Consider the following 72,089-nt stretch of genomic DNA (forward strand, 5'->3'; position numbering starts at 1 on the left):
TATCCAGCCATTTGGACGGTGTGGATGAGACCATACATCAACGTTGGGCCCCGCAGAGTTCTTTGCGAACATCAACAGGTGGGACCCACAGAATTGTTGTTAGGACAGCAGTAATGTTGCTAGGATCCATCGTCCCTCCAACGAGCAGCATGGATACAGAATGCGTACATCAATGTGGGCCCCACCTCCACACATGCAGCACGTGTGGAGTGGGTCCCATGGCTGTCAAAAATGGATGGATAGTATAGATATAACATACGCATCATGGTGGGGGCCACACGCGTGGCCCACATACTAATGGACGGTGTGGACTTACACCGTCAGGAGGGACGGTTAGCGTGGATGAATACCACACATCTGATGGGTCCCATGGAATTTGCTGACGTCACTGCGTCAGTTATAGTTAGTGTGAGGTATACCCGCCACTCCTCTTCTCATCAAGGTAGGCTCCACATATGGGTGGTGTTCCCACTGTCCAAGCAATAGTCTGCTCTCTTCTTCAAACGGCTGCACTAATGAAACAGGACTTGGGAGAATAACTCTGTGATAGATAGAGATAGGGATAGGGATAGGGATAGAGGGAGAGAGAGAGAGAGAGAGAGAGAGAGAGAGAGAGAGAGAGAGGGAGAGATCGGTGAGGTAGAGGGAGGACGCCGCCACTCTGGGCCCTCCCTATACAATGCATACATCAAGATGGGTCTCACCACAAGTGGGCCCTTAAACCATTATAATCACATAACTCAAACCTTAGAAAAACACCCACCTTTGATCTTCTTGGACCTCTTCTTCCATCAATGCATCCTAGAGCTCCGAGGGATGCTTTCCAACGGTGGAGATGGGAGGTAGGAAGGTGGGCCATACAAGCTCTATTCATGGAGCTTGCTTGGAGGTTGGAGTCTCATGGAGTTTGCTTGAAAATGAAGAAATGAGAGAGAGAGAGAGGAGTGGTGAGGTGGAGTGATGGGAGAGAGGGAAGGTGGAGTAACATGAGAGGTAAGGTACTTGTTAACTTTAGGGTACTTGTGTAAGAGAGAGGTAAGGGTAGGGTAGGGTTGCTTGTATTTGACTTTGATTGATGGATCGATGTGACATTCTCTTAGGAGTTGCAACGCGCGGCGTTTTCCTCGAACTGAACGTGAGCTCACATCTCCTGGCCTGGGTATCGCCTCGGCGCGTAATACGCGGCGTCGGAACCGCTGCGACGGCACGGTCACAAGAATACAAGTCTCGGGTCGAGCCAATCCTAGAATATGGGATACGACTCAGGGTTGCCCACAAATGTCGATAATAGATCATGAGTCGCTGAAATTTGACCGGGAGGAGCGCAGAAGCCTACTGAACGGTACGGGATAGGATACGGGTCTCACAGTCAGGCTACAAATATGGGTCTGGTAGCATTAAGGGGTTTTGGGTGAGAGATTTTGCATACCTTCCACCATTAGACATACTTTAATTTATAGTTGAGGAGAGGTGGCGACGTAGATGAGATCTCCCTGTTAAGTAGGAGGATCCCCCGAGATCCTCGGAGAGGATCTCAAAATCACAATCGTGTCGTAGATAGATTCTGTGATCTTTGGAGAAGATTTTGGGCATCTTCGGACCATCCGGAATTGACATAGAGATGTATTTGGAGACCGAGCTTAATTGGACTGACCTCCCCTTGAGGTCGGACCATGAAAATGGCCGCATACTGAAGACGTGTTGAGTATCATTCAGGAACAAAAGGAAGCTCATCCACATATGCCGTACAAAGCGATGGCCTTCCACTTATAAAGAAGGTCTTTGTGATGTCCAATTTCTGTAGCCTTTAAGTTCTTCATGGGTCATGATTGTCTCTTCCCATTGCTTATATATGGGTTTGCGCCGGTCTTCGAATCCAGAGAGAAGTAGGAGATCTGGGCCATGTCGATCTTGAGTGCCGACCTACCTGCTTAGTCGGGCGACTGAGCTTCCTCGGGGTTTATAGTACTTGTGCCATCGAACTCGATCTCACTCCTGGGCTTCAGACTCGTTTATTGAGTTAGGTATGTGGGTTTTTCTGACCTAATCTTTCTTTTGTGGGTCAGTCCATTTTTCCCATAATATATTTCATCGCTGATGTAATGGTAACGGTCATCCATCTTTATGAAGAAATAATTGTACTGCAGAGGTTTCACAAAGAAAATGTCTACTTGGCACGTGACTTAAAGATATTACGTGTGCTACTGGCCATTATTTACAAAGTTAACCTGACTTGTAATATTTTAGTACAAAACTACGCTAACAAGATTTCTTTTGGGCACCAACGGTGCATGTTTCATCAAATGCGTTAATAAGGTGTAACTCATTAAAAGGTGAAAGTGGAGAAACAAATATCGACCAAATATAAAACTCATGCACGCCGCACGAGTGAACTTTGGCGTGTTAGGAGCAATTTTATATGGTTACCATTGGTATGGCCCATCAGAGATTTTTATCAGACCAATCCTTTTTTATCCACGGTTAAAACGGGGTTATTACTTGATGGACGGAGCGGATTTATCAAGTCCCACCCAATCATATGAACAAAGTAATAAAAAAGCACCCCACGTCAACGGCACGAATTAACGAGCGTCTGTTCATGTTTTCTTGGTAAAAGCGTCTGTCCACGTTTTCTTGGTAAAACGAATGTGAAAGGGAAGCGGATTAGTTGTTACCCTGGAAACACCCCAGTGGGTGTACCCTTACCATGTGGGGCTCACATCGATGAAGTTTTTGTATATCCACTCCGTCCATCCGTGTTTTCAAAACATTTTAGGAAGTATTTTCAAACATTGAGCACATAAAAATCTCCTGTGGACCACACCACTGGAAAAAAGTGATGACTGACCATTAAATATATTTTTAGACCACGAAAGTGTTGGATCAAGAAGATCTTTGTATTTTCCCTTCATCCAAGTCTGATTTACCTTATCAACGGGTTGGATGGAAAATAAGAATTACGTATCTTCTTAAAGTAGGCCTTGGAAAGTTTTTAATGGTGACCATTCAATCAACACTGTCTCCTGTGGTGTGATCCACCTGAGAATTGGATCTGTTTAATTTCCGGGAAGATATCCTAAAATGGGCTCAAAAAACGAATGGACCGTATGGATATATAGAATATCGTCAAGGTGGGCCCTACGTAAGGGTAACATCCACTAAGGTATTGCCCGGGTAACACCTGATACGCTCCCGTTTAGAAGTCTAGAAAAACGAATCCAAGGACAGACACGAGAATTTCCGGACAATTTCTCGATGACGTAATCGCGCAGTGTTTTCACGCCCTTGTTTTTTAATATCTCGTGACAGTTGCATAGGAAGTTTCCTTTTCATTTCCTAAACTATTTTAAAATCATTTAAACCATAGCCCGCGGGACATGTAGATTACGCGAAGACCACTTTGGGTACAGTCCATCTGATGGGTCATGGAAGAACGACATGCTAACCAATTTTCCCATTTGGATGTACTTTACTGGCCTTTGTCTCATTTCTACCGTCATTTTGCAAGGCAGATGCTGGAAATGGGACTGTACGTTCTTGCTACATCGTAGGCCGTACATAACAGGGCCCACCAATTAAACGATCTTGATCTACCGCTTACTGGGTGACGGGATTGTAAGGACTCGAAGGTTGGATGACCGCAATCCGATATCTACACACGTAATCAGGCAAACGGATTGAATATGAAGGATCACACTTTAAGGTCCTCATGCGGGCTACTAGATCTAGCTTCCGCTGCGTAAAAGTAGGTCAGCAAGCTAGTCGCGCGCGGCGACGTCCGCGGGCGGACGTGGAAAAGGCGACTCGCGTTACACGTGCTGATGTGACACATGTGCATGCTTGGAATAGTATTAGAATCGTGGTTGGGAGACCCGTCCGAGTCGTATACGATTCGCCCGAGTCGACCCGGCTTCGGTATCACGACTCGCATTGATTTACCCGCGACCCTGCGAATCAGGCCAAACTAACTCCGACTCGAGCGAGCTCTGCGGGGTCCATCAGGATGTGTATGTAAAATCCACTCCGTTCAAGAGGGCCACTATCTCATGCTCACGTTACACATAAAAAATCAGCATCTTTGGAAGTTTCTGTACGCCACACCTTGGGAGCGGTATAAAATCAGCTCCGTTCTTTATCAGGCTGATCTGCGTCACTGGAAGTTTTCTATGGCGTACCTCATTCTCCGTTGTGTTGTGGCCTACCTAAGACTTGTGCCTGTTGGGGACGCGGATTGCCAAGGACACCAAACCATTGGAAGCTACTGTGGTCGGAAGGTAGATGGGGCCATGTTTGTGAGAAATCTACTCAGTCCATCCATTTTTCCACCTCTCTTTAGAACATGGCACCAAAAAATGAGGGAGATCCAAGACTTAAGTGGGCCATACGACAGGAAACATTGGGAAGAAAAATGTCCACCGTAGAAACCTTTTTGGGGTCCACTATAATGTTTATATGTCATCCAAACCATTTATAAGGTCATTCCTACTTGGATAAACTGAATGCCCAAAGTTATTTGCCTGATCCAAAACTTCTGAAGCCCATGAGGTGGCAAAAAATATTTCAACAATCAGCATTCAATCCCTACTGTTTTCTGTCGTGTGGTCCACTTAAATTTCGGATCTAACACATTTTTGGTCTCATGCTCTAAATTGTGGTGACAAAGCGCATGGACGGATGGATTCTTCACAAACATTACGGTGGCCTCACCTAGCTTAGGACGTACTTGCGCAAGTTCTGACGAAGTCCCGCCACTGATGGAAACGGAGTGGCTACTGCCCCTGAGACCAGCCAATGGCTGATGGTCGGTGCTCATTGGGCCCCATCATGATGTATATGTTTCATCCATGCCGTCCATATATTTTTATAGATCATTTTACAGTATAAAACCAAAAATGAGGTATACCCCAATCTCAAATGGACCACATTACAGGAAACAATGTTAAATGAGCGTGGACCATTAAAAACCTTTTGGGGACCATAAAAGTTTTGGATCAAGAAGATTTTTGTTTTTTCCCTTCATCTGGGCCTGTATGACCTAATCAACAGATTGGATGTCAAATAAACAGTACAGTGGGCCTTAGGAGGACTTTAATGGTGGATATCCAATAACTATTGTTTTCATGTGGTGTGGTCCACCTGAGATTTATATCCCTCTCATGTTTTTAATAAACTCTAAAATGATCTGTAAAAATGGATGAACGGAATGGATGAAACACATACATCATGGTGGGGCCCACAGAGCACCGAACAGCAGCCACGGGGCTGGTGACTGGGGGAGCAGCCAATCCGTTTCCGCCACTGATTGGACAGAGTGGATACCGCGCAAACATTACAGTGGCCCCCACGAGTCTCATGTTGCACGCCGTTCTTACAATTAAAACTGTAGATATTCCGTACTAGTGACCACTATCTCACCAAATCCCAAGAAATCAAGGTCCACTCATCAGATGGGCCATACATCTACGCTAACTCGATGAAAGCGTCTGCCTGATTTTATTTTTTTTGAAGGTGTGTTAAACAGGTCCCTGCCCCGATGAATGCATGGGATCTACGCATGTGACACATCAAATCTCCGCGCGCGAACCGCCCTAACAGTTCTGACCAGAGATTGAAGAGTTTTACCTGGGCACGTGCCAAGGTGGTACACGTGCGATAGATCCAACCGTGGCTTCGTGAACACGTCATAGGCAATTTCCTGACCGTCCATTTTCTTACAAGTGTGACTAGGATGATTGGATCAATGCACTTCACGATCCAGACCATGTTGAAGGCTGGCCAACGTGAAGACTGGGCCAGATTGATCTCTCCCACGCGTGCCTGTACACCGGCGCCACATCTTCAATCCATCCTCGCGCGAGTTGCCGCAGCATTCCTGGAGAAAAAGAAAAGCGAGTGGGTTTTACTTTTGTGTCGGCCTCCGCTCCGCGACTGCGCTTCCCAAAGCAAGAGCAAGAGGTTTGCTTGAATGCAAAAAAAATGTATGGAAAAATATACATCGCGACGCTTTCGTTGGATTCGGATTCTTTTCAATGATCGAAACTGTTTATTTGACAGGGTTTATCTTGGATGGAGGATATTATTTAAAAATATATATCGTATTTAACATTTCAGCCTTTCGATTATGTAAATTTTATGGTGGCCGTTCACTTCCAAAGCTATAGAGGCAAATAACCAAATGATTGAAATAAATCCAATTGGGATTTTTTATTTGTTGATTTCACACCGTACAAAACTGACACACGTTATATAAACGGTCTGGATCATTGGAAAAAAAAACCCTGTGATCCAAAGGCCAGAGTCTCAAGATATCGCATTCCAAAAAGTCGAGAAGTACGAAAGGAAAACCTGCCCTTCGAAGCATCTACAAGTGGCCTTTCCCATTCTTGTAAACAGGGAGAAGAAATATAGCGGCAGAAGCTGAAAGGAGAAACCCCAGTCTCAACGAGACTACCCTAAATTCCCCTAAATCCAACTGCTCACCTGTTCTGTCCCAGATCATGAAACCCCAATCCTAGAACGCGAAAATCTCATCAATTTCAACTGAAATTTTCCAATTCCCTTCGCAGATCCTTTTATCGATGGGTAAAGGAGGAATCAGAGATGGTGAAGAAGAGATCTTCCCGGCGTGGGCCCGGGACGTCGATCAGTGCCTGTCCCACTACGATGTCTCCATCAGCTACGGCCTCAGATCCGCCGATGCCGAGGCCCGCCGTAAGGACTACGGCTGGAACGAACTCGAGAAGCACGAGGGCCCTTCGATCTTCCGCCTGGTCGTTGATCAGTTCAACGACACCCTCGTCCGCATCCTCCTCGTCGCTGCCGTCGTCTCGTTCGTCCTGGCATGGATTGACGGCGACGAGGGCGGCGAGACCAGCATCACGGCCTTCGTCGAGCCAATCGTCATCTTCTTGATCCTGATTGTCAACGCCATCGTGGGCGTTTGGCAGGAAAGCAACGCCGAGAAGGCTCTTGAAGCCCTTAAAGAGATACAGTCCGAGCACGCGGCCGTCAAGCGGGATGGGAAGATGATCCCCAGTTTGCCTGCCAAGGAGCTAGTCCCGGGGGACATCGTCGAGCTCCGGGTCGGCGATCGGGTCCCCGCTGACATGCGGGTCCTGTCCCTGATCAGCTCAACGGTTAGGGTTGAACAGGGGTCGTTGACTGGCGAGAGTGTTGCAGTTAACAAGACCAACCACCGGGTTGAAACTGAGGATTCGGATATTCAAGGAAAAGAGTGTATGGTTTTCGCAGGGACCACGGTTGTAAATGGCAGCTGTATCTGTCTGGTCACACAGACTGGCATGAATTCGGAGATTGGGAAGGTGCATTCACAGATCCATGAGGCATCACAGAATGACGAAGATACCCCTCTGAAGAAGAAGCTGAATGAGTTTGGGGAAATGCTCACTGCGATAATTGGTGTTATTTGTGCACTTGTTTGGTTGATCAATGTGAAGTACTTCTTTACTTGGGATTATGTAGATGGTTGGCCACAGAATTTCAAATTTTCATTTGAGAAGTGCACGTACTACTTTGAGATTGCAGTTGCTTTGGCGGTGGCGGCAATCCCAGAGGGCCTTCCAGCGGTGATCACAACATGTTTGGCGCTCGGCACAAGGAAGATGGCCCAGAAGAATGCTCTTGTGAGGAAGCTTCCGAGTGTGGAGACTTTGGGGTGTACAACGGTGATTTGTTCTGATAAGACGGGGACACTGACAACCAATCAGATGTCAGTGGCAAAGATGGTGGCAATGGGAGCAGAGTCTGGTGTACTTCGGAGCTTTAAGGTAGAGGGGACCACATATGATCCGAAAGATGGGAAGATACATGATTGGCAGAGTAGTCGGATGGATGAGAATCTTCAGATGATTGCAAAGATTGCGGCTGTTTGCAATGATGCAAGCATCATGCACACGGGTCATCAGTACCTTGCTTCTGGAATGCCGACCGAGGCTTCTTTGAAGGTGAGATTCTGTATAATACTCAAGAAAAGGGATATGATACAATACAGCCTGCTATACCATAAGTCATATGTGCTCAATCATGGAGGAGCAACTCTGGCTTTTAAAGATTTTTGGCTGCTTTTAAAAAAAAATAAAAATTATTGCTTAGAAGTGCTTTTAAGATGCCACAAGGCTTTCCATGATTGGATACACACCACGCTACAGTAAAGCAGGCTAGGCTGTATTGTATCATTTCCCACAAGCACAAATTTTTCTTGTTTGACTAAATAAATTCATTCAGATAGCTAGCCACTATTAGATATTAAGCAGGGATGAACACTAACTGCCTGAAAACTTCAAATGAAGGATACCGACAGAGTACCCTTCAACTCCCTGATTCCTCCATCCATCTTCACAATATCCATGGATAACCTTCTCTAGAAGCGACCCAATCACTGGTGTTGATGGAATCAGTCTCTGTTTTGGAGGGAGGAGAATGCAGCCGGATAAGTTTTTCAATCCCAAACATAGAAGTGGCAGGTCTTCCTCATTTGAATCCATAACCTCAATTGGCTCTGCATAGATGAATACCCCTTGATCGCCACTTATGGTCCCTCCAATTCATGCTGGTGCAGGATTTCCCCTGGAACTATCATCAAAGTTAAACTTCCACATACAACTGGGAGGAGGATTCTGTGCCAAGCAAGTAGTGTAGGGTGTCTAATGCCCTCGATAATCTCCAATGAACATGACACTCCCTCAAATTCCTTGCACACCAATGCCCAACTGCCAAAGAGATTATCCTATATCGAACCCTTTCTGCCACCTGGGCAATGCTTTTTGATTTGTATATGGGTGATTGAATGGTCAATTATTCCTCTCTTTCCACTACATCCCTGGAAGAGAGAAATGCCAGAGAATTGTCACTTTGCATTTTAAATCCGAATTCCATGCTTCAAGGGTCTTTTTTCATTGAAGAGGGCATTTGACTAAACCACCTCAAACACATTAATGATATTCCGCTAAACCCGGCTAAGGAGCAATGAATAAAGAGATGGGTAAACAACCATTCACAATTATTCTTGACCTATTTCAAAGTTGATCTAAGGTTAGAGTTTTGCCAACTCCTGCCACTCGATAGAAGCCATCAACTCTAAGCAGGTTTCTGTTCTTTTAAACCAAAGTAACATGAGGTTTAGCATTACCCAAACTGAGAATCTTCACGTAGAAAGGCTACACTTAAAACTATTTCAGCAGTTTCCCACTGCCAGATTCTTTTATCAAAACATGATGTTGAAACGAGATTCCTTCCAATAGCGAACAATGGTGGGAATAAGACTTATCTCCCCATCTCTCAAATACTTTTGAAATGGAGGTTCCAAATCACTTGGTCTTTGCCCTGCAATTGTAATTGCCTCCTCGGTAGATACCCAATAAAGATTATGAAATTGGTTTTGGAAGCACCAGGCATCCTCTTACCCAATGTTGTCGAATCGCATGTGCGATCACATATGCCATATGTGATCGCATATGCGACTGCATTTTTTTTAAAAAAAATTTGAAATTTTTTTTAAAAAAATTGAAAATTGTGGAATTTTTTTTTTTTAAAAAAAAATTTGTAAAAAAAGAAAAAGAAAAAGAAATTAAAGGCAACTTTCCTAAGTTAATTGATAACTAATTTTACATATTTGAAATATATTTGAGAGAAATAAAATCAATTAAAATGAATTAAACATCAAGTGCTTGAATCTTGATCTTCCAACTTCCACAAGAGAGAGAGAGAGAGAGAGAGAGAGAGAGAGCACTTGGAAGTAGAAAATGTAAGAGAGAGAGAGAGAGAGGTTAAGACCACTTGGAATTCAGAAATGTAAGAGAAGAAGAGAGTAAGAGAGTTTTGGAGTGAGAATATTGCAAATGGGAGAGGTTTGGAAGCCTTTTTATTGACAAAAAGTTATTTTTTTACAAAATAATAATGATCATAATAATGTGCCAACTGTTGGCCAATATGCGATCGCATATGCTGTATGCGATCGCATGTTTTCACATATGCCACATATGCAATCACATATGTGCCAAAACTCTCTTAGGTATGGGTTCAGGTTTCCTGAATCGGCCCTCAATCTGCTTGCCTCTTGGCACAGGTTTAGGTTAGGTAAAATCAGATCTCCCATTTGGAGAATGCCCATTCTGGCTATTTGGTGGTCAGCTTGGCTAGAAAGGAACAAGCGATGCTTCAACAACGTTTCGTCTTCGGTTAATGAAGTTGGGGCTAGGGCTAAGAGGTTGTTAGTTGAATGGGCGGTTAATGTAAAGGGATTGAAAGGAGAAGATCTTTGTTTTTTAGGCTGCTAGAGTCTGTCTGCTATCTCAACAGATAGTTTTTTTCTTTCTTTTCTCTGTTTGTTCTTTTTGCTTTTAATGAATCTCCCGTTGCTTCTAACAAAAAAAAAAAAAATTTAAAATCGCATATGCGATTTGCATATGATATGTGCATATGCTGTTGCACATGACAACAATGCTCTTACCCCAATCTTTCAAAAAAAGCACCAGAAATATTTACAGAAAAGGATTCTAGAGCCATTTCAAACACTAAATTTGATACTTCCTTTGAACAATGCCTCCACCTTTTGATAGCTCTCCAAGCTCCAGACATTCTGCGCGTGTGGCATGGGCAGGGATCTCATTCATAGTACTTCTTTACCTTTCCCACGATACAAGATATATCCCACCAAGTGGTATTACCCTTTTCCTCTTTACCTTTCCATAGGAAGTCCCTTTGAAGCTTTTCCAAGCTATCCACCACATTCGCCAAGTACTGGAACTAGTGTTTTAAATGTCGACGATATCGGCCGATATATCCCACGATATATCTTGTATCCCACCTATACGATACGAAATGCACAAGTAAGAGGATATATCCCACATGTTTGATCCAGCGAGCATCTTTGATTTTTTATCCTTTTTTCTGTAAATAATGTTAAATTAGTGTCAAATTATTACAAATACGTGATTTTTCATGTTTTGCATGAAAACTCATGGACTGGGGGCTTCAATTTCGAGATTTGCACGAGATGGGCCGAGTTGTGAAAAATTGAAAAAAAAAAAATCAAAATTTCCCAATTTCTCGCAAATCGGTTGCAATCTATGTCCAAACATAAAATTAAACATGTTTGTAACCTTATCTAGTGATTCTTCTTTTGCTTTTGAACGTATTGCTTGTTTTTTCACGTCTTCTTAGATTTATAAATTATATGAATAGGCTTTGAATATACTTGCATCAATTCAGTTAGATAGCACATAAATTAAGACCCCATACAAAGAAAACCTATTATGTGCACTTGTTTTTTGTAATATTTCGATTTATAAGTCTGTATTGATGTCTTTTTTAACAATCACTTAAGCTTCATTGAAAAATTCGACCAATTTCCAAATGTTTCCCCATGTTTCCAACAACAGCGATACATTACGTGATACGACCTATATGTCCCATGTGATAACTGATATGTATCCGTATCCCAAGGGTGCGATACATGACGCGATACCAATATTTCGAACATTGACTGGAACAAGCACTTGAAACAGATTGGCATGTTGGAGAGGGCTGATTTTATAAGAATGATTCTACCACCAAAAGATAGGAGCTTGCATTTCCATTCACTCTTTCAGCAATTGGGTCCTAGAGTCTTTTATAGGGTTTGTGGATACAGAACAAGTAGGTTAATAGGCAGGAGCTGGCCTTGAGGGAAGACTTGCAACTGCCCCTTTCCCCAACCTAATCCCAAGCTCTTTTGAACCAATTCACCTTTTGACTTGAGACAACTTCATAAGTTCTCAGAATGTTTTTTCGATGCGTAACCTGCACTCTTTGAGTCTTGTAGAACAACAGAGCAGTGCCCACAAATTGGAGGTGAGAAACTTGTGTGGTCTCATAATTCCAATCACACGGCAGTGGTTTGATGTTTCAGTTCTGAGTTTTCATTTTGAAGGAGACACAGGAAGTGAGATGACCATTCATCTGAACTAAGGAGAGTCTATCAATTCTAGTCATCAACAGGTCATTATTATTGGACCGAATAAATCGAGACCCTTCAATTGGCAAATTGACCATTTCATTCCTTCTGACCCTCTTAGCAACGTTTCTCATGCTCATATCAAATTGCCAAACCTCATTTTTTATTGGAATTTGATGACATTGGAGTCTCCACCAACAAACTACGGGAGCCTCCACTTTTGGAAGACCCTCTGCATCTAAATCCCAAAAAGTTTGCCTTCTTGTTGGGATTGCTAGAACTAAATATTCGAATTGCATAATTCAACCATGCTGTTAGCTAATGCTAATTCTGTGTTTAGTTGCACTGTTGAATTGAAATGTAATAATTAGTTCAATGATTATGCGTTTGGGAGTGCTCTCAAACCAAGTTTTGAATGGATGCATCCCGAGGCCATCCTCCGATTGAGAAGGTGCAGCATTTGGGGTAGCATAGAATGCGGAATCCCACATTGGGCAGATTATTACTTCCCCATCCTAAATCGATATTCTGCTTGTTTCACGTCCTTCATGAACAAAGTAGGCTGTTAATTTTGGGTGGAAATCAATTCCACACTACTGCATGCTCAAGACATCCAAATGCACTCAAAAGTGGAATATTGACCAAATTGCAGTTACCTTTCTCAATATGCATATCGAGCAACTGGGCTCCAAATTGCAATTGTGATACTTTCACGTTGGATGTGAAAGGAATTGAGCTACTTCCTAACACTGAAAATGATAAGGTAACTACTATTTGATCATTTCCTCTCTACTGAACTGATATTGCAGTTCAATTCAATATACATCTAAGCAGAATAAACCTTTGGAAATCATTTCTCCGAAAACCAAAAAACTTTGGAAATAAGATTCACTTCTTTGTGGTTGAGAGAAGTGCCTAGAAACAAAGATCAGGTTATGACATAAAAGAGCCCTGTGAAAATCTATGCTACCTGCTGGGAGGAGCCAGAATAAACCCTCAGAAATCAGATACACTTGTGGATGAGAGAAGTTCCCAAAAGAGAAGAAGAGATTATGATATAATAGAGCCTTCTGAAAATCTTAGCTACCTGCTTGGAGGAGCAGAATCTTTGTTCTAACCACAGTGAGAGCATTACCCTCTGTTGGGGGGTTATTTGGGTCAGAGGGCAAACAGTGCAGACCCCACTTGAGAGCTTTCGTCTATGAAAAACAAGATAGTAGAGAACAGACTTTGCTTATTACTACTTGTGTTGATGACACAAAAATGATTGTTGAACAGGGTAGCTTACTAGATTTCCATTGTTTGCTTGGTTGCAGTAGCATATATTGCAAGTGGCTTCATTATCGAGCCTTTTTTATTTCTTTGCTGTAAGACTTCTAGAGCAGGCTTACTTGGTCATTACTTTTGTGGGTACCCCTTGATATGGTTTGTTCTGTTCCTTCCCTTTTCAGGTTCTAGTTGAGAAAATTGGAACTCCTAAAGGGTTTGATCGTTCATCTTTGAATTCCTCTGGCGCTGTATTACGTATGTTGAAACTTGGAATCATCTTATATCTTTCTTTCAACACTTTGTTACATAAATATTGACATGCTGTCTTGAATATTGTTCCTTCATTTAAGCTTGCTGTCAATATTGGAATGAAATGGAGCAAAGGATTGCGACACTTGAATTTGACCGTACTCGGAAGTCTATGGGAGTTATTGTGAAGTCGAATACTGGAAGAAATTTGTTACTTGTGAAGGTATGTCTTGCACTTCTGATCTTTAACGAATGTATACTTTGTGGGTGAATTCATGACTCACATCTTGATCAGAGGCCCATATTATATGCTACATGAAGTGTTTATGTGAAAAGCTTTTTGTGATAGTTTTCTTTTAGTTTCTTAATTTGATCAGGTTTTGAGGTTTGAGACGTAATAGAATACTTCTTCACTTACTGATGAATCTTGCGTAAAATCATATGTTAGTAATGTGGTAGTAGTTCAAGGAAATGACTATCAATATAGATAGAAGTTCAAGGGATTACAAATTAGAACAGAGAGAGAGAGGGCTGTAACTTATCAAACAAAGTATATGGTCATGGGGATGTGTCTTCGTTGCTGAAATTAGGGCATGAACCTTCTGCCAACATTATCAGACAATTAATCAGGTAGAATTGTGCCAGTATTTTCTTAGTTCTGCCCACTTTTGGGGATTTCATTCTAATTGTGTTTAGCTTTATTTTATAATTGTCCTTTATCAAGCTAAATATTCATTCTAAATCCAGAAACCATTACAAGGTGATGATACGAAGTCACAGAAAGACATCGTGACTGGAGGAATCTAATTGTCGTGAAATGGACGTTAAGCAGACTGAAGAGAAAAAAAAATGGACTAGATCCAAATTCAATGAGTGCAATTTCGCATTGATTGAATCTCCTTTTTTAAGTAGTATAGTTGGGTTGTATTCTTTTCGCTTTTTAGTGCTTTTCTAATAAATTTCAGTTTAAAAAAAATCCACTGATTGAATGGGTAGGATTATCCAATCGTGTGTGGTTTTTGGCCCATTATTCATCCCCTTTGGAGCTTGGAAGTGCATAAGGGATGGTAGTGGTACAAAGAACTTTATTTCTAAATCAAGTCTCAAATTTGAAAATAAACCTGCAGATACCGTTGGAGATGATGCTAATTGTGGTTTCAGAATTCCACTGGTTGGAGGGCTGGATCATTTGCTTGTTGTGGTTTCAGATGATGCTAATTCTTGCATGATGGACTATTAGAAAAACCCATATAAACTGTTCAAATTGAATGTGCAAAAGTCCATTGGTTGAACAGTTAGAATCATCTAATTCGTGTGGTCTTGGATGATTTTTAAGTGTACAATAAATGCCTGTTTATGGACAATTGGAAAATCAAATGGCCAATAAACCCTGTTTAATGTTCAAAATATCATGTATCAGATGGTTAGCTGGTCCATCAACATTGTTACTAGTGGCCTGCAAATAGATGGCTATAAACAATTGGTATAATATGACAACTGTTGTTTCTGATGATCCTAACTATCTGGTTTCTTCATGCAGATGGATGGTTAGTCAGGTGTCTCCAAAAATTGGACAACTGAGTGGTGCAAACTGAAAGGCACACAAAACTTGTGCAAGGCATGTGTGCGTGCTTGTATAAAGAGAGTACCGCAATCACACCACTTGGATGTTTCTAGACATCATTTCCTTTCGTTGCTGACTATAGACCATTAATAATCTTAGGTTTCACCATCAAATTATGTTTGAAGACTGAATGGATTAGATTTCTCAGTCATTGTTTTGTTAATGGTGAATAATTGATGGTAGGGGATACTAAATATACAGTCTCAATTCATCCCACCATGTGAAAGTAGCACTACTCTAAAAGTGCATGCTGTCTAGTGTCCTTGTATTTCTCAGTAAGGATAGTTATTTAATATGTTGGCACAGTATGACCATCCGTTAGCATAGAAGAATCATTCTACACTTGGCATACATTTGCTTCCAACCATCCAAACCATGGGGGCATCCTCGAAAAACTAGATTATGATGATCCCAACTGTCCACTTTGTCCCATCCAAACTAGGGCCTCTCTTTTGGATAGACTGGACTAAAGCTACATGTATGCCACGGGTACCCTGGTTGTAGGATTCAAATGGATAATCACATTCTGCCTGATCACTGATGTTTTATGCTTTCTCAGTAGGCCCTCCAGTGTAAGCATCTCCAGAGGAGAGAATGTTTATATGGATGGTCATTGGCGTTAGGATGATAAAAATGATTGTGAAATGACAAAAAATGACGATAGCATGAGATATGTGGCATGATGATGGGTGCTACTGATATTTTGCTAAGCCGGAAAATCAGCGTATTAAATGCAGCTTAAGGAGCGACAATACTGCCCCTTCACTTATGATTATGTAAATAGCGATAAAAAGTAGAGTCACTAGCTCATTCCCTGCATTTGTCAACTTAGATAGGAAAGTGAATTCAATTCTGCTAACTACAATGCAAAATTTGACATGTAATGCTATGTAAATACTGGTTTGCATTCACATGATATTTTGCTAATTTATGAGCAAAATACATGTAGTTCCTAATGGATGTTGGACGTTCCTGCAAATGAATTGGAGGAAGTTTCCAAATGGAAACCTTGATGTTTGTTAGAGTCACTAAACTAACTTTTCACTCAACTGAAGTGTGTTATTCTATATATCTATAATACTAATAATAATCAATATTAATATTGTTATAAAGATCTTTTATAAATAATAGATCAATACATATTATTAAAATGGATTTACTTTTTAAATATAATGCTTTTTTTTTTTTTTTGAGTTCAATAGAAGTTTTGGAAACTAATAACGAAGCCTTGATACTTGTCTGACTAAACTAATTTTTCACTCAACTCGAGTATGCTATTTCATCTATCTGTAATAATAAGAGTAATAATATTCAATATTAACATTTTAATAATGATCTTTTATTATCTAACACATTGATAGATATTACTAAAGCAGATTTATTCTATCAATATAATGCTTCTTGTTTGATTTAAATAAAAAATTTGGTAACTATAATAATACATTAATAGTAGTAGTACTAGCCTAATAGGTAATACAATACCTTCTACTCAGGTTCCATTCCCACTCTGAAGTATACTTTGGACTCATGCTCCCACCCCTCCTTCCTGGCTGTTTATACTTGCTAACATTTTGAAATAGGCATTTCCTCACTCCTGCATCAAAATCTGTTGTCGCCTCCCCTTATGCTTCAACCATTACACAATAGCTTAACCACTGATCATATTTTCTGAGATTTCCTTGAAAGCTAGAGAATGTTAATATGCCACTTGGCTTGCTTTTGAAAGCTGCAATTTGTTAAAAGATGCAAAACTATGATTTTTTTATTTTTATTTTTTAGTACATTCACCAGTTCAGCCTACTAATTGTTGGGTCTTTGAATATTGAATGGGTTATGCCTTGTCAGATTGGGGCTTTCTTCTCCATGTGGTACTTTGCCCATTCAGTAAAAAGAAAAGAACTTTATGGGTTGGGGTGCAATAGTGGATCTTTCAATGATAAGGCCTCTAACTATCATCAGGTCTTCCGTAAGGCCAAATAGGGGGCTGTGGAATGGGCTAGAGCTACAGGCGTCTTTTGGGGGAGCCCAGTTGAGGTTTTTCAATGAAGTTGGGGGAATTCTCCGCTTTGTATTAATCGGATGATCTCTCATCATATTTTATTTTTCTAGTTTTTAATAAAGTTTCAATTAACCTTTAAAAAAAATTGTTGGGACACTAACAGTTCGTCTGCTCATATTGACTATGAAGGTCCTAACATTTTCCCCCTTTTTAAAAGGTTAATTGAAACTTTATTAAAAGCCAAAAAAAAAAAAACAGAAGATGATGATGAGAGATTATCCGGTTAATACAAAGGAGATAATTCCCTTCCTTGATTCTGAATGCTGAATTTGCGGCCATGTGGATGGAACTCTGGTTATCACACACAAGCTACTGAGGGCAGTTGGTTCAGGCTGAAGGTCTTTCAGTAAACATTTTGTTTCACATGTTAACTCTTTGAGCTTGGCATAGCCAAGTTCATCTCTAGATATAGATGTACTGCATTGTGTTTTCTCTTCATGTATAATCAAAATGCATCTTGTCAATGGTAACCATCTCCAGCTGTATATTTTGATTGTTTGGTATCCCAACCAATGGAGAGACAAGTGAGTTCCCAATTACTTTCGGCTTGCATTAGGGGCTGGCATTCATCTTGTACCTTTCCACATTGGTTATGGACGAGTCGACGAGTCATTTGCAGGAAGAGATTCCATGGCATATGTTGTTTGCAAATGACATAGTTTTCATTGATAGGATGAGGGAGGGTATAAACACAAGGCCATACTTATGGAGAGGTGCTTTAGAATTTGAAGGATATGAAATTGGTCAAACTAAAACTTATTGAATGGGGTGCAATTTTACTATCAATAGGAGTGGGAATGAGGAGTTAGTAAAGATTACTAACCAAGAAGTTTCCCAAAATGACCACTTCCGGTATCTTGGGTCAATAATTCATGAGAGTGGGGAGATTGAGAAGGATGTTGCCCATAGAATTCAAGTGGGGTGGAAGAAATGGAAATGCAGTTTTGGAGTTTTATGTAATGGCCATATACCACTCAAACTGAAAGGGAAATTTTATTCGGTGGCTATAAGACCAGCCATGCTTTATGGGATAGAATGTTAGGCAGCCAGTTTGACGCAGGATAACTAACCACTTGCTCTAAAAGCTCGAACTGATAGAGTGTGGCGAATCAATCCCTTTATCTCATAGCCCAAGCCCCACGTCCCATGGGTTAGGTCCTTGGTCGAACCCCCCTTGTGGGCCCCATATCACATTGGTTTCACTTCACATGGGCCACTCACCCCGAGTGTGCCCCTGCATACCATAGGCCACCCCGCTCGAGCCCTGTGTGAAAATGCCCCTGCATTAATCGCTCTCGATGAGGAGTCCCGAACACGAGACCTCCTGCTCTGATACCACTTTGACGCAGGACAACTAACCACTTGCTTTAAAAGCTCGAATTGATAGAGCATGACAAATCAATCCCTTTATCTCATAGCCCAGGCCCCACATCCCATGTGTTAGGTCCTCGGTCGAACCCCCCTCACGGCCCCACATCACATTGGTTCTGCCTCACATGGGCGGCCCACCCCGAGTGTGCCCCTGCATCCCACAGACCACCCCACTCAAGTCCGATGTGAAAATGTCCTTACATTACAGTTAATGAACAATATGTGCATAGGGTGTGTAGCTGAAATAGGATGTTGAGTTGGATGAGTGGCAAGACAAGGATAACATTACAAATGAATGCATTCGAGGGAATTTAGGAGTAGCACCAATAGATAATAAGGTGGGGGAAAGTAGACTCAAAATGGTTTGATCATGTGCAATGGAGACCAAGGACCGCGCTGGTTAGGAGTGAGTTGATACAAGTTGAAGGCTCTAAATGGGCAAGGGGAAGTCCCAAGAGGACATGGGTGGAGGTGGTAAGTAAAAACTTGATGATCTATGGTTAATTAAAGTTATGGCCCTTGATAGAGTGGAATGGCGGAGAATGATTCATGTAGCCAACCCCAGTTTGTTGGGATAAGGCTTAAATGATGACGATGGTATCCAGACCAATGAACCTAGTTTGCTTTGGTATTTACGCTGTGATAACTCAAGGAGACACTTTGATGTTATTGAATGTATGGTAGTCAATCATTTGTATTCTTTTTGTGTGTGTGTGTGTGTGTGTGTGTGTGTGTGTGTGCATAATGTCATCCAACAACTGCTTTTCATCCTCAAGATTTTGTTCCATTTGAGACTCAAATGGTTTGCAGCTTGGCATTTTCACATGTTCCTATGATATCAAGGAGACTGCATTTAGACAAGATGTTGCCATTGATAAATTGATGCACTTCTATGCTTGAAATGTGTTTTGAGTATTTGACTTCCTCAGATCCTTTAGTTGGACTCTTTCTTGCTCTAAAAAATGCTATCATCACTTTATAGATTGTCTCAAAGCCTGCTCAAGAAATATGTTTTCACCCATTTGTGGCCAATAGACCTTTAGGGGGTGTTTCGGAATGTCAAATACCTTGGAACTGAAAAGATTTTCCAAGGAAACCTACTTTTCCCCATTTGCAACCGTTTGCAAAAAGAAAGCAGGGTCTGAAATTGTTTTCTATTTCCAAAGTTTTACTAAAAAATTGTGGATATCACTGTATTTCGGAAAAGCTGTTAATGCAGATTCATAAGGATATGATAGATGCCTCTCACCACATGGCAATTGACCTTTTAGCATATCCGCAGAAAACTGCAATTTGAACCAAATAACAGAAATACTCTTGAATCCACAGCTCTCCACTTCCTGAGGATTGCATGTTGATTTTCTATGTCCAGATTTTAGTCTCTCTCTATCCGAACGTCCCCTAAATGACATTTGATTTTTTGAAGTGTGTTTTGACTAGATGACTATCCATGTGTGCTTCCCCACAAGATCCCAATGATTTTGAGCATCAGCTCGGTATGTCCCCTGACCTTTTTTTGCAACCATGGAAATGATGTTAATAATGATTTTGGGCAATAGAGTCAAAAGCCCTTCAAGATCAATCCCATTCCCTGGCATGTGTCATTTGCTTTAACACCCCTATTCATCATTTTCCTTTCCCCGTTCCCTATAATCTGTATGGGGAGGCACCTATCATATCCTTGGGAATCTACATTAACGCCTTTTTTTTTTTCTTCGAAATACAGCATAAGCATTATCCACGTTTTTTTTTACTAGATTGAAAGAGGTTTAAGAATGTTTTTGGGATGAATAATTAAAGATATATTAATTTTACATCTAATCAATTCCTGATGATTTATTCAGGAACTTGATTAAAGATAATTAGGATTTGATTTGTAATTAGCACGATTAACCTATTCTTCTAATAATTGGTAAAATAACATTAATTAAGGTCTCACACACAACTAGTTGGACAGTAATGTTATCATCCAACTAGTGGTGCATATGACATCCAGCCCATCCAACATGTTGACCCTGCCATGAAGAACACATGATACAAATATCTGGCTGACCCACTTATTATGTGGTTCATGCATAGAAAACAATACACAACCATCAATACGGTCCAATCTTCACGTGTGGCCCACCTGATGAGTGGATCGGTGTTATTTTTGCATTTCTTCAGCATGCATCCAACCTCTTGGATGGGTTGGATGTCATACACACATGATGCATTGACATTTAGGTGCTAGCTGGACTGTAATGTTATTACCCTACAAGTGTGTGAGACCTCTTAATTAAGACTGATTTTCATAATTCCCGTGTCCTGTTACTGTCTATAATTTGCTAAGTACTTGCTCTGTTCTTGTTGGGCTGATTGGAAGAATAAGGAGATAAGCTTCATTATATATGAAATTTGTGGTGACTTGATACTTGCGTACGCTACATAGCGTAGCATACAAAAAACGCTACGTAGCGTACAAAATAGCGAAAATACGTAGTAGCGTACGCTACCAGGGCTGTAGCATACGCTACACATACGTAGCATGTAGCGTATATAACGTACGCCTCAAGACTACCGTAAGAATTTTAAAATAAAAGTTTAAAAACTTGTTTTTAAATAGTGGTGACTGGGCATCTTTCCTTTTGAGTAGGTGAGAGTAGACTCATATTATAAGTCTTTTTTTTTATAACTTAAAACAATCGTAGCAGGGCTTTCGAACAGCCCTATTGCGGTGGCGCAGCAGCCGCAGGTTCCCCATTTTTGAGGCTTTGATTCCAAGATTTCAAAGAGCCCTTTCTCAAATCCGATTTTTGGAGTTCAATCGGAATTACAAGAGCATCATCTTGCTGGAGTTTCAGGAGTATTGAAGCCCAAACAAGTGAGAAATCGCGTATCCCTCTTTTCGCAGCTGTGCGAACACGTAACTCCCAAAAATCAATTTTCAGTTGATTAAATCTCTATTTAAGGTATGTTTTAGTCCTTTAATCATTGTTAATGAGTTTTATTTTTATTTATACTGAAATGTTGTGTTATTTTTTCATTTTTTTCAATTTTTTTTCTTTTTATGGGGGCTGTGGTGTCTATGGCATGGATTTGACTCATCCAACCATCACGTGGGACACATGCGTGGGGTCCACTGTAGTGTTCTATGCCACGGCCCACGTGTGGGGGTCCTCTGTGGTGTTTTATGCCATGACCCACATGCGCGGCCATGGCCCACATGCGTGGGGTCCACTGTGGTGTGTGTATGGCATGGCCCACATGCGTGGGGACCATTGTGGTGTGTGTATGGCATGGCCCACATGCGTGGGGTCCACTGTTGTGTGTGTATGGCATGGCCCACATGCGCGGGTCCACTATGGTGTGTGTATGGCATGGCCCACATGCGTGGGGTCCACTGTAATGCATGTTTTTTTTTGAAGAATGTGACTTTTATATATTTTGCATTTTTCTTACTATTTAATATTTATCATATTTTTCTCTTCTTTTTTTATTAAAAAATAGAAGTATTGTGTAGCTTACGCTACACGCTACGCTATTTCGCTACACGCTACGGAGGGTTGAACGCTACGCAACACGCTACCGCTATTTAAAACACTGTTACATATGAAATTTGTGGTGACTTGATACTCGATAAGCTTTCACAATTTTAATTACCTTTTGCTTGAAAGAGCCTGGGTACAAAGCTCTCTAAATTGGCTTTAGAGTGAGCCTAAAAAGAGAAAGGCATGCCTTTGGCTTATAAACGGGCTGCTTGAGTGGCTCAAGCTATTGCCAATAGGGCAGGATGGCATGGCTAGGTTAGAAAGGTTGAGAGGCTGGCAAGCAGCTAGGCCGTCACAGATTTACTATATAATAAATGCTTCCTAAAGAACAAATGAACTGGTTTCAATTGTTTTTGGAGCCTTTACGTTGCTTTTCTTTGCTTCCGTTCTATTTTGAATGCGTATCTTGTGCATGGAAAGGGCAGACATTGATAACATTTACAATGGAGAATTCCTGGTCAGTTATTTTGGGTTATCTATAGGGACTCTTGACACAATTCATTATGGGCCTCTTCTTGTTTGGCTAGTTTATTTTGTTTTTGTCTTTATTTCCGTCATTCTCTTTTAATTTATCATCATCTAGGCCTTATCCCAACTAATTGGGGTCGGCAACATGAATCTTGTTCCACCATTCCACTCTATATTCAGGGCCCATAGCAACACTGTAGCATGAGTTTGGAATGTCATATTGTCAGGATTCATTATGGAAGTAATGGCAAAAGTTTCATGCCGGCTTACCAACCTAACACAACCCTCCCTCCTTTATATGGGCTTGGGAATGGCAATGAGCACGAACTCAGGTGCTATGCTATGTAAGTGTACTACACAGGTTGATTAAATCAACAAGTTGTCATTGCCTTTTAATTAATTAACATTATTTCCATGAGTGCGAGATGCATCTTGCTATGATGAAGAAATTCATCATCGTCATCTAAGCCTTGTCCCAACTAATTGGGGCCGGCTACACAAATCCTGGCCCACCATTCCACTCTATCAAGGACCAATCCTCAGTTAAATCATATGTCATCTAGTCTTTGCTTACTACTCCCATGTCCTTTTGGGCCTTCCCCTTGCTCTTCCAGAGCCTTCAGTTTGGACCAACTTGCTCCCAACTGGTGCAACTCCTAAGTTCCCTTGAATGTGTCCATTTCTAATTCCATCTCTCCTCATCTTTCCACTCATCCATCTCAAGATTCTCAAAATCCTCATTTCAGCTACACCTTATCCTATGAACATGGTCTTCTTTAGCTGCCCAACATTCTGTCCTATAAAGCATGGCTGGTTTTATAGCTATCATATTCAATTTCCCCTTCAGTTTTATTGGTATGCGGTGATCACATAAAACTCCAAAGGCAAAGAAATTCGTTTATATTAAATCGAACACCTTTATATGTTGTTTTTCTATTATATCATTGTACTGTAGCCACAACCTTATGTGCATGCATCCTTTTCATATAATTGACATGTTCTATATGAATGATACGGGTCTCTTATTATTTGGTTTGCCAATCAATTGAGTGCAGTATGGAAAGCTCTTCTGAACTTATAATAAATGATACACTGTTGCAGGGTGCAGTGGAGAATTTGTTGGAGAGAAGTACTCATATTCAGTTGCTTGACGGTTCTGTTGTCAATCTAGATAGTACTTCAAAAGAAGAAATCTTACAAGCCCTTCATGAAATGTCTACAGTTGCATTGCGCTGTTTAGGTTTTGCTTACAAGGAGGATCTTTCAGACTTTGCAACATATGATGGTGAACATCATCCAGCTCACAAGCTTTTACTTGATCCATCTAACTATTCATCAATTGAGAGTGATCTGATTTTTGTTGGCTTGGTTGGGCTGAGGGTGAGATAGCACATGCTCGATTTATATTTTCCCATCAATTTTGTAGTTTTCTCTCTGATCTGTCTTTGCCAGATCTAAGAGGAATTATATGATCCTTAGCCTGAGCACATGCATGGTATCCTTGCCAATCAAAAAGAAAAATACGCTAGCACAGGCTTTGAGTATGTAAGAATGTGGTCCATGGTTTGCATCTAAAATTCTGATCCAGTGGGCTTTACCATGGCTAGAACATGCCACAAAAAATCTCTGATGGCACAATCCTTACCTTTCAATCAGTGCTGGCAATATATGATGAAGGAGAAAAATACAACAATCGTTTACATTCGAAGAAAAAGCGTCAAAAGTTTGATCGCTATTATCTTCCAATATAGGAGATTCTTGAGGCATGGTCTTTCCTGGCTGCAGTCCATCAAATCAATAACCTGAATCACTGAAAGTGTTACAAACTGAGGGCCTGAGTTTACAATGTCTTGGGTCCGAGGGTGATATTATTCCTCTAGATTTAAGTACAAGGCTCCACAACTAACATGGCTTTTTGGCATTTGTCCTTAATACCAATTATCCTAGGACCCTCCTCGAGAAGAGGTTCATAAAGCTATTGAGGACTGCAGAGCAGCTGGCATTCAGGTTATGGTTATTACAGGAGATAATAAGAACACAGCAGAAGCTATTTGCCGTGAAATAGGTGTGTTCGAACCTGAAGAAGACATCAGTATGAAGAGCATAACTGGGAGAGATTTTATGAATCATGCCGATCGCAAAGCTTATTTGAGGCAAACTGGTGGGCTTCTTTTCTCCAGGGCTGAACCAAAACATAAACAAGAGATAGTGAGATTACTCAAAGAAGATGGTGAGGTGGTTGCAATGACTGGTGATGGGGTGAATGATGCCCCTGCTTTGAAGCTGGCTGATATTGGTATTGCCATGGGCATAGCCGGAACTGAGGTATGTTCTTATTGCTTGGCATTATCATTTCATGAGATATCCTCCGGAATCTTCTTATGGTGTATGCAGTCGAATAATATACTAGAGACTACCACGGGTATTGTTCAAAATATCATGCTAGATTGGGACTTCTATTTCTGAATGCTGTTTTGGAATATTTTACAAACATTACTACAAGGATATGTTTTGGATAAAAATAATTCTCAGGTATCTGTTTAACATGTTTCCTTTCCCAGGTTGCAAAGGAAGCCTCTGATATGGTGCTGGCAGATGATAATTTTAGTACGATAGTAGCTGCAGTTGGCGAAGGCAGGTCTATTTACAACAATATGAAGGCCTTTATCAGGTTCAGTGATCTTCCATTTCAGTCACTCTAGCTTTTCTAGTCTTAACATAATAGACAGTCCTTGTCATCTCAAGGAGGGTCCCTGGCCTAGGTAGAGGAGAATTGATGTTAGGTGGGGCAGCGGGGCATAAAACTTTTGCCAAGCAATCATGCGACTTCCTGTTTGCACAGTAAAAGCATACCCAAATAGTTGGGAGAAGGCTTTGTTGATGATGATGATTGTACACATCTATCTTTCAATTTTATTTCATTTTTAAATGGTGATATAGATCTAGCCACTGTGACTGTGTTCTTGTAGCAGAAAAATTCAAATATACAGTATGAAGAATAGAATTAATATTTGTGTTAGACTTTTTTCATGAATAAATTTTTATTTTTTAAAAAAAAAACACAAGAAAAGGAAAATTTTTAAGGAGATTATGGAAATGAGTCAGACGACTGAGCAATCGTGGGAAAATTGACTCTTCAAACTCTATCATAACTTCATTTCTAGTCATAGAGAAACTATTCATCCTTTGTAATAATCTCTACTATATATAATGTTTGTTTTTTTGACATTTTTGCCCTCTCCAACTAGTTGGAGACCTGCTAAACTTTATTTTTATTTTTGCACATAGCCAGCACAGACAGTGTAGTATTAGGGAGCCCATGAGATAGAGGCTCTATGCGGTCCACTATGATGACTGTGTGACATCCTCTCTAGAGATTTATTGCCATCTCATGTTCAGACATCAGCCCAAAAACAATGGAAATATAAAGCTCGAGTGGTTCATCAAATCAGAAAAGTTGGGATGGGTTCTCCACTGTTGATTCTCCCTCTCTCTCTTTGCATGAACCTATAATGTGAAAGGGCTAGGAATTAAATTATACATGTTTCTTTCTAGTATCATGAAAGTCTGCTTGGCCATAATGGTGAATGTGTCAATGTAAATCACCATGGTTAGTGTCTTGAAAGTTTCTTTTGTGTATATCATATGGTTCCAATCCACATTAGTCAGGAATTGTCAATGTTGCTCGTGATCTTAGCAATGTTGTCAGACTATCCATTAACATTAAACTACTTTGGCACAACCTCTTGTTGCAACTTATGGGCCTCAACCTATCACAGCCTTTTCTTGAACTCTTTGCACAAGACTTGTTAGTATTTTTTCTTATATAAGGCCTACCCTTAGTGGCAATTTCTTTACGAAGTGTAACTTTGTCTCACATGATTCATCATTATCATTATCATTGTCATAGCCTTGCCCCAACTCTTTGAGGTTGGCTTTAGGAATCACGTTTCTCCAATCAATCCTTTCCGAGCCCCTATCCCTGGTAAGTGATTAAGCCTTTCACCACCTTACTCCAAATCCTTTTAGGTGTTCCTTCTATCATTTTCAAGCCCTTCAACCTTAATGAATGTTCCCTCCTTACCAAAGCCTTCTCCTTTCTTTGTTATATATGACACCAACCAATGCCTTCTCCTTTCTTCAACCCTAATGAATGTTCCCTCCTTATCAAAGCCTTCTCATTATCATTGTCATAGCCTTGCCCCAACTCTTTGGGGTTGGCTTTACGAATCATGTTTCTCCAATCAATCCTTTCCGAGCCCCTATCCTTGGTAAGTGATTAAGCCTTTCACCACCCTACTCCAAATCCTTTTAGGTGTTCCTTTCATCATTTTCAAGCCCTTCAACCCTAATGAATGTTCCCTCCTTACCAAAGCCTTCTCCTTTGTTATATATGACACCAACCAACTCAATTTGCTACACATCATTTTATCACTTATTGGGAGTACTCCTGGGATGCTTTAGATGACCTTATTGTTAATTCTATCCTTCAGTCTCCCAAACAACCATTTCAACATCCTCATCTCCACAACATTCAATCTTTGTTCCATGTTGCTTTCTAGCTATGCAACACTGCCTCACATGGCACAGCCAGCCTAATAGTTGTCTTATAAAAATCTCCTAATGTTTAATAGTAATGTTGCAATCACTCCAGAGGGACATCTGCATTTCATTCACCTACTCTTATTCTATTGGAAATGTCCTCGTCCTTTTTAATAATAGATCCAAGGTAACAAAACACGTGACTTAGAGGAATCTCTTTACCATCGAATCTTATTTCTATAATCATTCTTTCTAAAGTTGCATTCTAAATGCATTGAGTCTTTGTTCTGCTAATCTTTAACCCTTTTAGACTTTAGAGCTGTCATCCAAATGTCCAATTTAGCATTTGCCTCCTATAGTCTCATCGACTACCTCCACGCCATTCACAAACAAATTGACCAAGGGGCCTCATCATAGACACTAGCTGTTAATTCATCGATGATGAGTGAAAAAAAGGGTTTTGGGCTGCCTTAAGGAACATCTATCCCTATTAGGAACTCATCTGTCTCACCATTGGTCATTCTCACTCTTGCAATGGCACCCCCATACATGTCATTGGTGATGTCCAAATATTTCCCTATGACCCCTTTCCTCATTTCCCTTTATATTGCCTTCCTAGTTACTTTATTGTATACTTTTTGGAGGTCAACTAAAACTATGTTTAGATCCTCTTCTCTATACTTTCCCATTGGTCATCTCATACGAATAACATGGGGAAAAGTGGGGATAATAAGGTAGACTTGCTAAAGGTTCAAGTTTGAACTTTTGTATTCTTAATCCGTATCCATCATCTTCATGGGTTATGTTTTTCTCCTTTTCCTTAATAAAGTTGTATTATTGTTTAAAAAGAAATTTTGGTAGACATCCCACTTGACACGAGATGATCGATTGCAGCAAGATCTAAAATAAGTATGACTTGTAACCCCAACACCTTAAAACCAAGTAGCCCACATCTTGAACCCTAGAGCCCAATTCCTGAAAGCCTAAATCCTACTAAACCCTAAGAAACCTTAGAACCCGAAACCCTAAATCTTAGGAACTTGAAACCCCCCCCTCCCCCCCCCCCAAAAAAAATAAATAAAAAAAAAAAATCCAAGCTGGCCCAAGAACCGCTCTGCTTGCTACTTAAGTCTTCTAAAAGTGGTGCGGTAGACAAAATGATCCTTGACTAAGGTGATTTATAGTTTATTGGAAAGCTCATCAAATTATCTTTTTAGCAAGCCCAAGATTACTCAGATACGATGATTATCAAGATAGATTCAGCCAATTTACTAAAGTTGTGTAGTTGACTCTGCAAGTAATGAGAGTCACACTATTAGAGACTTTGACCCTACTTCTTAAGGATCAGATGTCCTCCAAATAAGGTGATTTCGGTCTCATTGAAAAGCTTGTTGAAATATCTCTCTAATGAGTCTAAGAACATCGGAAACAAACCTATAACGAGAGAGGTACTTGCCTTTTTGAGGAGATCGTGCAATGGAAACCATATAGGCAGAAATTGGATTTCTACCTATGTAGAAGTCAAACCAAAGTCTCCTATAATGTTAGGCAAGCTGTTAGGTTGGGTAAGGTGCATTCGAGGGAGCAACTGCGGGCAAAAATCTAAATGCCTCTAGACTTTCTAAATTACACAATCTACCACTCCAGCAGCTAATGAGGAAGTGCTACATCCCTAGAGTTCCAACAACCAATCAGAGCTTGCCACATGACATTTTATCCTTTACCTACCCACTTATTAAAAGAATGTTATTGGTCTGAACTACATCAACTCGTTCACCCCCTTATTCTCTACAAAACATCCATTTTCTCAAGGGAGACCCATTCTCTACATCTCTCCTAACCTTACCCATCCAACCTCATCAAACTTAGCCATCCTACCCATCTAAACCAATCTAACCTTGCCATCCTACCCGCACAACCCAATCTAACCTTGCCATCTTACCAACACAACCCAATCTAACCTACCCATCCGACACATCCAACCCAACCTAACCTAGTCATCCTACCCATCTAACCCATCCAATATATCTTACACATCCAACCCAATTTAACATAGCCTTCCAACCCAATCTAGTCAACCCAAGCCACTCATCCAACCTAATTTATCCACGCAATCCATCCCATCCATCCAAGCCACTCAGCCAAATATTAGATTACATCAAAGTTAATCCAGCTTGTCATAAGTGATCACACAACCAACACAAGTCATTTCAACGGTTCAGATCTTGCGAAGTATGGTCGGGGTGGAAGATATCTAAAAATCTCTTTCACGAAGAGTGTCGAATCTCTTCTTTCATCTCTTACATCTCTATTTGACGGTTATTCCCGTGTGGTATCATTTATTGCTTTTTATTTCGTTTATAATCATTTATGACATTTCCCTTCTCATACACCCCCTGCTTTTCTGTTGACAACATATAGGTGTGTGCTATGTGTCTTGCCGAACTTTCAAATCCCGGTTCATCGGAAACTCAGGGTTGTATAATCTATGCTTTTATTATTAATAATCTGCTCCCTGATTATAGTTGACATGAGTAAGCCATCTAGATCTATGAACGCCCTCCATGACGCAACGCGCTCACAACCCTACTTTCCTTCAAGTTTGAGGGGACTCAAGAATGTTGTGTGTTTCACTTGGAGTCGTCACTTAGCTTGGAATTCCATGGTCATCTAGATCTCATAGGATCGTGAAGTGCCAAGGAATCCAAAGACTTATTGTAAAAGATTGACTTCTGTTATTTGGCCTGCAAGCAGGAATTTCAAGGGCCCTCGATGACGGAGGAAGGTGTTAGGAACCCTTTTCCGCTCGCATAAAGTTTGACCTCTACTTTGTGGCATTTTGGGATTTTAAGTTCTAGAATGATTTTATTGCTCAATCAATCGCGGACAAGTCTAAAACCGACCAAGAAACTAAACACTTGACTCTAATCACCACCTAGGCAACCACAATAGCTCTACTCGGGAGGCGATTCAAGGAGGTGAGGATTAGTGTGAAAAGGAAAGAGAAATACTTGACAAACCCTACATGGCTATGGGCCGCGAAGACGGCTTGCTCACATCGACCATAAACGGGTAGTAGATTATTAAAAATAAAAGCAAAGATTAAACAATGCTAAGTTTCTAATATGTCAAGATCTGAAAGTTTGGCAAGACAGCATATGCATAGAAGTTATCTAGAGAAAAAGCAGGGGGCGTATGAGAAGGGAGATCGCGAATGATTATAAGCAAAGTACAAGATAGTAAATGACGCCACACAGGGATGATCATCAAATAGAGATGTGAGAAAGGGAATAAGAGACTTGACACTCTTTGTGGAAGAGATATTTTCAATTCCAACCCTACTCCGCAAGATATGGACCATTGAGATGACTTGTATTGGTTGTATGGTCACTTAGGACGTTGAATTTGCTTCGATGTGATCTAGGGGCTGTTTGATTTTCTAATTACAATGATAATTCATGGTAAATGGGTAATAATTATTTACCTTTGAATTTACAGCTGCATTTTCAAGGTGATGTTGACAGGCGCCTTCATTTATAGCAGCTCACATCATCCGAGGAAAAAATGTTACATTTGTGGGGCCCACCATGATATATGTGTCTTATCCACACCGTTCATCCCTTTAGCCAGCTCATTTTAGGGCATGAGCCGAAAAACGAGTTAAATCTAAAGCTCAAGTGGACCACACCATAGGAAATAATGAGAATTGAGCTCCTACCATTGAAAGATTATTGAGGGCCCTAGAAGTTTTGGATCAAACTGATATTTTTGTTTTCCCTTTTATCTATGACTTTGTGACCTTATGAATAGGTTAGATGACAAATAAACATCAATGTGGGCCCTAGGGAGAAAATAGCTTTCAACGGTTGACGTCTTTACAATAATTGTTTCTCAAGGCGTGGCCCAGTCTACCTTGGGATTTGCCTCATTTTTGGACTCATACCATAAAATGTGCCATTAAAAAAGTTGGATGGTGTGGATAAGTCACATACATCATGATGGGTCTACAAGTTTAAATCAGCAAAAACATCGTTTTTTGGACCCATTTTCGAGATGTAATTCTTGAGGATTTCAAATAGGTGAAGTTAGTCATAATTACATTTTTTACCCGTATTTACTGGGAAACTTAAAAATCAAACAGCCCTCTAACGTTTGGATGAGATGGATTGCTTGGGTAGGTAGGTTAGATGAGTGGCTTGGATTCGTAAATTGGATTGAATGGGTAGGTTAAATTGGGTATATGGCTAGTCAAGGTTAAGACCATTAGGTTGTGTCGGATTGGTAAGATAGCTAGGTAAGGTTGGGTTGGATGGGTAGGATGGCTAAGACTAGAGTGGCTAAGGTAGAAAATGGGTCTCCCTTGAGAAAATGAATGTTGTGTTGAGAATGAGGTGGTGAAAGGGTTTATATAGTTGAGGCTAATGACATTCTTGGAATGAATGGGTAGGTAAGAGGAAAAATGCCATGTGGCAAGCTTTGATGGGTTGTTGGAACCCTTGGGGACATATGACACTCCTCATTAGCTACTGGATTGGTAGATTGTGTAATTTGGAGGAAGCCTGGGGGCATTTGGTGTGAGTAGAAATCAAATTTTCGCCCGCAATTGCTCCCTCCATGGATATGCCTTTCCCCACCTAACAATCTAACTAACATTTCAGGAGACTTTAGGTTGACTTTTAGGTGGGTGAAAATTAGGTTTTCGCCCGCGAAAATCCATTTTCTACCCACCTAAAAGTCTGCATCGCACGATCTTGCCAAGATGCCCCTGTTTTTCCCGTTATAGGTCCTTTTTTGTGTTCTTGGGGCCATTGGAAAAATAATTTGATTAGATTTTCAATAGAACCGGAATCACCTTATTTAGAAACCATATGATTCTTAAGAAGTGGGGCCAAAGGCTCTGATGGCGTGACTCCCGTTACTTGCAGAGTCAAATATACGCAACTTCAATAAATATGCTAGATTTCTTTTGATACTCGTCGGATTTGAGTGATCTTGGACTTGTTGGAAAGCTAATTTGATGAGTTTTTCAATAAATTATAACTTATCTTAGTCAGGGATCATTTGGTTTGCCATGTCGCCTTGAGAAGACTACTAGCAAGTAGGCGGGTCTTGGGCCAGCTTGAATCGGTTGAGAGGGAGTTTCTGGTGGGTTTTGGGAATTCAAGTTCCTATGATTTAGGGTTTTGGGTTATAAGGTTTCCTAGGGTTTAAGGTTTCAAGTTTTAGCGTTTCCTAGGATTCAGGGATTGGAGCTCTAGGGTTCAAGATGTGGGTGTCGAGGTTACAAGTCATACACTTCATATCTTGTTGCAACTGATCATCCTGTGTCATGTGGGGTGTCTACAATAAATTTTTAACCTTTCAAAAAAAAATAAATTTTTTTGGCATGGGATCGTTCAGATCGAAATTGGCTGTGGACTTCCCATATATCTGTCCCAGAAACATGAGATCAAATGTGACATTCCAAGAACAAAAAAAAAAAAAAGAAAAAAAAAAGCATATGTAGGTATAACATACTTATTTTCTAGGTCATTTAGTCGGGTTTGAAGTTTAAATACGATTAACTGATCTCAAACTATATGCTTATTATTTTGACCTTCTTTTAAAAGTTATCGGGTGCATAAATAAATCATTTAAAATCTTAAAGTATATGCTTGTATCTCTTCGTTAGTTAATATAAACTAAATATAGATTGCCTTCTAAGAAATAAATAAACTTTAATAGAAACCAAAAAGTAGATTTCCATTTAAGAAATAAATAAATAAACTAAACTATGAAAGATTTAACCATTAAATATTCATTGATACTTGCATTTGCATGTTTTCTTTTTTCTGGACACATGGAGCAAAATAAGCAAGGTATTATGTATCGGTAACGGTAGCCGTAACGGTCACCACCATTACCGATACGGATATCGGTTGTAACGGCCGATACAGGGGCGTAACGACTATTTCAACCACCATAACGGTTGATAATTTTCTTTTGCCCGAAAAATTCTGAAAAAATATTTAGAAAATCAAGAATAATGTAAATATTCCAAATATGTATTCATTTTTTGTTTTGAATATGTTTATGGTAGTGTAACGGCCGATACGGTCCCAAAAAACCAACTGCCCCGTTTCATCCCCATATCGCGTAACGGTCATAGCCGTTACTTATACGTATCGGCTTTTACAGGCGTATCATAATGGATACGGAACACCTTGAAAATAAGTATTATTCAAAGACAACCTAGCATGTTGTAAAGGTTAACAATGGAACTGGTTAGCAGTTGAAAGTGAAACATTTTGAGAATTAACAATTATCTTAAAATGGTAAAGAGGGAAAAGATTTCCTATACAAAGAGCCTCACGATGCACACTTTCTTGTCCAATATATCTAGGGTTGTCGATGGGCCGGGCTCAAGCGAAGCAAAATCAAAATTTTGAATAGGCCCGATCCAAACAGTTCAAAATCTGTCCCGAAGCCAACCGCAGGCACATGCCATTGACAGGCCTAAATACATCATATAGATTTTGGTTCTCTGCCCTCATGGGTAAACAAAGGCTTGGAAGTGATGCCCCAAATTTTATTAAACAAAAATATATTTCCAAGGCTTTGAATTGTGGGATCTAGCTCAGTAGATAACATTAGCCAACTCTCCTTCCACCAAGGTATTCTGTAATGGCAACGGTGGCCGTAATGGCCACCACCATTCCTTTACGATACGAGGTGTAATGGTTGTTATAGGGGATGTAACGGCCGTTGCACAAAAAACCTGTATCGTCTCTGTAACGGACCGTTACAGGGCCTTTATGGACTTTAAGAGGGGTGTAACGGGCCATTACAATGGCGGTAACAGCCTTTACGGGTCATTTTTTCCCGTTATGGCCTTTATGACCCCGTAACGTATAACGGTTGCCATTATTACCTTTAGGTAACGTCCTTTACGGCCCCGTAACGTCCTTTACGGCACAGCATGCCTTCCACCACTTCTCTTATAAAGTTCCAAGTCTCCTTCCGCCAAGGTGGCCACCTCCATTCCTTTACGATATGAGGTGTAATGGCTGTTACAGGGGATGTAACGGCCGTTGCGCAAAAAACCTGTATTGGCTCCGTAACTGACCGTTACGAAGTCTTTATGGCCTTTACGAGGGGTGTAACGGGCCATTACGAGGGCTGTAACAGCCTTTACGAGTCATTTTTTCCCCGTTACAGCCTTTACGACCCCGTAACGTGTGACGATTGCCATTGTTACCTTTAGGTAACGGCCTTTACGGCACACCATGCCTTCCGCCACTTCTCTTATAAAGTTCTTGGCGGAAATCCATATTAACTTCTCTGAGCTCCCACACGGACACAAAAAATACATATGAATGACCTGCAATCATCTCTTGCCACACTCGCATGCCACAAATTCCTAGATTGCGGACACAAAATCCAATTTGAGCTGCCACACACCTGTTCAATTACTCAAACCATCTCCATCCTCAGCTGTTATTAATCATGATAAGATCCTCTCCCAGAAAATCCGAGACCAAGGCGCTGCAAAATTCTTTTTTAATGTGCAACAATTTGATCATATTGCATTTCATATGATAAAAAATGTCGAGGTTGGTGAGCACGCGTCACTAAAGATGCATTTATTTCTTTCATTCCAAATGTTCCAATATTGTGGAAAAGGGAGCATTCTCCAAAGGGTCCTGCCTCTTTCCAATTAAGGCTGCATCCCTAACTCACGAAGAGCTCCTCTAAAGATCTTAGGATGACGCACTGCATATAAAGAGAGGGCCTCTCTCCAGATGAATCTTACCACTTTGCAGTGGCTGAATAGGTGGACAGTTTGTTCTTCCTTCTGCACAAGATGCAAACATTTGGAAGGGGTTTTGGCTTTTGAGGTGAACCAACACAAGGATTTTATCAGCCTACCAAACAACAAATAATTCCTTTTCCAAGAGGCAAACTTCCTCTCAAACTTCTCCACTATGGGAGCTCTGGATGGAGGACCCAAATATGAGATTGAACACCTCTGCCTCTACATTCAAGGCAGTCTGCAAGCGTCAAGACACTCTATTCCACTAGTATTCCACTAGTATTCCTATCACTGCACTTTTGCAGAGATTAACATTTAAAACAAAACTGTGTTCAAACATCCAGCAGTCTTGAAGTTTGACACTTGTTCCAAGGACGCTTCACAAAACACAAAGTGCACCATTCACAAATTGAAGATGAGAAATACTAACTTTACTCCCAAAAACCTTTCAATAATCCAAGAGACTTAGCCTAAGAAAAAACCGGTTCAGACCCTCCAAAACACAGCAAAAGAGAGGCATTGGATCTCCACCCTGTGAAATACTAGACCTTTTTTGATGAATCGCATGAGAGAGCCATTCAGAATGCAGGCGATGATATATGCACTTCAATTCCGGACCACTTCTCACTAAACTCTGTGCATGGTTTTCCAATTTATTCGTCTTAGGAGAGACAAATTGCATAGTTAATGCACTACCAAAGTGGTCTGTAGGTCTTCTCTTTATATAGAAAGTCCTTCTCAACATTTTCATAAGCTTTCCTCAAATCAATTTTAAAAACTAAGCCACAGATGGATTTAACTAATCTTGAGCAGATACATCCATTAGCCTAGAGAAAACTGTCCAAAATTTGAGGCGCTTCAATGAATACTCCCTAAAAAGGTGAAATGGTGAAAGGCATGCCCAGCTAGGGTCTCAAGCATGGAATCTTGATAGAATCCTTTTTAAGTTCTACCCATGGGACTAATTGGTTGATAGTCTTTAAACTTTGAGGCACCTGCCTTCTTTGGGATTAGAGTTGAAAGAAAAATGGTACAAATGCTTTTGGGGGACCTTTCCTTATGATGAATTTCCTCAAAGACTTCCACCAAGTCATATTTCACAACATGTCAACGGACACGTTAGAAATCAATGGTAATAGCATTATCACTTCGACCATTTTAAACAATGGTCTTGAGTGAACAAGTTACATACTTCATTATCTTTTGCTAATATTATAGATGAGGGATGCATCAGTGTTTTTTGGTTCTCTATTTACTAAGCAATGTGGATCTCTGTTTAATAGTTGGATGTTATTGCAGGTACATGATCTCCTCGAATATTGGGGAAGTTGCTTGCATATTTCTTACAGCAGCTCTTGGTATTCCTGAAGGGCTTATACCTGTTCAGCTTCTCTGGGTCAATTTGGTTACTGATGGTCCCCCTGCAACCGCTTTGGGATTCAACCCTCCAGATAGAGATATAATGAAAAAACCTCCTCGCAGAAGTGACGATTCATTGATCAGCGCATGGATTTTATTTCGCTATTTGGTAGGCAACGCATCTCTTGATGTTATTGACGTAGTCCTTGTTAGCTCTTTCTTTTTGAAAGTAGTCAATTTTTTGAGAGACCATGATATTATTAGGAGGTAAAAAGCCCAAAAAACAACAGAAAGAAAAGAAAAAAAAGAAACGGAAAAGCTAGATACAATCAGCCCAGCTCACAGGAAACTGGGGTGGAGCTGAGAATTCATTTGCCCAACTCTTGACTTGATCGACGGCCAACTTACAAACCCCCGATGGGATGCAATGCGTGTTTTTGAAGCACCTGCGATTCCTTTCCGACCAAATTACCCAAATACCAGCTAGCAAACATAAGTGCCAAACCTTTTTCCCTGACTTTCCTTTGCTACCACCATGCCATGAAAGTAGCATAGAATCAATAGAGGTTGGCATGACCCACTGAATACCGCACTTGATGAGGAAGTACTCCCAAATCTTTGTAGTGAAAGAACAGTGGATGAAGAGATGATTCACTGTTTCCTCATTCTGAAAACGTAGAAGACATGCATTTGGAGAATCATTTCTCTTGCACAGATTATCAATTGTGAGTACTCTGTTATTATCCACTAGCCAGGCTAAAGCTGACACCTTAAGAGGGGTACCATATTTTTTGCACAAAAGCAATATGGCCCATCTCGCTATTATTTGCTCCTTCACTGATCTTGATGTGAAAGGATTTAACTGAAAACTTCACAGACTTGTCTGCCGAGTGTTTGACGAGCTTTGCTTAGCGAGCGCAACAGTCTGAAGAAATCATCTATCTCAGAGTCATCCAGATTCCTCCTACATGGAGGAGCCCAGACCACTTCTCCTCCAATTATGGAGAAACATCTCGCCACCTTTATATTAGCTTCCACTGAAATCCCCGCCAGGCTAGGATATACCTCGCACAATCTCTGATTCCCTGACCAAATGTCATCCCAAAATCTGATGTCATTGCCATTACCCAAAGAGAAACCCACTTCTTCCCAAACCTTGTTCTTGAGCCCTATAGAGCGAAGAGTCCTTTGTCCACCACGATCCTTCTTGAACCCTGTATTTCCTTTCCACTACAACCCTCCACAACTGTCCTTTTCCACTTTGAACCTCCAAACCCACTTGCCCAAAAGTGCTAGGTTCATGTCACCCAACCCTCCCCCCCAAACCTTTGTGGCTTCCAAACTTCCTCCCACTTCATGAGGTGAAACTTGTGTTTATCATTCACCCCTTTCCATAAGAAATCCCGACTTATGTTTTTCTAGCCTGTCTAACACTGATTTCGGGCACTTGAATAGTGACAAAAAATAGACTGGAAGATTGGACACTGCCTCTTTGATTAGTGTTAACCTCCCTCCTAGTGATAAGTGTCTTCTCCTCCAACACGATAATTTCCTTTAAAATCTTTCTTTGACGTATTCCCAAATGCGCTTAGGCGGTTTTCCTAGACATAGAGGAAAACCCAGGTAATTGGTTGAGAAGAGCTCATTCTGCATCCAAAGGATCTAAGAAATAATCCAACCTCCTTGCTTGACATGCCCACTCCCAATAATTCACTTTTGCCGATATTAACCTTGAGACCCGAGACCGCCTCGAAGCATAATATGAAAATTAAACACTTGAGTCAATGGCATGGATAACTATTGAGAATGCATAATATCAGTGATGACTCATAAACCAAGTCTTGAGTATTAGTGTAATTTTCCTGGTTGCTTGGTTGTATATGTTGGCTCTAGGATTCATTCTGTAACACGTTCAATGAAAGACAAGTATGCCCCAATACTAAAGGAACATTTGGGTGTGTTCCCGCTTCCCTACGCGGAGTGCATAGCGTGTGAACTTGCAGCTTCCATTTTTCTTGCCATTCCAATCAGGTTTATCATGTCTGACAATTCTTCGAAGATTTTCAGGGGTACATCCAAATGTGCCCCTGACTATACTTCCTCTGGTTTATTGGAACCCAAGTTATTTCTTAAAACAGTTGGGAGCTATGCATTTTCAAATTTTTTGGAGGTGGAAATCATTATTTTTCTTGTGCTTTGTAGATGACAAAACCCACCAGACTTCTTGTGCTTTGTGAAATGCATGGCCACAGCATGCTCAATCTCTTAAGATATCTTGAAACATGACTTCATCCCAATTTTCTTTTTAATGTATCTGATATGAGAATGCTCCTACCTTTCAAAAATCATATTCATGTGCATTATTCTCTGTTACTTGCAAATTGTTGATATGCTTTCCATATTGTTGATTTGTCTCTTGGTCTCTCTGGGGAAGGTGGGGATGGAGATCATCACAGTACTTCAGGGTGTGTAGGTGTTTACCACAGGGTCGCTGGGCCCTGCAGCTGGACCCCTCGTATTGATGCATGTATAGGTGTTTACCACTGGGTCCTTCAGCTGGGCCCTTCAGCTGGCCCCTTATATTGATGCACGTATAGGTGTTTACCACAGGGTCACTGGGCCCCTTGTATTGATGCATGTATTTGTATCGTTGGACCCAGAGACCCAGATACATCAACACATGTTAGGCTTGGATAATGAAATACATTCTATGATCAGCATATGTTGTAATGATGCCAATTTATGCACACGCTATACACATAAAAGGCAGTCATTCTATGAGTGATATTGTTGCTTTGTTACTTGTGCAGGTTATTGGGCTCTATGTGGGCCTGGCTACTGTGGGTGTTTTCATCATTTGGTACACTCAGGACTCCTTTTTAGGCATTGATTTGAGCAATGATGGCCACACTCTGGTCACCTATTCCCAGCTATCCAACTGGGACCAGTGCTCTTCTTGGGAGGGCTTCACCGTCTCCCCTTTCACGGCTGGGTCTCAGAAGTTTTCCTTCCACGATAACCCCTGTGACTATTTCCAGTCTGGCAAAGTGAAAGCCATGACCCTCTCCCTATCCGTGTTGGTTGCTATCGAGATGTTTAATTCCCTCAATGCCCTGTCCGAGGACGGTAGCCTCCTGATAATGCCCCCGTGGGTTAACCCATGGCTTCTCCTGGCCATGTCCATATCCTTTGGCCTGCATTTCTTGATCCTCTACATCCCATTCCTAGCCCGGGTGTTTGGCATCGTGCCCCTCAGCTTGAACGAATGGCTCCTGGTATTAGCTGTTGCTTTCCCAGTCATCCTCATTGATGAGGTACTCAAGCTTGTGGGGCGGTACATGAGCCGGACGCATGTCTCAACTTCAAAGCCATCAAAGAAGCACAAGGAAGAGTAGAAGGTGAGAAAAGTTGCCGACATTGATGTGGAGAGATGGAAAATCTCTGATATGCTGAGGCCCAAGGTGCATATTTCTGTCAATTGGTGTCATGGTTCCTGACCCTCCGTTATTTTCTATATTGAGGGCTAAAATGAACCTAGGTAGATTGGAAGGCATTGGGACTCTCCTCTGATAATCTTTTCCCAAGAGAACCCAATTTGCTTCTATCGCCAGATTTTTTTTCTGAAACATTCTGAACTACTTTTAATTAGAATCTGCAAGAGTACAAGCATTTATTGCAGTTAATTTTTAGATGCTACTAGGCTCTTTGCATAAGGCTGGTTTGTTTGTCACCACTTGGTACACGCTACTGAGAGAATAACAGCTGTTATATATTTGCAGGCGTCTTTCCTGCCCAACAAATAGAGTAACCATTGCAGCTGACAGGTGTTTTGACATTCTGTTTCTAAACCTTGAAGTTGATTGTTTCTTCATTTTTCTTCTGTTGAGGTACTACTAGAGTAGTTGGATTTCTTCCAGATGGGCTTTTGGTTAACAGTGTGCAATTGGGCCCATCGTTTGGTGATCTAAACCACTGATGTGATTGGACAAACAGTTGCGATGATTGGTCTTTACTTGGCGGCCCATGAACCAGAAATCCCCTGGACTGAAAGACCATGGCTAGTGAATATTTAACTGTGGTTCAACTAGTTTTTTCTGTATCTTCCTTCTTAATTGTCTGTGATGACCACCTATTGAAGAGTAACATTTTCTGCTCATCTGGAGTTTGTTTTTTTCTTTTTTGGACCATATGCGGCTGGCCTATAGCATTCAACAGTTTCGATCTGAACCAGGGACCCCACTTCTTACAAACTTAAAACTGGAACGGTGGAATGCAAGCTTTGGTCCCAGATATGGTGTGGGAGTTGTCTAAAATGTGTAGCTTAGGCATTTGGGTCGGCCATATTAAGATAGTTAGCAAAAATCGAAAGTTGCAGAGTGCAATTGATTTTTCAGATCCTTCGTTTAGGTCTGACTCATGACCCCAAGTAGCCAGCACATATGGTTCCCAGGACTGATGACAACGCCCAGGTTCAATATTTTCTTTTTGCACTTTGAGATGTCGCCTGTTTCATGCAGGGTTTCGAGAGAAATGCTTTCTGTGATTTACGTGTCCGTGAATTTGAGTACCAAAATATGCAAACCATCGGCTCTTATCTCTTCTTTATGCTTTTCACGTGTATGGACAGCAAGTAGTTAGGTGGGGTTCGGATCTAAGATTTTGGGATCTGGTTAATTTTGGGTCCAGTTAGGTTGAACTGGTTCCCATCTGCTCCAAGACGGGTCTTTCTTGGTTTTAATGGTGAATTTAGAGCTGTATATGAGTCGAGTTAGCTTGGTCAGCTCACTTGACTCAGATCAAATCAGCTCAGTGACTCGGTTATTTTGATATTGATGCTACCCGCAGAGTGTGTTTGATGAAATGACTAAATGAAGTGTGACTGTCCTGAGATCTTGATTTTGATGTTGCTCGCAAGTGTTTGATGAAATACATGTAAAGTGTTGTTACTGTTTTGTATTTTGTGGTCAATTTAATACGCATTCTATGTGTTTGAGAAAATGTTGCATGGGCTCAAACTCGGTTCGAACTAGCCCGAGCTGGCCGGACAGGCTTGGTCTTGAGGACCAAGCCGAGCTGAGTTCAAGCTGGGGTTAGCTACTAGCTGAGCTGTGCCAAGCTCAACTCGGTTCGACTGTGTACAGCTTTAAATTGGTGATATTACATAATATTAAATATTTATTATTTATTCTAGCAGTGGAATGAGGTTCCAAAGCCATGGGCATGCATGGGAGCTCATTTACACACCACTCAAGTGCCACTTTAGCAGATGCACATCTGATCTAAAGCCATCCATTAAGCGGACCCACCATGTAAAAGCTCTATTTGACCCAAACAGACTAGAGTCCCAGATCAAAAGAAACCATGGGTACTCGGACGATACCCTGGCACGATCAGATCTACCCCAGGGTCTTTAAGAATGAGACCCATACCCAAAAGAACTCGGACCTGGCAACGCCCGAAGCTGGCGGTTGACAGCCCTTCTGCCCTGAATTAGACAGTCATCATACAGGTCTGTCCTTGACCAGACAAGACCGGGTCAACTATAAAATCTCAGCCCAGCAGTTATATAAAGAATTTGGTCTGGCTGGGTCGATATGTCAGACCTTTAGGTAGATACGACCAGTTCAGCCCATTTACTTAATGTGCCTATAACCTAAGCCCAGGCCCTACCTCTCAGGCCTCATGCTTTAGACAGCGAGATAGGGGATGGACTTGGGCTTGCCCAATATAGTTAGCACATTTCCACCCAGCTTTGGACTAACAAATATTAACCATAGTAGTGAGATTTAGGGGGTGTCTGGATCATAAGTTACTTGTGCCTCAAGTAGCTTTTCTTGATTTCTACTTAAGCAGATAAGTAATTTTGGTAAACAACATACTCATCAACTAAAAAGTAGATAAGGATATTTGGTTTCCAGCATTAATAAGTAACTTTTTAACTTATGGAGGTACTTATGTATATTGTGTAAAGATAGAGACGATTGATCCTTGCCCCTTTGGAGGATGGTCCGCCGCTTGTGGACAATCATAATTGTGGACAATGGGATGCCCATGATTATAGTGGCCCACCTTGAATAAGGCCTGCCAAGGATTTAATATACACATGATACTGGCATTTTATGGTTTTTTTTGAATTTTAATGGATTGCATAGGGCCCACCTGGCTGAATGGTTAGACAATCCTAATTATCCACACAGTGGGAACTGCCATTGGTGGGCCACGATCATAGACTCAAAGTTGTCCAATATTTAGGTAGATAAATTGGCGCATTATTTCAAAGTTTTTTTTTAAAGAAAAATGGGAGCACGCCACCTATAATATCATTAAAACACAAACGAGGCTATACATCCATTTAGGCAGGCCTAGCAAAAAAGAACTAGGCCACACGTATCATATAAGGCGAGCTAAAAAGTAGAATTATACAACAGTAGCCTACCCATAAGAAAAGATAAGCAAATAAGCTGACCCACATAAACCCACATAAACGGACTCCAGTGAATTAACAGAGAGAGAGAGAGAGAGAGAGAGAGAATGAAAATCTCTTGAGCCTTTAGCTACCCAGCTTGAAGATCAAATAGCACTTCAATCTCCTTCACAGAAAAGAAGCATTAGAAGCTGAATCCTACTTGCACATCTTCTATTGTTGCGCTGAGAGCTCCAAGCAAGACAGCGTAATCACCATGATAGCAACACAATAACCTGCAACCATGATACCAAAGGATATCAAACTCAATGTAAAGCCAAAGTTCCTTATATATTCCCATGTAACGTAAGTACATTATATCAAAAGAAACAAAACCAAAACAGTAATCATACACACATATTAGCTGTATGCTTTTGTGTTAGGCAACAAATACAAAGCCAAGTGAGGAGCCATCAACAACATAGCTGCCTATTCTTCCTCTCCCAGCTTCCTCTTTCTCTACATCTGCCATAGCAGTTATCTGTCATTTGGAACCACAACTATTTAAATAAGCCACTGTGATAAACCAAAATCATATGCCTTTCTGGCCAACAATTACATTAATTGGCATTTTACAATACTTTTAAGCCACCATTTGTGAAGTTGGGTTCCTAATATATGCAGACTAAGGAAATTGTGGGAGTCTATAGTCCTCAGACACGAAAATTCAAAAATCTTAGGATTATGAGGGATTACAGATATCAATTTTAAACAAATTAGCAATCCACAGCAGACATATAGTATGATGATTTTCTAGAATCTAAACATAATTATGTCTCAAACAAAATGAGAAATATCATTTGAGAATATATCAGCAAATTTATTTATTTTTAAAGAAGGGAAAATGAAAAAGAAAAATCTGATCTTCGAAGTTAAGAGAGATGTACTATGTTTAGTCAATATTTCTCAGTGGCATAATGTGAACAGTACTATGGTACAACTCTTAGGAGAAGATAGATCAAAGATCAATTGTGGAGAGAAAACAATATAAAAGATAAAAAAATCCACTCAATTTTAGGATAATACCTCTTCCGAAGTGTTATAGAAATCAATTTTCTAGGACACAAAGGTAATGCTCTCATCCCACAAAGTCGATGCTCTAGTAAAGTAGCCCACCTCTAACCAGTTATAATTATAAAAAATAAATAATAAATAAATTTAGCCCACCTCTGAGTTGGAATCACTATGTAGATCGGGGAAGGAAAACTGAAGATTCTAATACACCTCTTGATATTAAAAAATACAATGCAGAGGCCTTGACTGAAATCCATCATCGTTTTGTTTTTTTTTTTTGAAGTCATAAAAAAGGCTTTATGAAAAAAGAAAAAATAATTATTTCATACAAAGAACATGACAAAAGAATGGAGACTTTATAGTTTTTAATCGAGAGATACCATTATCATCTCATTCAAATGAAAGGGAAAGGTACCTTCAATCTTCTATAAGAGCTTCTTTACTATCTGTGTACCTCCATCACAATGTATATACACGACATAATCCTTTCTTGAAACAAATTATAAATAAATAATTTATCTCGAAGTTGATTGACACATGTAGACAGATTATAAATCCATATAATGCTTACCATCAGGAGGTTGTGGGAAGCCCAACACTGGATTTGTAATAGCTTTCATAAAGACCCTTGTGTCATTAGCTGATTCTTCGCACCCAGCTAAGACAAATGCGAAACATGTCAAAGTCACATTTATAATAATATTTATCAGGGCATATACATTGCTTTCAATGATGCAATCCACCCGCTAAGTTATCCAATCTTATTTTTTCTTACAAAAGGTGATCCCCATGATGGTCTGACCTATTAGAAGAGTCATATATGACAGGAACATGACAGGTTGGATATTATGCATTGGGTGGATGGTAACTTATGGTCCAACTGGTAGAACTTAAGACTACCTCTTCAGATTAACCATATATTTTACAATTTAATCATTAAGGGCAATGATATTGTCTGAAGATGTTTTTATAATCCACTGTGAGAACCTTATGCTTGGGTCGTCCATATGACGTAGACATGATCCAAATTGTCCATCAAGCATGGCCAAAAGTGAAATGTTTGGTTGCTTTCAAGTTTCAATTCTTTTCCAAACACAATAGAGTTGTGCTTTCCTGAAAAATATCCTTAATTCGTCTTCCTTCCAAACATTCCACCTGATCAGATTGTAATCTACTACATGCACTTCTTCCCCAATGAGCCATGTTTTGGCGAGGAAGCATGCGTGCAGATAGATTCCAAATCTGAACAATTTGTGGGGTGAATGAGGGACCCATTATCATATTAGAAACAATTAAAATGATAATATTCAATCGGTTTAAGGGTGTGTTAACCTGCACCAAATATCATGAAATTCCATGATTAATGAATACAAGTTGGTGCAAAATTTCACAAAATTTGGTGCAACCAAACGGACCTAAACACAAATACTGATTTCAGACTCACTTGAATATAGGTTAAGAACAACTGAGTCTTATATGCATACAATAGCTCAAATTAAACTGAGGAAACTATGGAACGCATTGTCACGAAGTCACGATCCAAAATCATATTGGTTGAACATTCAACCTATGATTCATGGATACTTATTTTTTAAACGCCATTCTAATAATCGGATACTTAAATAAGAATAAATTTTGGTTCATGAAACATTAAACTAGGAACCATAATTTGGACAGTTTAATTTTACTTGTCTACCATGTGTGCAATTTCTATGTAATTTTAATGTGTTTGCGTATCATCCATCATGCCTTGCTAGAGTATCAAAGTTTTTTGTCTATCTAATTCCATGTGAGCCTCTACCATTGGGGTCGGAGAGCTTAGGTAACAGAGGTAGATGATGTCTTATGCAGTCAGATCATAAAACTTTTGCCAATCAACCATCAACCCTATATTACTAGAAGAAAATGCCGAGTGTGAATATGAAGCTGATGGTGGACCATTTCCAGTTTTGCACCTATTTAAAATGATATAAGAAATGAGATTCCAATTACCACAAAACCTATTAATCTAAGCAAAATGTCTAGACATGGTCCCACCATTTCAAGAGGAAAACACCACCCACATTCAATATGTTGTTGTATCTAGGATACAAAAATGCCTTTTTAACCCTCCGTTAATCCAGACCAAAGATTCCACATGGGTCCCCACCAGATTCATTCTTTCTACTTCAACTCAAAGCACATCCTAATCCAAAACTAAACCGGCAATGTCCACTCAATTTGATAACAAGCTCTCTATGAACTAACCATAATCGGCATGGCTTGATGGCTCCAAGTCTCTAGACAGCTGTTTGTGCTTACGTGATACTTTGGTCGAGTGTGACACTTGATACACGACACTAAAAAATTGCACATTTTGCAGGAAAATTTTATAAAAATCACAAAAAAGAACGATGTCAATTTAAAAACAAAAACAAAAAATTCCATAAATATCTCAAATTACACCTTTAATTCAAAAATCAATAATCTCAAAAGATTTTGGATTTTTATCAAGTATCTTATCATCAAATCAAAGTTCCACTATTAGTGTACACCATCAAGTCATTTCAACACACACATTAGATGTAATGAAAAAGAAATCCAACAACTCCAACGATATATTGATCTTAAAGAGATACAATATAGAATAAGATGATCTGAGAATCTTAAAAATTGAAATTTATCGAAACCTTTAAATTTTAACCGAATGTGGCAATAAAAGGTTCAAAACAAAATAATTATCAAAATAAAATCCTAACTAAATGTGGCAACAAGAGAATCAAAACAAAGTAACTACCAAAATAAAACCTTAACCGAAGTAGCAACAAGAGGATAAAAAAAAAAAAGTAATTATCAAAACGAAACCATAACTGAAGATCTTTAAAATAGAAATCAAAAGAACTTTTTTTTTTTGCTCAGAGAATTTAAACTCTCACCAAAAGAATAGAAAATCATACCCTTGAATTTTTTTTCAAGACGAGCTATGCTGAAAGATCGTGAAACGGAGATGATTGTAGCATATTTAAAAGGAAAAAGGCAGGTGAGATTACAAATCTGATAAAAACAAGCCCATGATTTGAGAAATGAAAGAAATCTTATGGAGAATATAGGAAGAATGAGAGACATAAAAATCAACGAGAGAGAGAGAGAGAGAGAGAGAGAGAGAGAGAGAGCACACCTCCCTCGTTTCTCCCCTTCGATGGATGGCCAAGGCACCTCATCTGATGGTCTCCTCTGGACTTTTTAGTTGCTGAAGAAAAGTAAAAAGCTATTATAAAAAAAAAAAGACTGAAAAACTGAAGCCTTTTTTAAATAAAAAATAGTGACTTATGAACAATATTTAACCAAACTTATGTATCTTAAATAAGTAACTTAATTAATGTGGTTAGTACAAAAAACTACTCATGGAGTTGCATCCAAACGGGCCCTTAATATCCTAATAATGTTTTAGATGTTTGCTGATCCCACATGCGTTAGAAACACCAACGTGTAAGATCCAAGCCGTCCATCATGTAGTTCCCCTTAAGGTATATGCGCTTTAAAAAATCAAGTTGGGTGTATTACAGCTTACGAGAATTTATTTATGCTGCTCTTTAAAGTGAATGGTTATTCTCTTTTTTTCAACCCCCCTAAATTAAGAATTTAACCCCATAAATTGAATCCACACTCTACACACCAATGGCAATTAAGTAATTTACATGGTACTTTGAGGCCCACTTCTTAATATTTAAAATGGCGCATGTGCATGAGATCGAAGTAGTCCATCTGGTTAGAAATCATGTTGAGGTTTCAAGTATAAAAAATTAGGCCATTTCATATCTTAGGTGGGTTGAGGCATATGAAACTAAGGATGGACTCACATGAGGAATGGCCCTATTTCAACCAATAAGTGTTCCCCGGCTTAGAGGTTAGGATTGTTCATTGAGTTTGATTTTGGGGATACAAATTACCCAAATTGAGTTCACCCAAATTGAGTTCCATAATGCAATCAACTTAATTTTAGTAAACGTATACCACATCAACAAATTTTGAATACACGCGTACCAAGAGTACTCTATGATAGTACAAAATATGGCATTTTATAAAATACCACATATTTTTATGGAATTTATATCGTAATACTCTTTCTCTAAAAAATTTCATTAAAAGTAATTAATTGTGGATCATCTATCTCTGAAATACCTAATAATATTTTTAAGATTGTCCACAATAACCTTGCTTGATGTACATTGATAGCGTCATCAATAAATTAAAGATGACTGACTCGATGGGGAAAGTTTAGAATTTCCAAAACCCTTAAACAAACTTAGGAATTGATCCTGAAAAAGCATCCGAGTCAACGCTTCATAAACAATGATAAATAAAATTGAGGATACAGGATCTATAACTAATTTATAAAATGTTTTCCTTATGGTAGACAATTTATATATAGTAGGTGTTCCAAGGTGGTTTTGGGTCTCAAAGTTAATTTGGTTAAAAGTAAAATGTTTGAGATTCACTTGTCTTCCTGGAAGGTCTGTCGTCTATTAAGTATTTTTGAGAATCAAGCAGGATCTCTCCCTTCCACCTATCTCTAGTCACCCTCTTCGCATACGTAAACCTATCAAACATTTATGGATAAGGTACTGGAGATGATGGGCAAAAAAACTCTTATCTTTAAAAGAGTACGTTCCTCTCTCTAAGAAGCAAAATTACCCATATCAAGGCCTCTCTTTATAATCATCTCATGTATTTTATTTCTTTCTTTCAGTGTCGTACATCGATTATTGAAATGATATATATAAAGGAATAATTTTCTTTGGTAAGTTAGTATGCATTCCAGTATATTCCATCTGTTAAATTGGAAAATTAAAAAAAATATATTTGTTAACATATCTTGGAAGGGCATGCAGTAACAAAGGGGCTTGATGAGGATAATATGGCTTTTTAGGGTATATTAGTTTGAATATTTGGGATGGAGGATGATAGCTTCTAGAAATCCATTGTGACCGACAAAAATGAGTCTTCCTCTATGGGGTGGTGGATTAAGGAGTCGTTTTTATATCATGTGTCTCATGTTTGGAAGGTTATAGCGAGATAAGCTTCTAAAGTGTTCGAGGGATTAAGTTTCTCTGTCGAGGATGGTTTTCGAGTTAGGTTATGGGAAGACATAGTATGGGAACCTAATCTTAGGTCAGTCTTCCTTAGGTTGGCTGGGATTACCTGTAACACCCCGTACTTCTAGTACACGGGTGTTACCTCTTAAACCCACGTTTATGAGAAACGGAATTGATTAATTAAGCAACTCGAATTTAACCCATGCAGAATGGACTTTCAAAGTAGCATTAGGGCCATCCATCGTAATGACTAGAGGCTGACAGGGACCCTACATCGGCTAAGTAAGTAACTGGTCACTCACAAGGAACCCGATGGCCGGTTCTCGCCGCAACAGCCTCCGTAGTACCCCATTCTCGGCTCCTAAGACAAGTTCCGATCGTGGGATCCTACAAGGAGAATTTTCATAATAATATAACCATTTTCAATAAGAGCATACCCAATATCATAAAAAGTAAATCTTAGAAAAAAAAATCCACATATCACAAAATCCACTAAGAATTTAAACTTTTACAAGTTTACATAAGGTCCAAAAGGACATACATAAGATAATAGAAGAAAGAAAGGAAGGATGCAATACTGGGTCCTCAAGCTCAGCTCTAATCCAAACTCTGCCACTGCGACACCTGCCTAGGATCTCCTGCACGCATCAATCGTGCATAAGCTTATAGAAGCTTAGAGGGTGGTGTAAGTGTGTGATAATAGTGCACAGAAGAATAATAGGATATACGGGAATGAGACATGCTCAATGAGAATATCACTAGCCTTACCAAGGCTTATCAAGAATATGATGCATTGAGTACCTGGATGCCATACCAAGGTAATGCATGAAGGGGCTTACATAACCAATACTAATGCGATGCAAGTAATGTCGTGCTCATAACCAAACCATATGTCAAGTATATTTCCAATCATAAGGAAATCACCAGGGTCCATTACACTGCTGGATGACCGCCGCTCTGCAGACCCCGCACAGCCAAACGAGCGTAAGAGACCTCACTACCCGCCCGTGGACAACCAATCACCAAGAAGGCCTGATCAAGAGCGGACCCATTCACGAGCCGGTCAAACTCACCTAGCAATGCCCTCTTACATCAGGCGAGTAAGGCCACACCCCTATCCAACCGACTACACGACAGTGGGAGTCGCGGCCTAATGGTATAAGGCCCTCGTGCGCTCATATATTCCACCCGGTCACGGCGTTGGAGCAGATCCTTGGTACCATGGAAGTTTTGAGAATTTCACCCATGGGCATCCTATGCACCCGGTATGCTCAAGTAATATTTTCGGTGTCCAAACATGGCCATCCACGATGTATCTATGGAGGCTACAACCCTGATGAAGCAAGGGCGATAATGCTCGTATATTATGCAATGCCAGATGCATAAATCATACAATCAACCATGCGTCAATTTCAAGCATCCAACGTGCTCAAGAGGGAATACTACATCCCTCAGAGAAGGTAACATGCAGTACCTAATGACACAATATGACCACACACACAGTGTCAACCAAGCATACAATGATGTACATAGTTATGAGGATGAATTTAATCATACTATAAGGCGATATACAATGTATATTACATTCCTCCTATCCAAGAAGGAACCAAGACTAGGTACTTAGACAACATCCTTAAGGAATCCAACTTCTAGTGGGGGCCCATTTACCTGGGGTAGCCCACAAGACTAAGTATACAAGTTAGGGGTCTAAGTAATGTAGAAATGAGCCTAGCAAGAGTCTAAGATAAGTATCCAATCACTCTTAAATACAACCGGACCTAGAGGGGTCCATAATGGGGACATTTAACCACCATTCCCCAAAAAGGCATATCAACCATGAACTATATGGATAAAAGGCCCAAGGCCTACATTTAAGATAAAAATAAAAGTAACCACATACATATATTCCTCATAATAGGCCATAAAAAGATATAATACCACTTTTAACAACATGGGCTCTAAGAGGGGAATTAAGGCCCAAGGCCCAATTCCCAATGGCCATAGAATCCATGCATTAAGTTGGACTTGGTGGGCAGCCCGCATACACAATATACGGCCCAAAAATAGGTTTAAGTTTGGATGAAATGAGCCCCAATACATCAGCCCAATAACTAACAATTTAAGTAGGCAACCGAGGGCCCAATACTATCATTACCTCAGCCTACAAGTCCATCAAAATGGTAGAAGTCAACCCAATATATGGCTAGGCCAAGCTGGGACGTCCCTGCCTAATCTAGGCTCACCAGATGTCCCAAAATTCTGATCTTAAGATGGGGTCCTCATAAGATCACTAAAAGTGACCCAAAAGAATGCACTGATTAAGCCCAAAGACTATAAAAAAGCATAAGCATGTAACACATACACAAGTTCTCAATATGGTGAGCCCCACAGCCAAATAAAGTTGTAACTATAAAATTGTACATCGAAGGCCCTTTGATAAAGTTTTGGCCCGTTTGACTTCCTGGGCCTGCTAAGGTCCAGAAATTAGTTGAGTATGTGGAAATAATCTCATGAAGGCCAACTATACTCACTGGGGGACCCCACCAGATGGAGAGTGTGTATATATCATGAAAAGATCAAGTGGGCCTGCTACTAGATTGTGAGTCCAGCAGCAACCCAAGGCAGAGAGTGCTTCCACAATCGGGCGATCCAAGGCTTGGACGGCCTGGACCAAACATGCATTAAGGTAGGTTCCACATACATGCACATTGAGCCTTAAATAAATGGCTTAAGGTCTATGGTGGGCCTTTAACCACCCATAGAGAAACCTATGAGCTTACCTTAGGATCACCCAGGAGGACATCCAACCTCAACTGGTTTCCAAGAGGTAGCTCGCCACTACCCATATAATGAAAGATCTAAGGCCTAAGCAATGTGTGGACTAGTGGGCCATACACCAAGCCTAACTCATAGGCCATATAGTGGGCTCTCAAGTAAGGTTTGAGCCCAACCACAAATGTCATAATTCCACATATTGTGGTAGGCTTCATGGGCAGCCCAGTAATTCATTTACATGGGCAAGTTTCACATTTAACACAAGTGAGTTGGGCCTCACTTTTGGCCTAAGTACAGGGTCAGTTTAGTGGGCAGCCAAGGGCCCGACTTCTTGTGTATCATTGCCCCTAAGCCCATCACAATAAATAGGAGAGTATAGGCCCAAGATCATTGGGCCTATCCAAAAGAACTGAGTCCACAAGGCCTACTTGCTAACACAAACATGCATATATTATATCACATAATGGGCCCTAAAAAAATGACCCAAAACAAAAGCCATGCAATTCATACATTATGGTGGACTTGAGGGCAGCCTATAAACCCAAGAATACACATAGGCAACGCCTATACTGACAGTGTGAGCCTTGCCACATCAGCCCAAAGACTTAGCAAGGCCCTCCACAATATACATTTATGTGGGCCCCGCAGTCAGCCCATTATTAAGCATTTCATGAGGGCATCACGGCTAATAAATACACACGGTTAGCTTGTAGACGGCTTGTTGGGCTCGTGAAACAATAAGGTCAGGCCTTCCACGATCTTGAGCTCAAGAAATAGGTTTCCAGCCCATTGGGCCTATAAACTACCAAAAATCTGGTTAAGGCTAACGCCCAACATCACCACAAAGGTAGGCATTAAGAGGAACTAATTATGCCCAAAAATGTCTAAGGAAATAAGGCAAGGAGTGTGTGCAATACTCCCTTAAATCTGGTGGGCCACAACAGCTCCAAAACAATCAACTATGGAGCAAATTTGGGCCCCTTGTTGGAATTCCAGCCCACCCACTTCCTGGGCCTGCTGGAATCCAGAAATTTATTTAATTCAGATGGGTTACTGGCCCATGGTGACCCACACATATCACAGTGGGTCCCACCGGATGAGAGGGGAATGCACAACACACATTAGAAGTGGGCCATGCCGCTGGAATACAGGCCCAGCAACAGCCCAAGGTAGGGGCGTCCCGTGATGGGTAGTCCTACGGGCCTGAGTATCTGGCCCAAAACTGACCCAAGTTTGCAGGCCACACCACGGTCAGTACAGGGGCCCGATGGCCATGAAAATTTACAAGATGGTCCTCCCATAGGTGGACCACGAATCCTCAAAATTTTGTGATTTTTGGACGGTCAGAAGTATTTTAATTAATTTAAATAAAACAGACCATCAAGAAAATCTGGTGAATCGGGACACCTGAACGTGGTGAGCCATTCCAGCACTTACCACGGTGTGCACAGGGCTCCATTGGCCCCAAAAATTTGTAGGTAAGTCCCACCATGGGTGGACCACCTCCCTATAAATTTTCATGATTTTAGGATACTCATAAGTATTTAAATTAATTTAAAGAATACAATCTATCTAGGGTGAAATATTGCTGGAATATAACTGTCCTGAATTTGGGCCATCCAATGGGTGGGTTCTGGGCCTCCAAAATTCCTGAAATTTGGATCCAAGGTCTCTCATCAATCCTACAACAAGGTGGGATCCAGAAATATGGCCCACCTTCTTAGAAATTATTATTTTTAAATATTAGTTTTATGGGACTATGCTGCTGGACTGCACAGCAGAAATTTCTGGCAGTCCAGTATGTTGGCCCACCCTTTTGGATGCCCAAATAGGATTCCTTGGCCCTGAAATTGTGTGGATAGGTCCTACCATGGGTGGGACACCTCCCTACAAAAATTTAGGATTTTTGGGATAGTAAAAATATTTTATTTAACTCATGCAATTTATGGACAGCAAGGTCCAGATTTTTATTTTCTTGCTGCAGCAATGCTGCTGTCCCTGACTTTAGTACCCCATTTGAGTGGGCCCAGGTCTATGTAAATTTGGAAAAATGCAAGGCCAACCTTCCTATACAAGTATACAGTAAGTTGGGGTCCACAAAGGTGGCCCACCATTTCAAAATCAGGCTGATATTTATGATTTTCCAACAAGCAGTGTGACTGGACAGTTCAGAAAAATCTGGACCGTCCACCTTCCTTGGCCCACCCTTTTGGGTGATCAAACAGGGACATTTGAAGGTGAGGTTTAACATACTTTTAGGTGGGGTCCACACCTCAAAGAGAAGTCTAAGAAATCAGGAAAAAAGAGACCATAAACAAGGCCTACAACCCATACATTACAGCATAAAAAAAATTTCAACAATCTGGACAGCAACATGTTGCTGTCTAGATCAGCCCATAAAATTAATAAATGGGAAATAAATCACAGATTCCACAAGGTGGGGTCCACCCTGATGTGTCACACAACTCCTAGGCCCAACCCCTCTCCAAGAAAATCCATAAAATCAGGCCCAAAGGCCTTCCAAATCAAGCAGCAAAACTAGGCAGCACAGTTGGGCCTGGGTGTCCAGCAACTTGGGCCTGGATGTCCCAAAAATTTGAAAGTCTTGGTTGCATGGCACATTAGGTGGGCCACATAATCATTATATCCAAACTATAGAAAGGGGAGAAGAGAAGAAGAAATGAAATCTCATCAAGATGGGGTCCATGGAGAATGACCCCATCAAGATCACATGCATGCAAGTGATGGCTAAAAAAAAAAAAAAACCTTATCCAAGGAGTGGTGGACATTCATCATTGATGTGGTGAGTCCTACACTCTCCATATGAAGCAACAAAAGATCTATGAAAATAAGAACCATGCAATCTATCTTACATGCTCACCCACTTGTTGGATCTTCAAGATTCTTCAACCACCATGCTCCTTAAGCTTCAAGGAAGGAGGTTCAATGGTGATGATGGATCTTTGATGGTTAGATCTAGGGGGAAAGAAGAGGAAAGAGGGCTGGAAAAGTTCAGCAATAGAGGACATTGGAGGGCATTTGCAAAGAGGAGAAGAGAGAAATGAAGAAAGAGAGAGGGAGATGAGAGAGTTTCTAAAGTTGAAATGATTACTTTCTTAGAAAAAGATGAGTTTTGAAAAGAGAAAATAATCATTGCTCATGGGATAGGGTGGCTCATCATTGCCTAGAGAAGCTAATCTCATCATGGTTTTCTTGAGAAAAGAAGTCATCATTGCTAGGCTAAAGGTGGCTTACATGGGGAATAGTGCACATGGGGAAATGTGCAATCAGGTGGGTCCCACCAAAAATGCAATCAACGGTCCAAATAATGCGCGGCCCATAACTTTTGATGGACATGCCGGATTTACGCATGAGACACGACGCTGGAACCGTGGCGACGATGCAGTCGCAGTGGCATAAGTCTTGGGTCAATCTGAGTCGGGTCTATGTGACCAAACTCAAGGGTGACCGCAATCACTATCCAAAGGTCGCGGGTTACCGAAATTTGACCGGTAGGACCGCGGGACCAAAATACATGAGATGCATACTCACACATACACGTGCACACATGTAAACTTGGGTCAAGACCCTACATCAGCTAAGTAAGTAAGCTTAACTAGTCACTCTAAGTTAAATTTTCCATAGGCCACGAATACTAACGCTATACACCGTCGTCGACCTCCAAAGGCTAATAAATGGGCCACCAGGCACTCAAAACCCTTAGAAACCCACTTCGACCATCAAAACAAAAGTTGGGACCCATCTGACCATCAGAATCACGATAGATGGGCCAGATACAGCTCCGAAGGGCATGTAACAGTCCACCTGGACCTCATCATCGACCTAAAGTGGGCCAGGATCTCCAACTGGGGCCCCCAAAGTGTTTAGACGGAATAGATTTGGGACAACCATCACGGTGGGCCCCATACGTGGTGCACGTACACTATAGTGCGTCATGCACGAAGTACACTGAATCGGTGCGTGTGGTCAAAAGACCCTTGACTGAGCATTCCACGCAAAGAGAAGGCATCCTCCCGCCATTTTAAAAATTTTCAAAACTGGGAGACTTCACGACCCAAAGTGGGTCACCCTGGCCGTTTTCCGGACGATCCAAACCGTCCATTTCACTCATGAGGATCCATTGATCAAAACCGTATAGGGTCTTGGACTCGTGCAAAGGGATGGGGAAAATCGGCCTGAGCCGTTCACTCCCTTCATGTGTGGCTGAGATCCAAAGGAGATGATCATTAGGTGGCTTCTCTTGCAATCCAGTACCACCATTATCCAGGGGATTCAGGCCTTCCACGAGCCAGTTGGGGAGAGTCCCTTCATGGCAAAAAATAACTAGGAAAAACCTTAATGGTGGAAAAGCAAATTTTCCATTTTTGCCTTAGAGAAGCTGGCACAGTCGTCAGAGACTTCTCTCCCTTGCCTATAAATGGGCACGGCTACCCTTCAGATCTCACGCAAAAAGAGGGGGAAAGGAAGGAAAGAAGGAAAGAAAAGTGGAGAGAAACAAAGAGAGAGAGAGAGTGGGCGTGAGCACCCTGTCCGACCAGGTAAAATCGGCCAAACTCCTTCCTTTTTTCTTCTTCCATTTTCTCCTTCATTTGGTATGAAAGGCATTCGTGATTGGTGGCCACGTTTTGGGCCAGAAAGCTGGTAGTAGAGGCGTTTTGACTGAGTCAGAAATGAGCTCTGTTTGAGGCTCTGTCATGGACTGAAGTCCGATCTGTAACAAGCCTAAATTTAGGTTGCTAGCAGTCCCTTATCTAAGCCCTGCAATGGACTCAAGCAGGCTATGATTGGAGCTGAAAAACACCTCCTAGCTGGGCCGTTCATCAGGCTAAAATAGGGCTGAAATCAACCACGTTTTGGGCTGTGTTATGAGCTGAAAATCAGCCCGATGAATAGCTGAATACCATCCGGTTAGACAGCTAAAAATCCAGCTTGACAAACAGCTGAAAGTAGCTGGAAATACATGTCAATGTTAGCTAATTTTGCAGCCTGATGGCGGCTGAAAATCAGCCTGGAAATAGCTGAGAAATGTAGCTGGATATCATCTCTCCAATCGTCTTGATAATGACTAGAAAACTAATGGAAATGGCTGGAAAATTAGCTTGAAAACAATTAATTGTCCTCCTTGGAAATGGCTGAGATTAACAACTAAGTGCATGGCTAAAAGCAGCCAAAATCTGGGCCGAGGTCGGGCTGCATCCAAGCAGCAATCAGGCCCTTAATAGGCCATGAAAATGAAGTGAAAGCAGAGCAGTAGGGGGCCGCACCTAATTTTTCAAATTAGTGGGCCGCACCTGATTTTCCAAATCAATGGGCCGCACCACCAAAAGCAGGGTGGGCCGCGCTTGATTTCCAGAAGCTGTGGGCTGCACCATCAGAAAAGCAGCGTGGGCCTCATGCCAGCAGCAAGTGTGCCTCACAGCTGGTGGGCCTCATGCCAGCAGCAGGCGGGCCTCACCATGAGAAAACGTGTGGGCCGCATCAGGGATACAATCGAGTGGGCTCCAGCATATAGCACTATAGGCCTCACTACATATCTGGTGGGCCACACAATGTATCAGGTGGGCCGCATGCTAACGGCAAGTAGGCCGCACCCTGAAAATCAAATGGACCACACTTGGGTCCTAAACTTAGACGGCCGCACCATTTTTGGATAGAGGGCCCTGCACAATTGCAGGTGGGCCAGACCATCAGCCCACTCCAGGCGCGTAGGTTTTGGGGCCTGTAGTTCAATTAGCCCACTGTGGTTGTGAACACCGCTGGGCAGTTTTTCGTTGCCGAAATTTTCACCGAGGCCAAAAACCAGTTGCAGTTGTGAAGTAGGAGGGATTCATATCCATGCGACCCATAACCTCCGGAGCCTTCTAGGCATTTGATAAATCTCTCAGGTGCTGTTTAGATGTGCACCAAATCACAATTGGATTGGAAATTGGTGGTGGTAGGCATCCAAACGGTGAGAATCCCATTTTGACATTTACATCCCAAAATCAATCCTAAAATTCTCTCGATTGATATTTGGGTAGAGTGCATCTGATCCATTATTTTTCTTCTTTTTAGTGTACTAGGCAATGTGAGATGGATGGATGGGTTAGTGTCACACGTGTGAAAGATCTAGAACATTCATCTGCTGAAGCCCACCATGAAATGCCCTGGCCCAAAAATCAGGCCAAATAGTGTGCAATCTCCACCACCGGGCCAGCAAATCCAGCCCAACTCTTGGGGCTAGCATGTGATGACTACTGCTGGGTCAGGATGGAAACCAGCCCAGCAACTCATATAAGGCCATGTGTATGGGCCTGAGGTGGAGCCAGCTATGGGCTGCCCAGTCTATGCATGCACGCTGGGCCGTCCATTGTGGGCCAGGAAATGGCCAAGCTCAGTCCAAACCTTCTTGGACTTGTATTGGGCTTGACATCTGGGCCAAGATAAGGCCTAGTTTGGCCTTTAGGTGGGGACAAATTTCAGGCCCAACTCCAGGCCACTTTGTTAGGCCAAAGATGGTGGGCCTAATCACCTTGATACGGGCCCGAGTCCATGCCTGTGGGCCATTGCAAAATCATAAACGTTCTTAGTGAGTTAAGACTTTGAGTAATCATTATCTAACATAGACTATTGATAATAAAAAAAATCATAGGGGATCGTTTGTGCAACATTGGGCCATAAAGCAACTATGGAATCTTGGACCGTGAAAGTTGTTGCCACTCCTCAGGTGATGATTTTCTTCCCCTTGAGCTTTCCATCACTAAACTAGATTAAGGATAGTCTTTTATAACATTTGTTAATGATATCCTACGAGTGGATAATCATTCAAATCATTAGGTTAGAATACATGTTCTATTTAGCCATTGGCCAACTATTGCTTATAAAATTTAGCAGTGTTCAAATTCTGTATTTATTTTACCACATGTCATAGGACCAATCATTTGAGTTGTTTACTCTACTATATGTCTTGGATTCCATTTGCTTAACTTGAAAACATGATTCAGGCTTACTAAAATACTTGATTGCTTACTTGAGACACATACTTTAGAACTTAATAAGATAGGAATATGTGATTCTTAAACTAGTTGTATACATGAGTTTTACTTCACATATCAAAGCATGCCTGAATCCTCATAAGATTGTATTTATTGTAAGTCATACATCATTTGAAACCTCTCTATGGAACTCCTATTAAAAGAGAGTCCGAGCTTAGGGTGTAATGGAACGGATGTGATGAATTGACCCTCAACATGGAGGTTATACTTAGTGGAAATTGAATTATGGGGCTCACCATCTATGGAGTGATTCCACTTACCTGACTGTAGAGTGAACCACGCCATGTTTATAGTCACCACTGTTTACTCGCATTGATCCATACATACCGTCTTGCTTTAGTTGCTGAATTTAATGATTTCTATATTTCATTCCTAGTCAGCATATGGTGGTAGTTCCCTAAAATTGAGAGTTAATTGGCCCGTGTTGATGAGTTCTATACACACCTTAAGGCGGTAGCCTCATGAGCCAGAGATGGTGGTATGGAACCTATGCCTGAGCTGTCGGCTTACACTAGTATTAAGCCCCCATAGTGATCTTGAGCTTACTTAAAATGGATGATTGTAACTGGATTAATAATAATTGGCTAATCATGCATATATGGCACAGACCAGCATCTATTGCTATCGTACATGATGTACGTATTTGTTCGACTGGATGATTTTTCCAGGTTGATGATTGCATGGGTGACGAGTCCAACTTCCGCACGGATGTGCATCCCCAGGGCAATGACTGCATTCACGCATCCATGCATATAATAAGACTACATTTGCTATGTTTTAAATTACTTATATATTTTATGTTATTCCTTGTCTAGGGCAGCGATGTGTAATCTTGAGGGGAGATCACACTGAGCTGGTCACTCATTCATCAATGTTCAACCGTATACATGAGATAGGTACAGGAGCTGATGAACGTGCGGCGGACAAGGAGACAACTACCACCGAAGAGGAGTTTTACGATGAAGAATCACATCAGGAAGCGGTTGCCTATTATGGCTTGAATCAATAGACTCGGTAACCCTTGGATAGTGTTTGTGGTCATCCGTGAGCCCAGTCGTGAAGACCCGACTCGGATTGAGTTGAGACCTATGCCATTGTGACCGCATCATCGCCGCGGTTCCAATGATGTGTCTTGTGTGTCCATCCGATGTATGGATCATAAGTTATGTGCATCTCATTTATAGCCTTTGAGCATGATCATGTGGCCCACCTAGTGTGGAGGGCACATTTTTCAAAGTGACCACCCTCTTTTGTGCAAATTCCAACAAACACTACCCATACACTACCTAAACCCCCAAATCTTACACTACCCACCACCCACACACTACCCATCCCTACTCTAGCCTAGCAACATAGTTTATATCACCATAGGCTATGATGATTTTTCTCTTATCTAGGAGAGAGAGTGATGATTACTTTTCCTCTCTCTCTTTTCTAGCAATTTCCATACTCTCCCTCTCATTTTCTCTCTACTCTCTTCGCTCTTTCTTTCTCGCTTAGAAAAAAATTCAGCCCCATTTTCCCTCTTCTCCAGCCCCTTCTCCCTCAAATCCCCTCCCATCTAACCTTCAATAATCCATCTCACCCATTGAAACATGTCCCTTGGAGCATAAAGAGAAGATTGATGTAACTTTGGAGTGGGATCCATTAAGGTGGGTGATTATAATTTTTCTTTCTAGATGGATCATATGGGACCCACCAATCCATGGTGGGGATCCCATTTGATCCCATGGATGTGGCCCTTTGGCCCATCCTACATGCATGTCATGATCCATGATGGGGCCATTCTCCATGGACCCCATCATGATGTATTTAATGATCCACTCCATCTTAAGGTCATCTAGACCCTAAGGATCATGTTGGGATGGCATCCCAACCATCCATAGCAATTATAGATCATGCATGTAGTGATTTTATGTTGCATGTACAATCAATGTAGTTGTATAGGTATGATTCACTCTTGGGAGGGCCCATTAGTAGCGGGGCCCTACCCCATGGCCGGATTACTCTCTTTTCTTCTTCTCTTTTCTCTGATGTATGGATGATAATGTGTGTGTGGCCCATTTAGTGGGCCTTGGATGTCCCAAAATAAATAAAAATAAAAATCCAGCAAGGTGGGATGCCCTTACCACCCAACTCCATGATCATTGGACACCTTAATCAATGCATGCAAGTGTCCTAGTCCTAGTATATGATCTGGACTTATGTGGGGCCCACTGAGGAAGGCCACACACCCTTTTTATGGCTGAGATTATTGAAATATAGGCTGATGTGTCCAGCCATGTATTGCTGTCTAAAAACCTGGACTGTTGCATGGATTGTCATGTTTAATCTTTGGCATGAATTTTTAGATCATGATTGCCATTATTTTCTTTATAAGTATGGGGTGTAATGAGAAGGTGTGGACCCCACCATGAGGTGTGATGGGTCATACCTCAGATGGCCCATGATATGGTACCCAAAAAGGAGGCCCATAAGGGTGGGCGGTCCACCTTGTTGGGCTGTCCAACCCACATGTATGGAGGGAAAACATACACTTCAGCTTGGTTTCTCTGAAGGATGGGCCACTTTTATGGACCCCACCTTACTTTATTTTATGAAAAAAATACTAAACCTCCATTTTTCCCCTTTTGGATGAAGGTTGGGCCCACCTTATTGGGTAAACAATGCATGGACAGCAACATCTTTACCTGGAGATATTGAAATTCCTAATTTAATTAAAATATTTATGAGTATCTAAAAATCATAAAATTTTGCAGAGGAGTGTTTCACTCATGTTAGGACCCACCTACAAAATTTGGGGGCCACTGGACACCTGTACACACCATGGTGGTGGCTGGACCGGCCCATTACAATATGGTGTCCAGATCAGTCCGATTTTCTGGACAGTCTGTTTCATTTAAATAAATTAAAATATTTTTAAGTATCCAAAAATTTTAAAATTTTGTAGGGGTATGGTTCACCTATAGAAGTGTCACTCCGAAAAATTTTAGGCCCAAAGGACATTCGAACTGACTGTGGTGCGGCCTGCAAATTTAGGTCAGTTTGGGCCAAATACCCAGGCCCATATGGGACGCCCCATGTGGGCTACTTGCTGGACTTTGGTCTAGCAGAGTAACCCACTTACTCCCTTGTGTCGTATGATGTAACCCTATGTGGTGGGGCCCTCTGACTTGATAGCTGGACCACTTGGGCTGATGTCCTAATCAAATGAAACAATTACTGGACTCCAATAAGCCCATAAACCTGTTGGGTTAAAAATCCAGCAACTTGTTATAATTATGATTGGCCTTTGGGCTGAAATTTTGAGGAGTGGGGCCCACCACATTGTGAAGATCTTAGAGAGAATAATTTATACCTTTGGTTCCTTAAATGTTGGGCTTGATAAATGCACTTTTGAGGCCCACCACAGTTGAATTTAATCGGGTCCATGGATGTAGCTAGTTGTTGAATTCTTTAGGCCCAATTAGGCTAGAACTTTCTAGATAGACCCATTGAACTCTTGGGCCATTTTTACCATACTATTGTGTTGGGTTAGTGGGCTGGATTACACAAGTAGATGGGCCCTTGGTTGCCCACCAAATCAACTTTAATACTTGGGCCGGGTTGTAGGCCCAACTTACTTGACTAAGAGCATGACATTTGCCCATGTGGTTTGAGCAATGGGCTGCCCACTAGGCCACCACAATATATGGGATTAGTGGCCTTTATGTTGGGCCCTAACCTTTCCCCTATGGGCCCATAGCGATATATATGGGTTGGGCTATGTGTGTTTCCCTTGGACCCATGTTGTAGATAGGCCTTGGGCCGCCTTTCTGAAGCCCAACATGAGTATTTGTGATATGATTATGGCTGCCCGTTTCTTATTTCTGATGTTGCGTGGGCCTTGGGCCTTGATCCATGATCAATTAGAGATGGGCTAACTCTTGGGGACCAATTGTGGTTGGATGTCCACATTGGTGGCCCTAAGGTAGGCCCATGGGCTTCTATAGGTGGTTAAAGGCCCACCATAGACCCTTGCTAGGCCCGTTTCATCTATTTAGGCCTATACCATTAGTCTCATGGTCCTTAGTCTAGGTCCTTAGTCTCGTGGGCTACCCCAGGTGTATGGGCCCCCACTAGAGGTTGTATTCCTTATGAGGAATTGGTTAAGTACCTAGACCCTTCATAGTTAGGTAGAGAGTTCATCTTCACCTCATCGGCACCCCTATTCATCTTCATGGGCCACTCCCATACGCATCATATGCATGCTTGGTTGAGGTATGATTGGCCATGGCTGTGTCATTGTATAGGACATGTTGCTATCTCCCCAAGAGATGGATGCTTGGAATTGATGCATGGGTGATTGTGTGATTCATGCATCTGGCATTGCATAGCTTGTGGATATCCGCCCTTACTTCATCAGGGCCTTGCCTCCACAGGGGTATTCGTGGATGGCCGTATGTGTGGACACCGAAAATATTAGTTGAGCATACCGGGTGCATAGGATGCCCATGGGTGAAATTCTCAAAACTTCCATGGTACCAAGGATCTGCTCCAACACCGTGACCGGGTGGAATATATGAGCGCACGAGGGCCTTATACCGTTAGGCCGCGACTCCCACTGTCGTGTAGTCGGTTGGATAGGGGTGTGGCCTTACCTGCCTGGTGTGAGGAGGCATTGCTAGGCTGAGTCTGACCAGCTCATAAATGGGTCCGCTACCTTCAGGCCTTGTTGGTGATTGATTGTCCACAGGCGGGTAGTGAGGTCTCTTACGCTCGTTTGACTGTGCGGGGTCTGCAGAGCGGCAGTCATTCAGCAGTGTAATGGACCCCGGTGATTTCCTTATGATTGAAAATGTACTTGACTTATGGTTTGGATATGAGCACTGACATTACTTGCATCGCATTAGCATTGGCTGTACAAGCCCCCCTTTCATACATTGCCTTGGTATGACACCCATTACTTATTGCATCACGTTCATGGTAAGCCTTGATAAGACTAGTGATATGTTCATTGATTATGCTTCTCTCCTTATACCTCCTACTATTCTTCTTGTGTACCATTGTCACACACTTACACCACCCTCTAAGCTTTTATAAGCTTATGCACGATTGATGCGTGCGGGAGACTCTAGGCAGGCGACGTAGCAGCAGAGTTGAGCAGTGAGGACTCCAGTGTTACTGATTTCTCTCTCTTTTTCTTTTATTCTCATGTATGTCCTTTTGGACCTTTTGGATGATTGTAAAAGTTCAAATTTTTAGTGAATTTTGCGATGTGTGCCTTTGTTATTCTCAGATATACTTACTGTGATCTTGGGTATGCTCGTATTGAAAATGATTATACTGTTATGAAAATCTTGAGGGGAGATCACACTGAGCTGGTCACTCATTCATCAATGTTCAACCGTATACATGAGATAGGTACAGGAGCTGATGAACGTGCGGCGGACAAGGAGACAACTACCACCGAAGAGGAGTTTTACGATGAAGAATCACATCAGGAAGCGGTTGCCTATTATGGCTTGAATCAATAGACTAGTTGTTATGATTACTTTTGAACAATTGCATTTTGGAATTTTGTATATGGGCCCCAGCTGAGTGGCTCAGGATATTCATTTTAAGATGGGCTATATCTATATTACGATTGCTTCTACTAATCGCACTTTGATTTGATTGTCTATTAATCACCGGTTAACACCGGGTTTTCAAGAAACGAGTTAAATACTCAGGTCTCGAAAATCAGGGTGTTACATTACCAGTAGTTGGTGTATCGGTTACCTACTATTTTTCTTTCTCAGAGGAGGGAGGTGTTTAGGTTCTCCTTTGTTAGATAAACCCATCAAATGAGGAAATTGATAACTTGGTTTGCCTTCTTTTCCAGTTACAATGGATCTAAATTCCTTAGTATGGCGTTTTGGTAAGTCTGGAATACTTATAGTAAGTTTTTTTCACATTTATTTCTTATTCTGCCATTGAGGATCCCCGTTATCATATTGTTATTGTGTGGTCATATGGGGCTTCTCCAAACATTGTTGTTTTTATTTGGCTAAAATGAGAACTGTTTTAATTTAAGAGTGTTCAGTAAAGTGATTCAATATATTAGAGAGTTGGCACTTTAGTTGCCTAGTTATATTTATATATTTTTTGTTTATAATTATTTTTCTTTGGTTTATATTTATTTTGTTCTCTTTTTTTACCTTCATGACTTGAATATAATCAATATTTTTTTTTTAAAAAAAGGTTAAATAAGTTTCATTAAACCTATTTTCCGTTAGATTTTATTAAGGATTGTTTGATTAAGTGAGATATTTTACGTAAATGAAAAAATTACATTCCCTCTTATAAATAAAAATCCGTTAACATATTAATAACATGAATTTCTTGGATTAACTCACTTGGTCTTGAATCAATTCATAAATCAAGCATGCAAACAATTTAAAGTTAAAAAACCTTGATGGTGCAATATATATATATATATATATATAAAAAGAAGAAAAAAAAAAAAACTAAACGTTGCAAGCCTTTGAAATCTGTGAACACATCATATGGGGCTAATTTTCATTACATAAGTTGTAAGACTAAAGAAAAAGAAATATGCAATGCTAGTTGACCCTACTTTAGCATGAGGCCTTTTATTGCAATAACTGCCATGCCTGTGAATATATTATAGGGAATGATATATACAATACCAGTGAGCCTCCTTGTAGTGTAAGATTTGTAAGCTTTGATGTAAATCAATTAAGTGAGGCTTACTTTCATCTCAAAATTTATAAAAATTAAATAAACAATGTATTCACAGCCAAACCCTTTATATATATATATATATATATATATATATATATATATATATATATATATATATATATAAATAAAAGTAAAATAATATAATTAACAGTATTAAATCAGTTTTGTTGCTCTTTCTTTACTTTTATACTTAATCATTGCCCCCTTTCCTATTACTTTAAACTGCGTTTGTTTGTGTCTTTCCAACTTGACTTAATAATTGGTCTAGTGCATCATCAACTAAAAGTTTATAAAAATAAATAAATAAATCTGTAAACTCTACAACCACCACATATGGCATCCTTGAAAGCATCATCAACAAGAAATTATGTTAAGATAATTCATTTTGTGCGAAAAATACTGTCGGTACTTATCATTCTCTAATGAGATTAGGCTTGCTTTAAAATATTCATCTTCAGTAAGGTCAGAGACCATTCGAACTTCTTTAACCATTTCTGTAATTGCAATATTCATGTGCACTTACATTAATGCTTCAACCATCTTTCCAACTTGGCTTGATAATTGGTCTAGTGCATTATCAACTAAAAGTTCAACAAAATAAATAAATAAATATGTAAACTCTACAACCACCACATATGACATCCTTGAATATACCTCCTAATATGGAGTATTCAAGTAACCTTTCAGAGTATCGGACATAAAATGTGATTATTTTTCATCAAAATAATAAATATAAATTTCTTCATTATCAAAATTTGTGTTCAATATGTGTATTGCTCAAAGGTAGTGAAAGAAAAGCTTCCATCAACTTATCAATATAATTGACTTATTTGTTTTAGAAGTTCATTTCGTAAGGATGTGACTATATATGACCATATATTAGAATTGAATAAATATACATAAGATAAACTAAATTAATTTAAATATTAATATTTTACCTTTATATAGTATTCCAAACCTCATCAGCGGTTACTACTCTTTTCATGCTTTCATCCCACTCAAATCCATTGTCATTTATCATATCTTTTAGATACTTAAAATGATATTTTACTATCTTCATTTTATTATTTTAATATTATTTATGAATAACTCTATACCTATATTATCCTTAAATTCAATTGTTCTAATTATCATTGCTTTGTTTTTTATACTATTATATATTTTACGACTTAATTAAACTCGAATGAATAGTAACTTAATGATCAAGGATCGTATTTATCTGAGAAGTCAAAATAATATATTTTAATTTTTTTTTAAGTGTAGTTTTCTTTCTACTAACATTTTTAATTTCTAATAGAAGAGATAAACATATATTTATATACTTCTAATCAATTAATCATATACAATCATACAACATAACTAAATAAATCAAAGATAATATTAAAAATGATTCAAAACCAAATTCATTTCAAATAATGTATGGGTAAATAAAATAAATAATAAAATATAAAAGCTTTACAGATATCATTCAATTGCGAACTATCTTTGACACATAATTTATGATAAATTATGTTTATGATAAAATAAAATAAAGTTGAGTTAATGTTTATCACTGTATATTATTTTCATTATTTTATTTTTCATTCTTGCGTGGTCGTCGATTCCTTTTTTATGATTGTTTTAAGTAATTGTTATTACGATTCATCATCATTCTTAACTTCATTAACCAATTAAATAATGTCATTATTGACTACTTTAAAATCTATCTCATCACGTCTCATTTTCTGTATTAGTTTTGTAGTATACAATAAGATAATATAATAAAAACTTACTTCCATATCTTATATAATGAAAATAAATTAAATATAGAAAAAAGTACCTTCAACACTTCAAAAGAACGTTTAATGACATTGCATAAAGATGAATGTCAATAATTGAGCAGCTCTTTTATATTTTAAGAAGTTAGTATTGTTCTATAATCAATTAGGTAGTAGTATACTCCATAATAATGGCTAGAAAACCAGAAGTATTTGTATAGTCCGCATCAACTGTAAGAAAATTTCTTAATAGAATCATTATATGATGTACAATGAGGGAGATCTATCAGTCAGATGCATATACCTAAGCCAACCATTGATTTTAATTATTAAGGTCGTCAGAAAGAATATTAGAAATGATATTCCGCTCATTTTCACCACTTATTAATGAGGCTTTCATTATTACTGGAATTGATGATAAGAGATGGGAGTTTACCAACTTTATAACAACATATATGCAGTAGAGAAGTCCAATCCATCGCGGACTCTTCACCACCATCTTCTTATTCACGGTTCTCTTACGAGAGAAATCATTAATAGTCATGACTCTTAAAGAAAAATGTAATTTGGTACTCTAATAGTCCACTATGATATCTCACGACCCTCTTTTATGGGCTCGACCCGATGAGTGTCTCGATGATCCAAGCAATGTATGGCTCACTGATATCTTACATTTTTTTTACTTAGGTTACTCATAATATTTTGAATTTATTTTGTGAACTATGTATGCATCTGGTCACTACTTTACAAACTTGAAACTTTACTAGATATTTAATGAACCATGAGCAATATCTTGTATAATCTGATTTATTAAAAATACCAATATGGGATCACAATAGTTGCTACTTCATTTACTGAAGTAGGACTATGAGTGACCACATACATCAACACTTCTAACAACATGAATTCCGATAACAAGAGTGCATGATATAGAAATCTCATAACAAATGTAATCTGTATACATACTTCCAACTTCTAAGTAGTCCTATCATTCTTACTCAAAAGATGTATAACACATCAACAATAGCCAAACCTAATTGTTCATTTTACCTTATGCATGCATAATGAATATACTTAGTAAACAAATTTTAAAATAATATAAACATTAATTAACTATGATGCGTACATAACTATCATGCTTATATTCACATTAATTCTAAAAAAATTATGAGAGATAATACGATTATCAATTGGAGTTTGGAAACACTTAACGATTATAATTTATCTTCTTTTAAGAAACTTTAGTATGCACTATCTTATCACTGTATGTATTCAAATGAATACAATACCACAATATCTAACAATTAGGTTTGTGATAGACATTAAAATATATTTTAATGCATAAAGTCTTAAGCGCATATATTACACTCTATTGCACATTAATATTCATGTTATGAAATTAAGAAGAAAAAATGACTTTCCAGGAATCAGTGTAATCCAAACATGTTCATTCGATCAATCCCACCCAACTGATGTTACGTACACGAGCATAATTTTTTATCACATCTCTACCACCTTTTATGAATCCCAATATAGATTCAGAATTTCTCTCATTATAATCAATTTCATTATGTCCATAAGGTCGGCTATAGGCCTTAAACTGTTGCGACACTTAAAAATTGTCTCTCAATTTTTCCTCACTAATAAGTTATTATAAGGCATATGTGAATTTTTGATATAAGATTTTAGATAGTGTATATTACAACTCCATGAGATTTGAGATGGATGTATATGATCTTTCAGAGAATCAAACTTTTATATAAATATCTAATTTTCTTTTTCTAAATATCACAACATGTATAACGAATTTTAAAAGTGACATAGCCATTTTTTCCTCACTAAAATTATTTACATATCAATTTTGAGTGGACAAATCTTTATTGACATTTTTTAAAACTTTTATTATTGTCTTTATATTGTCATCATTCACATCCACATTTTTACTACTTTATTAGAGCATCAATGCTTAAACGAATATTTGAACTTAAAATTAGAATATCTATTTTATTTTCCAAGCAATATAGTGAAGAAATATATTTTTAAAATTCATAAAATTCAAACGTAAATTTATTTTTATCTTCAAGAGAAAATTAAAATAAACTTCCAATATCAATCTTTCACTTTATATCCATCCCTTTAAATATATAGTGCTCTACATTAGCAGGTTTTGGGCTCCTTAGAATTTAGGATATAAATGTTAGCACTTGATTGATCCCCAATAAACACTGATATGTATTAATTTAAACTTTAATTTCTATTATATAAGAGTTTTGCCTTTAATTTTTTTTACTTATATTTATATTAAAGCTTCCTTAAGTGAACCTTCTAGATTGCAGAAGTAGCAAGTTTAATCATTTCGTCATTTATCTTTGTATATGAACCATCAATAACTATATTCATTTTTTCTTTATTTTCAAATTTTACATTACTAGTTTTAAAATTACTATACCGAGAATAGTGTACATTTAACAATTTTGGAGTCTTTTTTTCCTTAAGTATACTGTTGAGGGTCAAATATTGCATATTAGACACCAGTTATTACCGAATTTTATGAACACAATACTGTTTAACGCCTTATTTTAATCTTGTTTGTGCTGTAAGGTGAATTTAGGAGCGTAAGACTGAAAAGGGTGCTAAAAGCATGGATTTAACGCTCAAGAATCATCAAGGCAAGGGGACGGACTCTAGGGGACTGAAATCGAAGAATTTACATGGCCAAGATTCGAGAAAATCACGTGTTTCACACTAAAAAAAGCCTGAGTGTGAAATACATGATTTGGCACTGCAAGGTGAATTTAGGAAGTCATTCTGAATGTAACATCACAAGCTTCCCACCATCTGTTTGGCACAAAACTTCAGATATGGCCTGAGGGCCATAAATTAACCGTACATGTCAAATTTCAGCCCCCGAATCCCTATAGAAGTGGCCCAATGGACAAATCAACCCACAAATTGTCAAAATAAGGCCCACTGATATCTGAATATACTTCAATTTTGGTCGCAACCCCTTAAAGGAGGTGGTAAAATGGATGGATGGAGCAGATTTTTCACACGCATCAAGGTGGGACCCATTTACGTGAGTGAGAGTGCACACTGGCTATGCACTCGCATCGCACCGAGAACTCAGCGTCTGCTCACGCACAGAGTTTACATCTATAAAAAGTGGCCTTTTCGGAATGTTGTGACCCACGATTATTGATTGTTTCGACAATCTGGACCATCCAAGTGGAGCCCAGGCCAGGGCTGACCCTAACTATGAAAACAAATGCAAAAGCTGGGATGATCAGCGTCCCGATCATTCCTCTAAACGCAAGTGATTTACGTTTTTCACTGCATAAGGTGCATACATGTTACGCATGATTTCACACTCCAGCAGGGTCAGTTCTCCAAACCGACCTCTCCACCGTCTTACCCTCTTAAAGAGAGGTTCTCCAAACCGACCTCTCCACCATCTTACCCTCTTAAAGAGAGAGAGAGAGAGAGAGAGAGAGAGAAGGGCAGCCGGCTATGTTGTTTTTCCTCATTTTCTTCCTTTTCTTAAATGTTTGCTTAGTTTAGTTTTTTAGAGATTTTAGTTTAAACATGTCTATGACACGCTAAACCTCTTAGCTAGGGCTAAGAGGTCAAGCTTGTAGCGTAATAGGATACTTTCTATAGTTTGATTTGTGTTTATGAAACTCCCTTTGATTTTGGTTTGATTATAGGAATGTTTTCAGTTTTTAATGGTTTGTTGTGACTTAAATTACAATAGATCTGTGATAACTTTGAGCATGTTCTTAGCATTATAGGGTTTGTGAATCTGGGCATTCTGTTGTTCACCATCGTCCCCTGGGATGGAATCTTTCCCAACATTCATACATCCCTTAGATTGGGTATGGATTGGTTAAATTTTGTTGTTTGCTTTGTCTCATGGGCATGGTTTTGTGATGGAATTAATTCTAATTCTCATACCTATCTTCTCTTGAAAACTGGATCATAAGAAGTTCAGATTTGGATTTTAATGTTATACCTTCCAATTGGATGAAGATGGGACTCGAAGTCCAGTTGAGTTCATGAATCAAGCGTAGATCTCCCTGATCTCTACAAGTAGATCCTCTGAATTCCTTGTTTTTCACCTTTGAATTATATAAATTTTAGATTAATATTTTCACCATTATTCCCTCATATTCATTCAATTTAGATTTCATCTTATTCTAGTTTTAGTTCTGGTTATTTTCATATTACATACAGGTTTCAGTACCTGTGGATTCGACCTCGGTCTTACCGAGTTTATTACTACATCACAACCCTATACTTGGGGTGTGAACATATACTCTAAAACATAAAGTTGAAAATTAGACCTAATAAAGATATAAATGTTATTTAATTAGCAAGTAACATATCTAATATCTATAATTGTGACAAAAATGAGTATCCCATTAATTATTAAGCATCAATGAAGAGACTTCATTACACTAAACTTTAATCTAATCAATGGGGCAAGCGACCGAATTATCCAGGATGACGGACTGATGTAGAGTGGGTCACGGAAAGTTTATGGCCAAGATAGATTAGAAAAGGCCTGATCGATGACAAAAGTGATCCGGACCATCAAACCTTAAATCGGGTGTATTTCACAATCCGGAATGAGTTATCGGACGTAAAATATATGATTTTGGGATAAAACGGGCTACTTTAGCCACCTAACCCCACTATGTTGGGTTGCGCAAGTCGATTTTTGAGAAATATCACCAGATTGACGGTCATTTCCCTATTTTAATTCAGTTTTTACTATAAATAATAAGTTTTAATTTGATTATAACTCTTCATTCGTTGGGCTTTAGGAGTTGCACCCAACATGAAAAGTGCTTAGAAGAATTAGGAGAATAGCTTGGTGAAGCAAAATAGGATACTTACTATTTTTGGTCAAAAACCTTGCGCACTAGTAGACATCACAACCGTCTATAAATAGTAGTTTACTATTTATAGTAAGTTGCGAATACTAGGAGTTTTAGTTATAGTATGATTC

General features: G+C 39.9%; 1 protein-coding gene and 2 long non-coding RNA genes across 11 annotated transcripts; 2 read left to right on the top strand and 1 right to left on the bottom strand.

Annotated features, from left to right (window-relative positions):
- Positions 1–6,351: 6,351 nt before the first annotated feature.
- On the top strand, positions 6,352–40,372 carry LOC131253078 (calcium-transporting ATPase 4, endoplasmic reticulum-type-like). 5 transcript variants are annotated; one of them, XR_009174830.1, is made up of 9 exons: positions 6,352–7,964; positions 13,405–13,477; positions 13,573–13,694; positions 23,625–23,903; positions 24,471–24,848; positions 25,085–25,194; positions 36,157–36,385; positions 39,027–39,677; positions 39,979–40,372. XR_009174830.1 is itself a non-coding variant. In XM_058253907.1 (9 exons), the coding sequence occupies exons 1-8, from the start codon at positions 6,579–6,581 to the stop codon at positions 39,609–39,611; spliced, it is 3,162 nt and encodes a 1,053-aa protein (XP_058109890.1). In that variant the 5' UTR covers positions 6,352–6,578; the 3' UTR covers positions 39,612–39,614; positions 39,979–40,372. The 5 variants fall into 5 exon arrangements, 3 of the variants coding, with proteins under 3 accessions (XP_058109890.1, XP_058109889.1, XP_058109888.1); XM_058253907.1 differs by having other exon boundaries at positions 39,027–39,614; XM_058253906.1 differs by having other exon boundaries at positions 39,027–39,614; positions 39,996–40,372.
- On the top strand, positions 8,068–8,915 carry LOC131253080 (uncharacterized). The gene is made up of 2 exons (XR_009174831.1): positions 8,068–8,483; positions 8,579–8,915. It is a non-coding gene; the product is annotated as an uncharacterized LOC131253080 (long non-coding RNA).
- Positions 40,373–42,516: 2,144 nt separating the features above from the next.
- On the bottom strand, positions 42,517–46,961 carry LOC131253081 (uncharacterized). 5 transcript variants are annotated; one of them, XR_009174834.1, is made up of 4 exons: positions 46,851–46,961; positions 44,265–44,351; positions 43,037–43,160; positions 42,517–42,915 (listed from the first exon to the last, which is right to left on the bottom strand). It is a non-coding gene; the product is annotated as an uncharacterized LOC131253081 (long non-coding RNA). The 5 variants fall into 5 exon arrangements; XR_009174836.1 differs by lacking the exon at positions 46,851–46,961 and adding an exon at positions 44,109–44,178 and having other exon boundaries at positions 44,265–45,569; XR_009174835.1 differs by lacking the exon at positions 46,851–46,961 and adding an exon at positions 44,109–44,182 and having other exon boundaries at positions 44,265–45,569.
- Positions 46,962–72,089: the final 25,128 nt, after the last annotated feature.

The sequence above is a fragment of the Magnolia sinica genome, chromosome 8 (genome assembly GCF_029962835.1).
Source record: "Magnolia sinica isolate HGM2019 chromosome 8, MsV1, whole genome shotgun sequence".
Classification (NCBI taxonomy): Eukaryota; Viridiplantae; Streptophyta; class Magnoliopsida; order Magnoliales; family Magnoliaceae; genus Magnolia; species Magnolia sinica.

What these genes read in the sequence shown, in the direction of transcription:
- LOC131253078 (XM_058253907.1), top strand. Translation starts at nt 6,579, where the DNA reads ATGGGTAAAGGAGGAATCAGAGATGGTGAAGAAGAGATCTTCCCGGCG. An exon ending in TTCCTCTGGCGCTGTATTAC is followed by an intron (nt 13,478 to 13,572) that starts GTATGTTGAAAC and finishes CCTTCATTTAAG; the next exon opens with CTTGCTGTCAATATTGGAAT. An exon ending in GGATTTTATTTCGCTATTTG is followed by an intron (nt 36,386 to 39,026) that starts GTAGGCAACGCA and finishes TTACTTGTGCAG; the next exon opens with GTTATTGGGCTCTATGTGGG.